Source organism: Amblyomma americanum, chromosome 11 (genome assembly GCF_052857255.1).
Source record: "Amblyomma americanum isolate KBUSLIRL-KWMA chromosome 11, ASM5285725v1, whole genome shotgun sequence".
NCBI classification, from domain to species: domain Eukaryota; kingdom Metazoa; phylum Arthropoda; class Arachnida; order Ixodida; family Ixodidae; genus Amblyomma; species Amblyomma americanum.
Genome location: NC_135507.1, coordinates 60026250 through 60098338, shown reverse-complemented (window position 1 = coordinate 60098338; position 72089 = coordinate 60026250). Strand labels below are relative to the sequence as shown.

At 44.1% G+C, this 72089-nt stretch overlaps 2 protein-coding genes across 4 annotated transcripts; both read right to left on the bottom strand.

The window, feature by feature from the left end:
- Positions 1-19953: 19953 nt before the first annotated feature.
- LOC144110632 (uncharacterized) lies at positions 19954-31492 on the bottom strand. The gene has a single exon (XM_077643668.1). The coding sequence runs from the start codon at positions 29659-29661 to the stop codon at positions 28852-28854; it is 810 nt and encodes a 269-aa protein (XP_077499794.1). The 5' UTR covers positions 29662-31492; the 3' UTR covers positions 19954-28851.
- On the bottom strand, positions 19954-44500 carry LOC144110634 (uncharacterized). 3 transcript variants are annotated; one of them, XM_077643673.1, is made up of 4 exons: positions 44009-44500; positions 39055-39189; positions 36328-36535; positions 19954-29708 (listed from the first exon to the last, which is right to left on the bottom strand). In XM_077643673.1, exons 1-4 carry the CDS (start codon positions 44130-44132, stop codon positions 29693-29695), a joined length of 483 nt encoding a protein of 160 aa, XP_077499799.1. In that variant the 5' UTR covers positions 44133-44500; the 3' UTR covers positions 19954-29692. The 3 variants fall into 3 exon arrangements, with proteins under 3 accessions (XP_077499799.1, XP_077499800.1, XP_077499798.1); XM_077643674.1 differs by having other exon boundaries at positions 36355-36535; XM_077643672.1 differs by lacking the exon at positions 19954-29708 and having other exon boundaries at positions 32172-36535.
- Positions 44501-72089: the final 27589 nt, after the last annotated feature.

The window sequence follows — 72089 nt, the reverse complement described above, 5'->3', positions numbered from 1 at the left end:
AGTTCTCCCAACTTAATACACTCAGTGAACTCATCGACCAACGGGTGGCAAACAGAGTTTGCAAACATTCTCTCCAACTTCATCGTTTAACGACATTCGCTCTGTTGTCATACTGCCAGCTCTTAAACAATCATCCCACTGTTTCCCCGTCGGTATATCCGCGTATCTGACTGAACAGTGCATATTGTACATGGATGCATCACATACTCCAGAGCGAGGGGAGTTACTGCTCTGTATATATAGTCCCTCGCATCCGCATCTCAACTCTCGCGTGACATATACCGTGGATATATGTGCACTCCCCGGGCATTGGAACTTCAACCCATTTACAATGCCACTGCTTCCCTTTGGCTCGTTCCCACATTCAATACAGTTCACATTTACACCGACTCCCTCGCGGCTCTTAATTAAACAGCTTAAGGCTTTAGAGGCTGTTCGATGGACATTCCAGATTGCACAATCAAGTCATATGTGCCCTGGGCACAGTAGACATGTCCTGTGTGCATACACTGGATTCGTGGCCATGCTCAGGATCCACATAACATTCAAGTGGATGCTACGACTCATGCACCTTGACACACCATACGACCCGCCAACTTCCCCTCTTCCACCAGATTCGTTCCTGTCTCATGTTTACAATTCCCAAGCTCTGCGCCAGCGAATACGCTACAGTTCCTCAGTGTTCGCACCCTCTACACGCACCCTCTACTCGGCAGGGGAAGGTAACCGTGCGCCAGATTCGGGCAGGGGAGGCTCTGACACCATATCTGTCCGTCATCGGTGGCGTGCAAAAGATCTGCCAGCAACTGACAGGTGCCCTCACTGTGGCGCTGCAGCGGACATTTGTGATTTGCCTCACTTGTTGTGGACATGCCCAGCGACGGCTGCTATTAGAAAACGGCTCCTCTCGGAGGTGGGCCTGCGGTGGAACTGTGAGCGTGACTACGTGAAGTGGACCATGAACAATCATTTCATCTGCAACCTCTGCGGCTACCTCAGCAAAATGGGTCTTTACTCTCTAACTTTTTATCTCCTCCATTCCTTCCCCTTTTCTCAACTTATGCCTCACGGTACACTTCTTGAATAAAAAAAATAATCTACGGCACGAAGTGCAAAGGATTGATATTGCAAAAAGCACAAATTTGCTGTGCGTGTAACGGAACAGGCTGCGGCGTTTTTAGTTCCTCGCGATCAACAATGTGTCGCTGTCACGTTGCGGCAGCTCTGTCTTACCTCCACTATAATGGAGCTGGCAGGCCGCAGTGCTGGCTCAGTGTTTAGGGCACTCGGGTATTGACCCGGAGTACCCGGGTTCGAACCCGACCGTGGCACCCGCGTTTCGATAGAGGCAAAATGCAAAAGGTGCCCGTGTGCTGTGCGATATCAGTGCACGTTAAATATATCCAGGTGGTTGAAATAATTCCAGAAACCTCGACTACCCCAACTCGCAACGCATTGTTCCTTTCTTCTTTCATTCCCACCTTCCTCCCTTCCCTTATGGGGGGGGGAGGGGGTTCGGGTGTCCAGTGAGATGATGTGAGATAGTTACTGCGTCATTTCCTTTCCTCGAAAATCAATTTTTATCCCTTCCCTTACGGCGCGGTTCAGGTGTCCAACGATATATGAGACAGATACTGCGCCATTTCCTTTCCCCCAAAACCAATTATTATTATTATTATTATTATTATTATTATTATTATTATTATTATTATTCGAACCCGACCGCGGCGGCTGCGTTTTTATGGAGGAAAAACGCCAAGGCACCCGTGTGCTGTGCGATGTCAGTGCAGGTTAAAGATCCCCAGGTGGTCGAAATTATTCCGGAGCCCTCCACTACGGCACCTCCTTCATCCTTTCTTCTTTCACTCCCTCCTTTATCCCTTCTCTTACGGCGCGGTTCAGGTGTCCAACGATATGAGACAGATACTGCGCCATTTCCTTTCCCAAAAAAAAACAATTATAATTTTCAGGGCCTGTTGTCAACTGTCCACTTATCTGTTCTCAGAAATAGTCTTTATTCCGCTAGGTGGCTGTTGCCGCTAGGTGGTATGTGGTGCTAGTTGGGTGTAGGTTTTGTCTTGGTGAAAGTAGCGACACTCTCCTCCCTTCGGCTGCTTTCCTCCTCAGTTCTCCTTGAATTACACTCTCCCACCGGAGGGCACATTGCGCACAGCAATCTGAACCTGCCTATGCGCGCACCCCGCCGCTGTGGCTCAGTGGTTAGGGCGCTCGACTACTGATCCGGAGTTCCCGGGCTCGAACCCGACCGCGGCGGCTGCGTTTTTATGGAGGAAAAACGCTAAGGCGCCCGTGTGCTGTGCGATGTCAGTGCACGTTAAAGATCTCCAGGTGGTCGAAATTATTCCGGAGACCTCCACTACGGCACCTCCTTCTTCCTTTCTTCTTTCACTCCCTTCCTTATCCCTTCCCTTACGGCGCGGTTCAGGTGTTCAACGATATATGAGACAGATACTGCGCCATTTCCTTTCCCCAAAAACCAATTATTATTATTATTATTATTATTATTATTATTATTATTATGCGCGAGAGAGAGACAAGACGCCTCGGAAGGGTCAATAGGGGGGCTTGTTGTTCCGGCTCCTGAAAATGTTCATTTAAAAACTGCTGTGCACAAGTATTATAATAACCTTTTAAATGTTACGTTAGGTTGTAGTGGCACATATCCCTCATGACAACAAAGAAGCAAACCAGAAGGTTTGCTCTAAATGGCAAGAAAATTTTCCACTTTAGGCATGTAATGAAGGCAAGATAACCGATGGTCGCTAAGGGTAACTGACTGGATCCCAAGGGAAGGCAAGCGTAGTAGGGTGCGGCAGAAAGTTATGTAGGCTGATGAGATTAAGAGGTTTGCAGGGATAGGGTGGCTGCAGCTGGCACAAGAATGGGTCAGTTGGAAATATAGGAGAGAGGTCTTTGTATATACTGCAGTGGGTGCAATCAGGCTGCTGCTGATGATGATCAGATTGCTGAAAATAGCTTTTAAGTGTAACTAAGGGTATTTTGGTGTGCAAAAGACATCTCATAGAGCTTAGTTTAGTAAAATGTAGACATTAACAACAATGTTATATGCCATTTATGAAGAAGATGAGAGGAAAGGCATGTTTTGTAAAGAGTTCAGGGGGAAAAGAAAAAAAGATGCCCAATGATTAAAATTAACTTCGATGCGCATTAGAGTCATGAATGATAGAAGTTTGTATATAGCTTTGCTTCCACTGATTGCGAGTTCACCTAGATTCAGTGTTCTCAACAGCAGAAAGGCCACTTCCATCAAGAAGAGCTCAGCAGCCAGAAAAGAGATGTGCCCAATGATTAAAATGAGTTTAGATGCACATTAAAGTCATATACGATAAAAGTTTGTAGCTTTAGTAAGGCTGATTGCGAGTTCACCTGGGTTCACTGTTCTCAACCTACCACCTAATCCAGCGCGGACATAAACTTTTCTGAAAATGGTCACACAAACAAAAGCAACTCTGAGAAGACAAAACTAACGTGGTTTCTTAAATTTTGCAAATGCTCTGCAAAGCATGCTGGAGCATCAAGAGATCCATAGTATTTCACACAAAAGAGTCCTTTTCGTCTGGACAAAGTCCGTCTTGCCTATGTTGTGCAGCCATTGTTTTATAAGCAGCTCGTCGCATTTCCCTTGAGGAATGCAAAATAAAGTTAATCCTTTTTCCAGCCTGCTTTAACATTGAAATACGCAGCAGCACCACATCACGCAGTGTGGACGCTTGCCAGCGGACACTGCATGATGCAGGCAAATCGCGACAGCATAAAACTAAAAAACAAGCAAAAAAAGTTTTTGCACCTCATGGTGATGCGGTGACCACGTCAAGGGGCATTATGGCACCCAGAAGCCAACGAGTGCGCAGAAAACCTGCGCATTCTCTTCGAGGAGGTCACCGTAAGAGAGCGAGGAGGAAGCCGCTGGGCGAGGGAAATTCAAGGGAGGGGGGCAAAGATCTCACATTTTTGCTACTTTCTTTAGATGCACTGCACCAACAACAGCTTGGAAACAACCAAGCCCTATACCATGACCAGTTGGAATATTGTGCTCTTCCTACGTTGAGCGGAAATTCACACAATGGATATGATGTCGCTTTAAAGAAAAATAAGCATTTATTGCTCTCAACTACTGTCCAGGGAGACACAGTATTAGGTTATATGTAGTGTTTGGGAATAAGCTTACAAATCTTCCGTACAAAAATTGTGTGTCCTGGTCGATGAAGTTGTGTGATACAAGTTTCCTAAATATTATCTTGAATCATTATGGCAATTGCATCCCTCGCCTATAAATCTCATATTTTGCTTTCCTGCTACATTTTTGAAGCCATGTGGTCTTCTACAGCAGTCACCATTTCATTGACATTTTACCTTTCTTTTTGGCATGTCGTCCATGAATTTTGCATGACTATTTTTGGAAATATAAAGGGAAGAATGGCGCAGCATCAAGTAATGAGGACAACAGGAGAGTACACACATGCACAAGTGCCAAATTTCAAGTTTATTGTTTGGCTGCCACTATGCTGAATTTATACAAGGCAACAGGCTTCCACACATGCACACACGCTCAAGCGGGTGTGTCCTCTCCAGCTGTCCTCGTTACTTCATGCTGCGCCATTCTTACCTTTAGCATGTCTGACCAACTTGCCCAATCCTATGCAGTTCTTTATTTATTTTCTACAATATTCTAACATCCCTGACTGGTTATTGAACAAGTATGCAAATTTGTGCTTAGTAGTGTAAAGCCTGCATTTACTGCTCGATAGTAAATGTGAATGTACAGCTGGAGTACCATTCTACCAAATAACATCCTTTCTGTGCAATTGTTTCTACTTTCTACAATATTACTATTTTTAAACCATCAAGAACATGTGGATGCCAAACTAAATTAGCAACACCACCTAAATTACGCTGCCACCACATGGAGGTGTATGATTCTAACCTTCTGCATGCAATATGTACGGGATATTTCACCGGAATTCTCCGGTAGTTTAGTGCTTGTTCCTTGCATGTCACATGAGGTTGTGGTAGAAAGACTCACTTTCCTCAAAAAAAGAAAGTAAACAGGATTTCGAATCAACACGGCTAATTTGTAAGCAGATGAAAGAAAAGAATAAAAACAAGGGTCCCATAGTTTTAAATATCTGTTGGAATAACAGTATTAATATATATATATATATATATATATATATATATATATATATATATATATATATATATATATATATATATATATATATATATATATATATATATATATATATATATAAGGGTAATTAAAACAGGTTTAGAAGTGCTGTTCACACAGTGTAGCCATCCCAAAAAGTGAAGAACCAACCTGCCGAATCTATATTTGTTTCAACAAATTGAAATATTCCTTGCCAAGTCGATGACGACGAACGTGCAGACGTGCGCACACGAATTATCCGAAGTGTTCTGGATCCATAAAGAGGAAATGGTTGCACTCATATCGCATCAATAAGCGTAGCAGTGGTTGATTTTTTTCTTTTAGTTCTTTGACCCGTCACTCTTTGCAACATGTGCGCTCCATCTAAGCATGGCTGAAATTTGTTTTTAGTTCATCTCTGTTCTCTAGTGCCATATCTTTCAACCCATAAATTTAAGAACATTATAGAGTGACCAGTTGTTAGTTGGCGTATGCCTGTGTCATGTCCAGAGTGTGCTTGTGCTGCCATCATGAGTAAAGGCAGTCGCTTCGCTGCAGTGCTCACAGTTCTATGAACGCTCACCCGTGTGGGTACAAAGGTGGCGCATCAGGGCGCTCTTCAGAGCAAAGCTGCCGACAGCTTCAGCTTTCTGTGGGCACTATAACCGTGTACTTTGCAGAGATGAAAAAAATTTTATTGACCCGATTACAAATCCTCGAAACTGTTACAGCACACAATTACAACTGATAAAACACTCCCAAGCAGGAAGTAACCCAATTTAGCACAGATTTGAGTCTGCAGTGGCATACCGTCTAGACAGGGTTTTCAACTGAAAACAAAGACGTCAACCTGTAGAATGCATCTTCGCTGCGAATAAAGACCCCGTGATGGGAGCGGAAACGTCAAGTAAGACCTTTTTCTGGTTGGCACCTCTGTTTTCAAAAGTATTAATGCTCACAACACAACTAAATCTAAGGATGAAGTAGAAGTTTCTCGAAGCTCACTGGTTTTTAACAAATGCAACTCCATGAGCTGTTTATCAATTGGAATAATTTTTTATGTCAATGGCACCTTTTGAGATATGCAGTCCCCAAAGCACGTCCACTTGAGTTTCCGTAAGCACAGCATAAATACAGTGGCTTGCTATAGAAATCCTTAAATACCCCGAAACCGCCGCTGTAAAATGGAATGAGAACAACTGCTGTCGAGATAGTGAGGTGAGTGTTTGCCTTTTGCCTCCAAATCTATAAAGCATGTTTGTCAAGACTGACAATGCAATTTGTAATAAAAGTATGCAACATGCAATGATAGCAGACTATTCGAAAACAGATAATGCACAAGAATGTAGTGAAGTAAAGCCTTCATTATAAAAATTTAAACCAAGAGAAAACTATAAAAGCCTGCAAACAAAAGCAAACAATGTTTATCATCAGGCAGCTAAGTTTTGTTTCTCTGCTCTTGAGTGCCAATAATACATCCACAACATAAGCATGGAAAGAATAATGAAACAGCATGCTTCTCTAGTGGCATTAAACTCGCAAAAGAACGCAGAACTCCTCTGACGTACGTAAGTCAATTTGCTAGCTAGTGGCAAACACTGCAACCACAATTCACATACATCATTTAATGCGCTGAAACTAATAAAATGACGACATGATCATATCTGTACATGCCACGATTTCAGTCTCATTCATGACAGTACCAGCTTAGTATGTTCAGGTTTTTAAGGAGGAGTGAAAGCAACCGAAGGGTTGCTCTGTGCAGATGTACATTGAAGATTCGTAAATTTTGCAATTTTTTTCTCAACAAGGCAAATTAAAAAGAGACAAGTTAGGTAGCAATGGTTTTAACACCTAATGTTGGGAAAGCGTACCAAAATTTTGAGGAACTGTGGTTTTTGAAGCGTATTTGTTGTTCTCATGGTGTTTTAAACTGTGTTTCTCTTTAAACTTCATTGTGCAGAACTGACACTCTGATTGCAGAGTGTCTCTGATTGCAGAGGGGGGACTGGTGCAGCTGCTGACTCATGTTCTCCCCACACAGAACTCCGAGCTTGGGATCAGCTGTGACCAGGCCTGCACCAAGAAAGGCAGGGTGTTTTCAGAGAAATATGAGGCCCTCTTCCCCTCTTCAGCATTTGTGGCAGAAGGCCAGAGCATCAAGCTTTACGACAGTGAACGACGACAGAGTCAGCGCACCTCAGCTGCCGTAATGTGAAAACTGTGAGGCCACATATATGCCCGTACAGATGCCTCGAGCAATGTGCTGGTGAGGGCTTTTAATAAAGGACATGTTTCAATCAATCAAGCATTTCTCAAAGCTTATCTGGCTTTCCACTGCGCAGTACACCGCGAATACTATACGCTGCCGTATCAATGCTAGAACTCGCTGAACACATTCAGCACATGCATATATGCCCATGTTTTAACAGCGGGAATCTGCTTGGCACACGAAATTAACAGCAGAAATATTTTGTGCACATCTATGCGATCGTAATATGAAGCGAAAACTTGTTCTTCCAAGGTGGTCAGATGTTTGAACTTTGATCACACATACGTATGCTAAACAAATAGATGAACAGCGAGAACTACCACAAAAGGTGCCACTGCTGGCGACACAGCTGGTATGCACCATGGTCTAGTTGAAGCAAGCGCCTGAGTTGCGTGAATCTTCTCATAAAGAATTGCGGTCCTTCTAGTCAATATAAAAATGGCCACAACCACTTCCCACTGCCATACCAATTGTCTGATGTCTGCTAGTTGCCCGAGCACTGCCAGCAAAGAATAATCCTGGCAAGTCCGGCTGCCCGGTGGCAGCCTGAAACCGCTCATCCAGCCAGTAGGTACACTTTAGAGTCACTAAAGACTCTAGGTACACTGCCACAATAAAAAAAAAGTAACATGTTCTGGGCAGCCACTCGAAGTGCGTGGGGCAGCCCGAGGAAATCGAGCACCTGGCTCCGCGTTCTTGCAACCCAAAGTCAGCCAGCAGGCAGCCACAGGCGAATAATCGAAGAGGCCCAATGTGGTAATGCCCACAGCAGGAGGCGGTGCTGATACTCTCTTACAGCTTGGTCGATGGAAAGGAGAATCCTCGAACACTGTCGGGTCGATGTCACCAATCCGGCCCAGTCGATGCCTCTGTGGGAGAGGAATGCCACGCAACAGGTGAAAACAGGTGAACAAACCCAACAGGTGAAAAAACGTCCTTGTACTCCCCCCTGTTGTCCAATACATGGGACCTCTGTCGAGGTCGCAACAGTCCTTCAATTACCATCCCAGCACGACCTTTCAACAGCATTGCTCTGTTCGGATACCCGAGGCCAGACTGGCCACTTGATGCTGCCTCTGTCGCCGCCGCTGCCGTGGTCACCCCGGTCGAGGGAGTTCGCGCCTTAATCCGCTTAAGCTGGAGTGCATCCGGATCATAACAGTGCCCTATAGGAATACATGCCAAAAAAAATTTTCTAACCAGTTTCATGATTTCACAGTGCACTGAACATGCCGTCCCTTCGTAAAGAAAAGCCAAGCTAGTGCACCTTAAAACAGATTGTGAAAGTCTGAAATGCCATTTCAAAGGCGATGTATATTTAAAGCACCATGATTCGGGGGAGCGCGTGTCACCTTCGGCTGGGAGCGCTGGGGGGAGTGCGACACACGCGTAACAAAACTTCAGAACAATTTCTTCCGTTTCGCAGTCTACTCGTGGTGGCAGCCATTCGTTTACAGTTGGCAAGTACTTTGAAGACAACTGACAAGTGTGCAATGTCATTCCAAAGGCAAATATAGCAAGCGCTATATTTTCTCACTGATGCAGTGGTTCAAACTGGACAACCTAGGTAGCTCTACATGAAAAGTTCTCAAACGGCATGATAAACAAAAGAAAGAAAACCGGGTACCGTAGCAGACGATGGTGTGGACGAAACCTTTGACCGCCTCCACTGCCCGCTACAGTGTTTGTAAAGGCAGCGGGGTTTTGGGGGTCAATGGACTTACAGGCTTCTTTCGATGTGGAAACTTGAATAAAGGCATTAATTTTTTTGATTTTCAGCAACGTTGCAAAATTGCCACCACATTCAAGAGAAGTCTATCGTTATTATGCAATTTTAAGTCGACCTATTTTTAAAAATTTCAAAATCCAAGGTTGGGGCATCGACTTAGAATCGAAAAGAAAGCATGACACCATAAAAAAAGGCGAAATAAACAATGTATCTCACATGCTACAGCATGGTTGCATTTTTGCTGCACGGCTTCGTTGCATTGCTCTTGGTGCTGGCCTTGAGCAGCTGCTATGTCAACGCGCAGAACCGGCATCCCCGCACCGCGCGCGGCAGCCTAAGACGGCTGTCGGTAAGCAGGAAACTGGCATCCCCCCCTTCCCCTCCACTTCCCACGTGTGGTTGCAGATCGCGGCTGCTGATGAGCGGCGGCGTCCCAATAACTCATTTGCGTTCTACTCTTAAAAGGCATCTTTTTACTTTTAACTGCGCACTCAGTGCTTAAGGGACCGTCGATAGTTGATGGAAGGGCCACTGTTCCAATCGCGGCGGCACCGCTACTCGGAATGGCAGCGGCGCTTGGGAGAGTCGGTAGCCTACGGAAAATCTGCCGCCGCTCATGCATAGTTTCTCTTTGATTCTTACACATTTGGTTACTAATTGTCGCGTTTTACAAGTTTTTAATGTAGTGCTTCTTCAGTCGTCATTTGTGCTCTGGGTCCGGTAAGCGACCGGTGCTTTGTTCTCGGATACATTCAAGATTGCTGTCATTCTTTATGCCGAAGAAACGAACAATTGCACCGGGGCACAAGCTCGACGTTTGCAACGGGCGATATAGGCGTGGCAGCTGCAGCGAGGCAAAATTTTCTGCTGTTCCATGTATTGTCATGATGTGGCTGTTTGCGAAGTGCAAGATTTCTCTAAACAATGATAACGACAGCAGCGCTAGTTAGACGATGGCCCAAGTGTGGAGGAGCAGTCTGGTGACTATGCTCCATTTCATACATCAGGTGCAATGCTGTCAAAGCTAGCGCACTTGTTTGCGCTCCCTGCATCCACAACCAAAAAGTAGTGTATTCCTTGTGGTGAGCGAAACATGGTGAATCCTTTGTATGCATGCTTACTACATGACACATTTGTCATGAACTTGATCAAATAGACTTACTGCTGACGTCACGCTGTACCTTTCGCGTGCCTTAGGCCACTCGGGCACAAAACAAGCGCAAAGTAACACGCCTCCCTTTATTTTCCTGTCCGGACTACTACCGTACCTTCCACAGCATTGCACCTGATGTATGAAACGGAGTATAATACATTTTAATTTAGGAATGTTGCCACGGGCATGCCTGCACATGGTAGCAGATAGCGGCTGGCGATAAGTGCTGGCCGCAGGACAATGTTATCACGTTCTATTATCAAAGGCCAAGCTTAATCAACCTCCAAGTTTTTATTTTTCTGAAATGTGATATGAGGGTGAACTTACAACCATGTAAATATGGTACTTGACAAGTGATAATGCACAAGACTGGTGTGGTGGAGTTTTCTTTCTTTTTTCTAATATTTAAACAAAAAGAACACACTCAAAACCTACGAGTAAAAGCAAGAAACATATATCATTTGGAGGTTGGGCTTTGTCTTCAGCAAGCATTATGTACTCATGGTAGTATAAAACACGAAAAAAAACACAACACACTGAAAAACACGTTTCTTTCCCCTGCTTATGTTTTTGCTGGTGGAAGGCCAAGAAATAATGTCAGTAACGCACAAAGTAAGAGCTCACTAATTAAACCCTCATTAATTTGTAACTCCGAATACTTTGAATTGCTGGCATGGTCCGAACCAATCCCAATGCAAGTCTGTGGCATCAGATGTTCACTGATTCGGACACTATGAATCTGGAATTGGTTAGTTCGAATGGGCCCCTGAAAGAAGGCTGCATCTACGAATGACCGGCATGGCAAACAGTTGACACAAAAGCCCTAATTAAACCTGGCTGCATCCGGTGGAGTTGCCCGCACACCTCTCTCAGGGAGGCCCGTCAGGGGGGCCCTCCCATTTTGAAGACATTGTGCTTTGATGCCCCCAACAAAGCATGCGCAAAAAGGGGTTGATGGAAGCGTTAAAAATAATCATTGTTACACTGTTTTCATCTCAAAAGCTGGCGACTATTGCCCAATCTTTTACCAAGTAAACTTGCCGTGATACAAGCGGTGCGCGTCAGTCTTTTTCGAGGCGGTTCAATAATTCAAACATTTATACTGGTCCCTTGAAGTATGAGTTAGCGAGCTGCAACTAAATTATACACCCAAATCTTTTTGCAATGTACCATGTTCCAATGAAAGATTTCACTTTCATATACCATGCCAGTCCCAGCCAATTACAGAAACAGCTCAATAACATCACACTTCTTAGGGATAAGAAAAAGGAAGTGAAAAATTGCCTAGTGCCTGTTTACTTTGAGGCCATGCAAATTTGCATACTTTTAGCCAATCAGGCTATTATATTGTTAGCTAGCAATGCCTCTCATATCCAATTTCAGTAAAAGGCAACAAACCTTTACAGAAGTGTGGTTTTTCCAGAGTGTGTATTGAGTTCATGGTGTTCTAAAAGGTGCTCTTCTTTGATCGCCTTTGTATAGAACTGGCATTGATATGGTTCTTCTTTCTTGCGGGCTCGCACATGCCTTGCAAGGGCTGCATTCCGTGCAAAAGCCATGGGGCAATGCTGGCACTTGTACGGACGCTCACCAGTGTGGCGGTGAAGGTGTGCCACCAGGATTTGCTTTTGAGGAAAGCTGCTCCTGCAATGGTTACACTTGTGTTGACGCTCACCAGTGTGGGTATGAATGTGCCTCATGAAGTCATATTTTCGTGCCAAGCTCTTTCCACAGTAGTCACACTGGAAGTGATGGTCACCCGTTTGGGTGAGAAGGTGCGGCTCTATGAGGCTTCCAACTGCAGTGGGGGACTGGTGCAGCTGCCTGCTCATGTTTTCCCCAGGAAGCACTGTGACCTTGGGATCAGCTGTAACCACGTGTGCATCAAGAAAGGCAGGGTACTTTCAGTGAAATGCATCACCACACATATTGCAGCTCATTTTTTGTTGTGCGCAGCAACCTGTAAATACACAAGGCAATCTCACACAGTAATTAGGCTAATAAATTTCACTGACCATGGTTTTCTGGTTTTCATCCAGCATAAGAATACATGAAGAGGGCGCACGCATGAATTTAAAAATTCCCGGTAAAAATTTATATATTAATAAGTCTTTGTTTGTGTTACACAACCCAATGTTAATTTGTCATGGTATTAACACCATCATAGGGAACAGGGAAAATGATCTTCCTTGTGAGCTAAAAATCAATGCGGTGAATTATGCCGGAGACTCATTTGCTAACATACTCAGCAAACACTTTTTGGCTGCCAGAGCATACCAATCCTCTATTAGCTGTCACTTAACCTGAACTGTAGAGCCGTGCTTGCCCTCCTGCAATACTGATTCGATATCTTCGTCCCCTATTTAAGCATATGCCGTTTCTATAGCTATCGCATTTTGAAATACGTGCTCACCTGGAGATGATGAAGTTGCTGTTTTTTCTATCAAATGTGCTGTTAATATTATCACTGCACTCACTCATAATTGTAATAGAATGCTATTCTTTGATGTATTCCCCAGAAAATTAAAAGTTTTGAGTGTTGGCGTGCAACATTTAAGTTTTTTAATGGAGGCAACAAAAATGACCCATACAATTATCGTCCCATTGCGGTATTGCCTCCGTTTTCAAAATTAGCTGAACCAGTACTTTTCAGGCCAAATAATAAATTATTACAAGCTGAACTTCTAATGCCTCCAACAGTATGCCATTCAGGCTGGTAAATCAACCCAATCAGCACTGGTTGATATTAAAAATGCTAAAATTAATAATTTTGAAGTCTTTTTTTCTTTTAGAATTTTTCTTTGATTTGTGTAAAGCCTTTGAATCTGTGAAGAATTCAACACTACTTCAGAAATTCGAAACTTATGGGATCTGCAGAGTTGCAAATTCCCTTTTGGAGAATTGGACACCTGATCCAGTATACTCATAATGACGGTGTAAAATCCAGTTTTGGTAAAGCAAATTTCAGTGTCCCTCAGGGTTCAATTTTGGGGCCCCTTTTATATCTTTTATACATCATTAACATTGTCAACCTTCCATTAACTCCTAATATTATGTCGTATGTCGGCAATACTAATGCCTTTTTTCTGGCTCCAGTCTTCAAGTATTTGAACAGCAATCTAATATCTGGCTTAACGAGTTAGCAGTTTGGCTCTCTGTCAACCGATTTCAATAAAACTTCAAGAAAACAAATTTATGCTCTTCCATACAGAAAAAAACCATTAGATCATCAAATCAAATTTGCTTTTAATGACTTGAACATCGAGCAAGTGCATACTTGCCAGTTTCTAGGTGTGTATTTATACAGTGATATGGGGTGGACATATCATGTAAACTGCTCAAGACTAAAAATGGCCAAGTCTGTTTGTGTTATCTATCATATAAGGTATCTGCTCCCACTACAGGTTAAAAAACAATTTGCACTTGTTCATTCCCTTGTGTACTGCAACCTGGTGTGGGAAACCTGCGACAAAACCAGTTCGTATAAATTGTTTACACTTCAGAAAAGGGCTCTACGTTCATTATTTTCAAGCTTTCAGGTAAAAGCAAATCTTTTCAAAACATTTCATGTTCACAGTTTCTTTTATTTCGGCAATTTGAGTTTGGCTGTCCACATTTTTTTAATGTTAAGCATCATTTGTTTTTTCCAGAATGCTTTTATTTCAAGAAACATTATGTATGGTTTACGAGCAGTTGCGCCGTCCACTGCAAGACGTAGAACAAACTATGGAAAACAAATTATAGATAAACAAATTGTAAACTTATGTACTATCGGTCTCTTGTAGAAATTGCTGCAGAAAATCGTAGTGTATCCATGTTTAAGAAAAAACTGGCTTCTTTTTCCTCCTGTATAAATTACAACTAACTCTGTATACTTAGTTTTTGTGCATTGTTTACTTTTCTACCCGAATGTGCATATCATGAAAGTGTTTTCGTTTACTGCTAATTGTTGTTCAGCATGTTTTGCATTGTTCACTGTTTCAATTCCGATAAATTTTGTTTATTGTTGTGAAAGTGTTTTTTGTTGTCATGAGGACACCGTTGTTCCAGCTGTATCATTCGGGATGTAGGCCTCGTCAGGAGGCATGCTTCGTCTTCCTCCTGTAGCCTATACTCGAGAGCATATTGTATTGGTAAATACAAGGGGGGTGGTACTGCGCACAAAGAGACAAGGACAAGAAGATAACACAACAGGCGTAGACTCGCGACTAACTTTATTGACAACACGACACTCTTTTAATAGTTTCAAACTGTCACATCACACACATGTGGAAACCAAAAACTTGTCTTCATTCTGATACAGTTTGATAGAAGGGTCACTTACCCAATCTTTATCCTTCTGTTTGATACAAAACGCCTCCGCTAACTCACGCGCCATCTGGTTATGGCTCCTCCTCAAAACTTTTGTATCTGTCAGCAAAGGCAGGCAAGGGTTATTGCACGTAGCATCCGGGCATGCGCCACAATGCAGGGGTAAATTCGACCCTGTCCCTGATTTCATGGAACGCTGGTGTTCCCTTAAGCGCTCATTCAGACATTATATGGCCAAATAAAATACTATTAATTACTACTACTACTACTACTAGTACACTGGACTATGCTGAACACATAGTCAAATCAAAGGATACACTGTTTTACAGGATACGAGCATCAACCAGGGAGTCGTTAAGATTAAGCTCACAATTTGCAGTCCTCGTCTTTTCTACATTACTTAGGATACTTGCAAAATGAAAGAGAGCAAGGAGTCCAAATCAAAATAAAATTCCAAGGCCCCAATCAGCCATGTTTATATGCCTCGTGCATTTGACAATATTACCATAGATGCTTCGAGGTCACGTAGAAGGGAAAATGGGAAAATAAATACTCCAAAGGAAAGCTATCAAGGATTTGTTCTGGCCTGTCTCCAGCTATTAAACACCTAATCGTTAATCATTGCATGAATCCATTAGAGCCTGCAGAGTGCAGTGGTCTCTTTGCCAAACAGCGATGTTAATATGCAATGCTCTTTCTTACAACTTTTCGGCGCGACCAGCTGGCTAATAGCACCGCCGGATACATCGCCTTCATCGGGCCTTGGAACAGACAGCAGTGCTTTCAATGACAGTTACAATTACTCGGCGAATGTGTACCACGCTTTTAATGGCCACCATGCAAAAGCAAACAGCGTGACAGTCTGAGCATTGCACTAGCTGTGCGATGAAAGGCAGAAGGGACCGCATAAACAAAGTAAATGGTGCATCAATAGTCACGACCACTAAACCTACGAAAAGCTCACTCACGACTGTGTCAGCAAGACTATCACAAAAAACACAAAGAGGCATTCAATTTTTAGCAGCTAGGCGTCAGTGCAATCAGTGCCTTAGCAACTGTTGTGTTTACTTGTCCCCTGGTGCACGCAATATGAATTATCCACTTTGAATGGAAGTACTTCCATCTGCAACGCGTTCAACTACATTAACTCTGGTTACCCAGATAGCTTTGACCGCGGCAAAATGATTGGCATCTGCGGCTAGACCCATAAAATGTTTCAGGGGGTGCACACATCCAAGGCAGGTTTTGAGATCATTCCTTTCAACTTTTACACCACCCGAATACAGCTCTGGGGTAGCCTCACCTGATTTGACAGTGTGGTTAGGCCCCACTAACCCTAGTTGGGCTGCTGACTCAGATACTTGGGGTAGTGATCACAACCATATTTTTATCTCGCTCACTCCTTCGCATCTACAGAAAATATGCCGCAGCGTACGCATAGCATCATGGGACTCTGTACGCGCAGACAATCTTATTTACACTCAAATTGCCTTCAGCACAAACCCGGACATACACCCTCAATCTGTGCGCTCTTCGTCGCCAGTCGAATCATTATGCTTCGTCGCCAGGCGAATCATTATGCTTCTCAACCCGAGAACGCTTCGGCTCTTCACCAGGCTACCGCACGTGCACGGCGCTATGCAAAGCGGCTAGGCAGCTGGCAACGCTGGGCTGCATGGTGTGCATGGTGTAAGTTTTTCTCCATACTATACGACTGCATCTATAGTCTTATCGGCCACAGAGCTCTCCGACCCTCTGATGGGATTACTTCCAACCTAGCCACGGCAGCTACTAGCTGCTGGCCTCCTCTGATTGAACGCCTAAAAACTAGCAACCACCACTCCTGGGCACGACGCCATACCTATCTCCTTATTCCATAACTTGGGATGGACTGCTTGGATAGCCCTACTTGATACTTTCAGCGAACTGTGGCAATCTGCCGTCATGCCGGTAGAGCATTCTATTGTGATTCCAATACCCACGTCAGGTCAGCTTCCAGTATCTCTCTTGGCCCTTCGTCCAATTTCCGTCACGCCTACCATCTGCAAGCTTATGAGCACATTCTCGCCGTACGCTTGTTGTGGTGGCTGGAATCCCTTGATTGTTACCTGGAATCCCAGATCAATTTCTTCCCACAAATTGGAACGGACAACGGTCTTGCCACTTTGGCTCCTGACGTGCTTCACCACTCTCCGCAGAGTCACCTTGTTCGAGCCCGCTACAGATGTACGTAACAAACGCATATAATAACATCTTTCACTCTGCCATTCTTGCCTCCCTTCAAACTCTTCGCCCCCCTCAACGGTTTATCCTCTCCATTTATGCCTTTTTAGCAAAACGAACCTTTAGTGTGCGTGTCCACGGAAAGAAAGCCTTTTGGTAATTTATTCACTTCCATTAGAGGAGTACTGCCTCAGGGCTGTGTTCTCTCCCCTGCATTACTTAACATCGATTTTGTTCCTCTTGTTCAAGCCCTAGAGACCATCGCTTCAATCCGTGTGCTTGCATATGCTGATGATACAACCTTGGAGTGCTGTCATCCAGATGAGTCTATCGATCCCAATGGGCACTGAAACTCAACTGCACGTTTGCAGGACATCTCTAACATCCCCAGGACGCCCAAGGGAGTTTCAGTGCCCGTTGGGATCAGTCGGTCCTCCCGCACGTGCTGGATGTATTGACATATTGGCTCCCACGTCTGGGTCTAACCCTTTCGCCAACTAAATCACGTTTCATTATCATTGGAAATAAAGCCAGCTTACGAAAAGCTCGCCCTTTAAATTTTATGGCAGATAGCTCTCCAATTCGTCAAGCAGAAACTGTTCATATGATAGGCATTCTCCATTTAAATCTTGTGCACTCTATCCTTCAGCCACGGATAATATATTAGGCACAATTTCAACGTTTCACCCGCATAAAGTAGGACTCCCTTGAAGCTATCAATCATGAGGCTATGCACACCATAACATATCTGCCCCGTTTAACACCCATACCCATGCTTCAAGAATTCACCCAACTTAATCCATTCAGTGAACTCATCGACCAACGGGTGGTAAACAGAGCTCGCAAACAGTCTCTCCAACTTCGTTTAAAGGCATTTGTTCCGTGGCCATACTGTGACCTCACATACAATCGCCGCACTGTTTCCCCATGGGTATCAGCCTGAATGGTGCATATCGTACATGGATGCATCACATACAGCAGAAAGGGGAGTCAGTGCTCTGTGTTATCCCTCCAATCCATATCTCAACTCTCGCGCGACATATATACTACCGATAGTGCACTCCCCAAACGGTCTAAAACTCACTTGCAACAATAAAGTTTTTCTGTCTGTCTGGCCCAGACATTGGAACTGCAGGCCATTTACAGTGCCATTGCTTCTCTTTCGCATGTTCTCACATTCAATACAGTTCATATTTACAGACTCCCTTGCCGCCCTTAAACAGCTTAATGTTTTTCAATGTACATTCCAGTTACACAATCAATTAATGCGCTCTGCACAAAGTACCTATGTCCTGTGCGCATACTCTTGATTCACGGCGATGCTCAGGATCCATATAACATTCTATAACTCACCTTGACACATTAAGACGACCGCACACCTTGCCCTCTTCCCCCAGATCCGTTCCTGTCCCATGTTGCCGATTCCCAAGTTCTCTGCCAACGAACACGCGCTCTCATTCCTTCATGTTCGCACCCTCTCCCCCTAGTCTTACTCGGCAGGCGGAGGTATCTGTGCACCAAATTCCGACAGGGGCGGCTTTGACATCGTCTGTCTGTCATTGGTGGCGTGCAAAAGATCTGCCAGCAACTGACAGGTGCCCCGACTGTGGTGCTGCACTGAACATTTGTGATGTGCGGCACTTGTGGACATGCCCAGTGACGGCTGCTATTAGAAAACGGCTCCTCTGGGAGGAGGGCCTGCAGCAGAACTGTGAACGTGACTATATGAAGTGGACCATGAAATTTCTTTTATCGTCATCATCAGCAACCTCTCTGGCTAACTCAGCAAAACGGGTCTTCACTCGTTTTATGTTTATATCTCCTGCATTCCTTCCCCTTTTCTCAACTCATGCATCATGGCGCGCTCCTCGAATAAAAACAAAAAACCACGGCAAAGTGCAAAGGATTCATACTGCTAAAAGCATAAATTGCTATGGGTACGTGCTGCGGCGTTCTTAGTTCCTCACGGTCAACCACATGTCGCTGTCATGTTGCAGTAGGTCTCTCTTACCTCTTCCTGCTGCACTAAACAGGAACTGGCAGGCCGCTGTGCTGGCTCAGTGGTTAGGGCACTCGGCTACTGACCCAGAGTACCAGGGTTCGAACCCGACCGCGGCAGCTGTGTTTCGATGGTGGAAAAACGCAAAAGGCACCTGTCTGCTGTGCCACGACAGTGCACGCTAAATATCCCCAGGTGTTCGAAATTATTCAGGCATTTTTTGCGGCACCTCTTTCTCCTTTCATTCCCACTTTCTTTCCTTTTCTTATGGTGGGGGTTCCAGGATGTCCACCAAGATAAGTTAGCAAGTTACTGCGTCATTTCCTTTCCTCAAAAACCATTACTGCCTCATTTCCTTTCCTCAAAAACCAATTTTCCAATTTTCAGGACCCATTGGTAACGCTGCACTTATCTGTTCTCAGAAATAGTCTTTATTTCACAAGGTGACATAGTTGGGTTTGTTCTTTCTATCTTTGTGAAAGTAGCAACACTCTCCTCCCTTCGGCTGCTTTCCTCCTCGAATTACACTCTCCCACCAGCGGGCACGCTGCGCACGCAATCTGAACCCGTCTACGCACACGAGACCAGACGCCACCGGAGGGTCACTGGAAGGGCTTGCTGTTCCGGCTTTTGAAAGCATTCATTTAAAAACTGCTGTGCACAAGTATTATAATCGCCTTGTAAATGTTACGTTAGGTTGTAGTGGCACGTATCCCTCATGACAATAAAGAAGTGAACCAGAAGGCATGCTCTAAATGGCAAGAAAAATTTTGCACTTCAGCGTCATTCTCAGGTACACTGAGGCGTCGGGAACGGAGAGTAAAACTGAGCAGGAAATTAAGCTGCCATTGTCTTGGGCAACAGACAGATGACATTCAATGGGGCCAACAGCCACTTAAGAAATCTGAATCTATGTCCAACAAAAAAAAAATGAATCTATGTGCATGAACGATACAAAGGCTGATTTTCGCATCCCATTTGGCTAATGTACGAAGCAAAAGTGTCGGGTGTCGCATGGTTTCGTTTCCAGCTTGCAATCTGTAAGCTCCTACGACTGCTAATCAAAGGCAGTGCATACACAAATAAGTCATTTTTATTTCTTCTCAAAAATCTATTGGTCAGCAAAGTGACTCGGGCGAACCAGCATCTTAATTTATTGGCACAATACTGGTCGCCCTGAAGGACCGTAAGACATGGCGCGTACAAAATAATTACATCACACACAGTTTCAGATACAAAACAAATGTGCCGATAAACAATGTTACAGATTTGCAAAACAATCTCGAGCAGCAAGTTAAATTTTATTGTCACAATACTGGCCGCCTTGTGAACGGCCGTAAGATGTGGTGTATACAGATTACTTTCAGAACACACAGTTCAAAATACAAAACCAATGCACAGAAAAACAGTTACATATTTGGAAGACAATGCGAAAAACTCTTAAGGGAAGGAAAAGATGTTAGAGTTATGTGGGCGGATGAGATTAAGAAGTTTGCAGGGATAGGGCAGCTGCATCTGGCACAGGACAGGGTTAGTTGCAGAGCTACGAGAGAGGCCTTTGTACTGCAGTGGGCATAATCAGGCTGCTGCTGCTGTTGATGATGGTACATGTTGCTGAAAATAGCTCTTAAAAGCATCTGTAAAGGTTTTTTAAAGGCCAAAAGACATCTCATAGAGTTTGTGCCATGTAGATATTATCAACAATGTTGAATGTCATTTACGAAGATGCTGAAAGGAAAAGCCACTTCCGTAAAGAAGGGCCTTGATGCCAAAATTAAGATGCGCCCAATGATTAAATTTATTTTAGACATGCATTAGATCCACGAATAATAGAAGTTTGCAGCTTTGCTACCGTGGATTGCGAGTTCACCTGAGTTCACTGTTCTCAACAGCAGAAAGCCGGCTTCCATAAAGAAGAGCTCAGCAGCCAGAAAAGAGATGCACCTAATGGTTCTGCCAATGAAGTCTTCCGAGGCCTCGGCAGGCCTGTTATGTGTATTGTGTTTTGATTATGCAGAATATTGTATTAAAATCAATATAGATGCACATTAGAACCATAAACAGTAAAAATTTGTATCTTCGCTAAAGCTGATTGCGAGTTCACCTGGGTTCACTGTTCTCAAACCACCGTGGACAATCCCGCGCAGACAACTACTTTTCTGAAAATGGTCACACAAACAAAACCAACTGTGGGAAGAGAAAAATAATGTGGTTTCTTAAATTTCACAAATGCTCCGCAAAGCATGCTGGAACATCAAGAGAAGCACAGTACTTCACACAAAACAGTTTTTTTCGTCTGGACAAACTCTTGTCTTTGCTATGTTGATCAGCCATTGTTTTATTAGCAGCTCGTCGCATTTCCCTCGAGGAGTGCAAATAAAGTTAATCCTTTTTCCAGCCTGTTTAACACTGAACGTACAAATGAGTACCATTCCACCAAATAACATCCTCTGTGCAGGTGTCTGTAATCACTATATTACTGTTTTTCAACCATCAAGAACATGTGGATGCCAAACTAAATTAGCAACACCACATTAATAATGCTGCCACCCCATGGAAGTGTATCATTTTAACCTTCTGCATGAAAAATGTTCTGGATATTTCGTGGGAATTCTCCGGTAGTTTAGTGCTTTTTCGTTGCATTAACTGGAGGTTGTGGTAAAAACAATTACTTTCCACAAGAAAAGGGAGTGAAGAGCATTGTCAATCAACACGTCGCATTTTTGAGATGAAAGAAAATGAAAACAAGGGCCCGTTAATTTTAAAGATCTGTTGGGATAATAGTATGAATATATATATAAGGGTAATTAAAACAGGTTTAAAAGTGCTGTTCACACAGTGTTGTCATCCCAAATAGTGATGAACCAATCTGCCGAATCTATATTTCTGTTTCAGCAAACTGAAATATTCCTTGTTAAGACAAAGGCGACGAAGTTGCATAAGTGCGCACACAAATTTTCTGAAGTGTTCTGGATCCATAAAGAAGAAAATGCTTGCACTCATATCACATCAATAAGAGTAGCAGTGCTTGGTTTTGTTTTCTTTTAGTTCTTTGACCCATTTATCTCTGCAACATGAGCACTCCATCTTAGAATGGCTGAAATAATGATTTGTATTTGTCTTTAAATCATCTCTGTATTCTAGTGCCATATCTTTCAGCCCATAAATTTAAAAACACTATATACAGAGCGACCAGTTGTTATTCGGTGTATGTCTGTGTCATGTCCACAATGTGCTTGTGCTGCCATCATGTGTAAAGGCAGTCGCTTCGCTGCAGTGCTCACACTTGTATGGACGCTCAGCCATGTGGGTACGAAGGTGGTGCGTCAGGGTGCTCTTGAGAACAAAGCTGCCGACAGCTTCAGCTTTCTGTGGGCACTACATCCTTATACTTTGCATGGATGAAAAAATTTTTATTGATTTGATTAAAAATCCTGGAAACCTGTTACAGAACACAATTACAACTGATAATACACTCCCAAGCAGCAAGTTAACTACAGTCGCCGACCAATATTTCGGACGCCCAATTTTTCGGACCTGCCTGAAAATCCGGACCTTGCCATGGCACCGTCACGCGCTCCATAGAGTCAATGTATAACACCGACCAAAATTTCGGACGTTTGAAATCCTTCTCGTTCGATTTTCCGGACTTTTTCTCTCAATTCGCGACTCAACAGCTACCGTAGACGCAAACAACGCCGGTGCCATTTTGATTTTCTGGCCGCTGACATTTTGGTTTTCTGCAACCTCGAACCCACGCGTCATATCGTCCGCTGATCACGCCATCGGAACCGGAACCTCGCATACCCAGTATAGCCTCGATAGCAGGTACCGCTTGCTGCACCCTCCCGCCAGTGCCTGCTCTGCCGTGCTGCCGTCTTGCACTGTCGTCAGTCGCCGCAGTCACCATTCACGTGTGGTGTGTTGTGCTGTTTCCATCGCCGCGTCCGCGTCAACTACAGGCAGTTACCGACGGCGCCGACACCGCCGTCCTCGTCCGCTTCATCGACAAAACCATCGAAGCGAGGAAATTACAGCCATTTTACGCTGGAAAAGAAGGCCGCCATTATCAGAAAAGTGGAAAGTGGCCGGTCGCAAGCGGATGTTGCAAAGCAATTTGCAATCTCGAAGCAAACTATTACCTAAAAAACAAGGTTAAAATTCTAGAAGCCGCCGAGAAGTCATCTGGATCCCGCCACAAGAATGTCAGCCAAGGTGCCCACCCGAAGCTTGAGGAAGCCATTCTGGTGTGGCTGAAAGCCATGATTGCCAAACAGGTGCCGGTGTCCGGTGATGTTTTAAAGAAAAAGGCAGAAACCCTGGCGCTGCAGATGAATATTGAAGGCTGCAAGTTTAGCGATGGTTGGGTCCGAAATTTTAAGAGGAGACATGACCTCAGCTTCAAAAAAATGTGGCGAGAGTGCCGCGGTTGACGAGCCGGCTGTTGAAAGCTTTCGGCGTGGCAGGCTGCAGTCATTGCTGCAGCAGTTCGCGCCCGAAGATACATTTAACTGCGACGAAACCGGCCTCTTCTACAAGCTGTTACCGGAAAACACCCTTGCTTTTGCCGGCGACCCTTGCCATGGTGGCAAGCACAGCAAGGAACGGCTGACAGTCCTCGTCGGCTGCAACATGCTCGGCACCGAAAAGCTCCCGATGCTGGTGATAGGAAAGTCAAAGAATCCAAGATGTTTTAAAGGAGCGCGTGTTCCAGTGCTGTACGAAGCCAACAAGAAGGCTTGGATAACGCAGCACATTTTCGAACATTACATCCGGAAGCTGGATAAAAAGTTCGAGCGCCAAGCACGCAAAGTTCTCATGCTGGTAGAACTCTGCACTGCACATGGGCATATTCAGGATCTGAAAGCCATGCAGCTGGAATTCTTGCCGCCGAACACGACGTCCCTACTACAGCCCATGGACCAAGGCGTTATCCGGACACTCAAGCACCTCTATCGGTCACGCATGCTTAGTCGCATGGTGCTATGCGTGGACAACGGCAAAACTTAGTGTCGACTTGTTGTCTGCACTCGGCATGCTTTCCAATGCATGGAAGGCGGAGACTGAGGACACACTGCGGAATTGCTTCCGCCAAGCGGGTTTCGCGATAAGAGACGAAGTGCCGTCGTCATCCGATGATAGCGCCAGTGAAGCTCATCAGCCATCTTCATCTGCTGACCTCATCGAGCACTTGCGCGCTGCGGGAGCCGTTCCCATGGGAGTGACGCTGGAGCAGTTCGCCAACGCTGACAGAGAGATCGAGCTCTGCGCTGAACTGACTGACGACGAAATTGTTCGCCAGGTGCTGGACACTGATGACTCCAGTTCCGACAGTGAGGAGCCGGAGACCGTGCTGCCAACTAGCAGTGAACTAACCCGAGCTTTAATGGTGCTTTCGGCTGTGTACAGCGAGAACGTCACCCTTGCCGACGTGCAAGCCGACTTACTTGTACGGCAACGTAGCGCCCCGCAGAGACAAATTGACCAGTTTTTCAAGCCGCTCACTGAATAAAGTGACTTTTTTTTTTGCGTGAATTCGTTTTTTCGGACTGCCTGATTTTCCGGACGCTATCTTGGTCCCTTGAGGGTCCGAAAAATCGGTCGGCGACTGTATTTGTGACCTAATCAACTTCATGAAAAAAAAGAATATAATACTGAAGTGCAAATTTGAGAGTGCAATGGCATACCGTCTAGCCAGAGGGTTCACCTGAAAACAAAGAGACGTCAACCAGTAGAATGCAACTTCGCTGTGAACAAGGACCTCGTGCTGGGAACAGAAATGTCAATTAAGACCTTTTTTCTGGTTGACGCCTCTGTTTTGAAAACTAATAATGCTCACAACACATACCTAAATCTAAGGATGGAGTAGAAGTTTCTTGAAGCTGACTGCTTTTTAACAAATGCAACTCTAAAAGCTGTTTATAAAATGAAATAATTTTTTATGTCACTGGCGCTTTGAGAAATGCAGTAACCAAAGCACGTTCACTTGAGTTTCCGTAAGCAAAGCATATTATACAGTGGCTTGCTATATAAATCCTTAAATACCCTGAAACTGGCACTGTAAAATGGAATGAGAACTACACTGAAGAAGGATGGAAAGTTGGGCGAGTTGGTAACAGTTCATGGTGGGTGGAACAATGCAAACAGACGAGAGACGTGAAGAGGAAGACACAGACAAGCGCTGACTCGCAACTAATGTTTTTATTGAGCAGAACATACAATTTATACCCAAAAAACACGTGACATATCAGTACCATAGCAATTGCGCTGGCAATTTCAAAAGTTACATCGCTACACACTTATCAGCCGCAAGGTACACTCTCATCAACAACGAGCCTCCCCTCACCCCCCTTATTTTCAGTTCATGAATTATCTAAAAATGAAACCTCATAATCAACCAGAAGCAAGGAAGGCTGGCTAACACACTCTGCTTGTCTTTTTCGAAAGAGATATGCCTCCATTATTTCCCTGGTTGTCTTATCTCTGTGGCAAAACAAAATCTTTGTTTTGGTGACCAAGGGGCAGCTTTTTTTCTTTTTCTTTTCCTGTTTTCTGCACTCGCGGCAATGATCTCTCAGATGGGAATAACTTAAATTCGAGAGTGAATTCAAGTGTTCCCGCAAATGAATATTAACGCAACGGGCGGTTTGGCCTATGTAAACTTTCTTCCAAAAGAATGGAAACTCAGAAACAACTGAGGAGGCGCAATCGACCAACCATGACACGCGTGCTACTTGGCATTGGAACAGGCTAACACTTTTACTTGTTCATGGCGATTGCTAATGGCTCGGCATAGCCACTCAACATTTACGGCGCCGGAAAAAAGGACGTCGACTTCGAAACGTCCAGCCACATTTTCAAATTGTGTGCTATCTTGTGTACATACGGAATAACAGCCAGTTTCTGATGTAACTTTTTACTTTCACAAATTCCGCCCTTACCAATTGCAAAAGCTTTTCACAAGTTGATGAAATAACACTGTCTGGAAAACCTGCGCTTTTTAGCCGAATGACTTGTGACAGCACACTATCTGCAATGCAATGATGACACGTGTTCTGAAGGCCAGACCGAATGCAAGACATAGCAATTTCGTTTTTTACAATTTTTGAGTGCCCGGATGAATAGTTTAAAACAGGTTTCTGGGACCTTGGTGAATACTCCCAACACACGTGGTCATTTTTGAAAAACAATTTGAAGCTTAAAAGCTGGACAGCATCATTTGATGGAGCCTCAAACGTGAGCGCGCTCACTGAAAGACCTAAGTGGTGCGCATCTTCCTCAGCACTGCGCTAGTGTTTTGAGTGCCCTGAAGCGGCAGAAATCGGAGACGGTTCTGTTGATAATGGTGTGTGTGAACTGGTATCTGCACATGATCTGGTTTTCCTTATATTTGCTGCGCTGCCAGTGAATAAAGTTAGATGAAGTTTTGCGCTAGTCCTGTGTACCTCCTTCTTGTGTTTGTCTGGGTTGCGCTACAGCTCTTTTGTTTCAAAATGCACCATCTAGCCCAACAAAAAGTTCTTCTAAACAATGTTTCACTGCTAAACGAGTGTAATTTTGGGTCCTTGGCGACGGCGACACCAAAAGTGGAAGGTGATAAGTTAGATTTGTTTTTCTCTGCAAAAACTCATAAAAGCAACATTCCTTTCAGAGCCATCGTTTCGGAAGCAGGCACTTGGCAATACTCGGTATTCAGTTAGCTGCAAAAGCATCTTTCAAAGTCAGTTGTGGACGATCCATTTGTGGTTGACAAAACAGATAGGTTGGCCCAGTTCCTAAAGCTTAGTAATCTGGGGTTGTGTTCAGGCTTCGGTGTCGACATTGAAGACCTATATTATTCTCTGCCTCACAAAGGCATGTTGGAAGCAGTCAAAAAGTGCATCGCTGAAGAAAATGACGAAGCGTTTTATGGGTCACTGCAGGATCTGTCAAGACCTTTCTTGAAATCTTGTCGTTTTATTTAAAGTCCACATATGTTGGGTGGCGAGGTGAAGTGTATGTGCAAAAAAAGGGCATATGTATTGGATCAAAGATGGCGCCCACATTTAGCAATATTTTTCTAGGTCAACTGGACAGAACTATTAACACATCAATGCACTGGCAATACGAATTTTCAGATTTGTAGACGATTTTCTGGTGCTGGTTGAGAAAGAAAACTTGAGCAGGAGGATAGCGGAAATCTTGAAGCTCTTTCGCGAGAGTGCAAAGGGACTGTCATTCATGTATGAGGTTCCATCAAACGATGCTCTCCAGCTTTTAAGCCTCAAATTGTTTTTCAAAAATGTCCAAGTGCGTTGGGAGCATTCAGCAAGGTCCCAGAAACCAGTTTTAAGCCATTTATACGGGAACTCGAAAATTGTAAAAAACGAAATTGCTATGTCTTGCATTCGGTCTGGCCTTCAGAGCTCGTGTCATCATTGCATTCCAGATAGTGTGCTGTCACAAGTCCGCAGGCTAAAAAGCGCAGGTTTTCCACACAATGTTATTTCATCAACTTGCGAAAAGCTTTTGCGACTGGTAAGGGCGGAATGTGTGAAACCAAACAGCGAAAAGTTGCATAACAAACTGGCTGTTATTCCGTATGTACACAAGATAGCACACAATTTGAAAAATGTGGCTGGACGTTTCGAAGTCGACGTCGTTTTTTTCGGCAACGAAAAAGTTGAGTGGGCTATGCCGAGCCATTAGCAATTAACATGAACAAATAAAAAGTGTTAGCCCATCCAATGCCAAGTGGCACACAGGTCACGGTTGGTCGATTGCGCCAGCTCAGTTGTTTCTGACCTTCCACTTTCTTGTAAGAAAGTTTACATAGGCCAAACCGGCCGTTGCATTTAGTATTCGTTTGTGGGAACACTTGAACTCACTCTCGGATTCAAGTCATTCCCATCTGAAAGAAAACTGCCGTGAGTGCAGAAAACAGGGAAAAGAAAAAATGCCGCCCCTTGGTCACCAAAACAAGGATTTTGTTTCGCCACACAAATAAAACAATCAGGGAAATAATGGAGGCGTATTTCATTCGAAAAAGACAAGCATTGTGTGTTAGCGAGCCTTCCTTGTTTCAGGTTGATAAGGAGGTTTCGGTTTTAGATATTTCACAAAGTGAAAGTAAGATGGGGGAGGCTCGTTGATGAGAGCGTACCTTGTGGCTGATAAGCGTGTAGCGATGTAACCTTTGAAAGTGCCAGCTCAAGTGCTATGTTACTGACATGCCACGTGTTTTTGTGGTATAAAATGTATGTTCTCAATAAAACATTAATTGCAAGTCAGCGCTTGTCTGTGTCTTCCTCTTCTCGTCTCTCATCTGTTCGCGCTGTTCCACCCACCATGATGAGAACAACTTTTGTTGAGACAGTGAGATGATTGTTTGCCTCCAAGTCTATAAAGCATGTTTGTCAAGACTGACAATGCAATTTGTAATGAAAATACGCCACATGCAACGATCACAGATTATTCGACAACAGATAATCCACAGGAATGTAGTGCAATAAAGCCTTCATTTTTAAATACCTAAACCAAGAGAAAACTCTAAGAACAAAAGCGAGCAATGTTTATCATCAGGCGGCTAGGCTTGTTTCTCTGCTCTTGAGTACAATACAGCCCCAACAAAAGCATAAAAAGAATAATGAAACAGCATGCTTCTCTGGTGGCATTAAACTCGCTATAGGATGCAGAACTGCTTTGACGTAAGTAAGTCAATTTGCTAGCTAGTGCCAAACACTGCAGCCACAATTCATGCAAATCATTCAATGCGCTGAAACTAATAAAATGACGACATGATCATATCCGCACATGGCACGATTTCAGTCTTATGACAGTACCAGCTTGGTATGTTGAGGTTTCTTATGGAGGAGTGAACGCAACCTAAGGTTTGCCCTGTGTGGATGTACTTTGAAGGCATGTAAACTTGCCATTTTTTCTCAAGAAGGCAAATTAAAAAGTGAGACAAGTTCGCTAGAAATGGTTTTAACATCTAATGCTGGGAAAAGCTATCAAAACTTTGAGGAACTGTGCTTTTTGAAGTGTGTTTGTTATTTTCATGGCGTTTCAAATGCCCTTTTTCTTTAAACGTCATTGTGCAGAACTGACACTGATAAGGTCTTTCACTCTTATGGGCTCGCACATGCTGAGCAAGGACTGTACGCTGTGTAAAGACCATGGGGCAGAGCTGGCACTGGAATGGTCTCTCACCCGTGTGGGTGCGAAGGTGACTCACCAGCGTGCCTTTCTCAGCAAAGCTGTTCCCACAGTGGTCACAGTTGTATGGACGCTCACCCGTGTGGGTACGACGGTGTTGCACCAGGCAGGAGCTGTGAGCAAAGCTGCTGTCACAGTGGTCACAATTGTATGGACGCTCACCCGTATGGGTGCGAAGGTGTGCCACCAGTGTGTCCTTTTTAGCAAAGCTATTTCCACAGTGGTCACACTTGTACGGACGCTCACCCGTATGGGTGCGAAGGTGATGCGCCAGGTTCCAACTTTGAGTAAAGCTGCTGTCACAGTGGTTACACTTGTATGGACGCTCACCCGTGTGGGTGCGAAGGTGTCGGTCCAGGTGGCCTTTTCGAGAAAAGCTGCTGTCACAGTGGTTACACTTGTATGGACGCTCACCCGTGTGGATACGGATGTGGCAGATCAGGCTGATCTTTTCAGCAAAGCTCCTCCCACAATGATTACACTTGTAGGGACGGTCATCCGTTAGGGTGAGAAGGTGCTGGTCTTGGCAGTTTTTCTTCGTGAAGCTCTGACTGCAGTGGGGGGACTGGTGCAGCTGCTGACTCATGTTCTCCCCAGACAGCACTCCGAGCTTGGGATCAGCTGTGACCAGGCCTGCACCAAGAAAGGCGGGGTGTTTTTAGGGAAATACGAGACCATGCGTGTTTGGTGGTGGCAATATTACACAATATTTAACTTAAGTCTACTTCAGTGTAAATGGGTTCACCCTCAAAACAGAAAGACGAGTTTTTAAAACAAAATTTCCTAGTAATTATAAATTTCCATAGAGCTGGAGGGTGAATATTTTAACTTTCAAACAATTACTCAGAGCAACAAGCTTACTCTGTAGGCAGCTTATGAGTCTCGGCAACTTAGACAAAGTGCTCATATAATGCCTGGGTTCATGGAATCTTAAAAGCCTGCCCAAGAGTTTTGCACAAATAACATGTCTATGAGCTTTCATTAGTGACACAGTACACCGGCAATGAGTGTATTCCTTCTGTCTACAAAAGCAGAGCAAAAAATATTAGGCGAAACTCCTCTAATAAATCTAGCATAATGAGGTCTGCTGGTCTGACAAAATAAATGGAGAACAGAAACGGTCACATGGAAAACCACAAGGACAAAACCATTTCTGTCAGCAGCGTCACCAAAATAAAAGACAGCACTAAAGATAAACATGAATCATTAATAGCAAATCACAATAGACCAAACTAGATAAGTATTCCCCACAGCAAATAGGATCAGAAGGACAAGCATCAGAAGTTCCTATAGACATCAGATGAAACAGTAGTGATTAAAATCGCCGCACATCATCTGAAGGCACACCAAAAGGTATTACTACTGCTGTGCACACCTCACATTATAAAGAAGTTGTGCGCAGAAGCATACAGAAAACAATAAGCCATTAAATAATGAGACACGGAAGCTCAAAAGGGTGACAGAACTACAACGGAAACTGAAGAGCTAAACTGGTTAGACTACAGCACAAAAGGCAAGAGTATTATGCAGAAAAGGCACATCCACAAAAACACATGCACTTTTTTTACTGCATTTTTTTTTCTCTGTACACTCTAGCTTGCATCTGCAACTTGTGCTGCTGTCTACTGGATCCCAAAGTTTCTTCAGCAATCATGCACAATTTCACCTGTAGAATGTTTCATGATATCCATAGTTCAAGTTGCGATGATCGTTGGTTTATACGGTCTAACAACCCAAAGCAACTCAGGCTATGAGGGATGCCATAGTGGAGAGCTCCAGGTAATTTCGACCACCTGGGGTTCTTCAACATGTACTGACATCACACATTACATGGCCTCCTAGTAATTTGGCTCCATCAACATGCGACCACAGCGGCTGGGGTTGAACCCGTGTCTTTCGAGTCAGCAGCCGAGCACCCTAACTACTGAGACACCATGGCTGGTTGCTGCAACGATGAGGTAGTGTTCTAGGCGTTACCAAGGCAGGGTCTGATACGTCTTATTTTGTGCAACGATACCACAGTCTGAGATCACTGGCTATGCTATTTTACATCATGAACATCAAGCAGTTCAGCCTGCATATGCTGAAGGAATTGGTTTTGGAAGATGGTCCTTCGGGCAGCTTGTGTAATCATTGGTCGCCAATATTCATTTTGATGCCTGCAACATGAAACACAGCAATAAAGATGATTAGAATAAGAACTGCAAGGCGAATAACAAAGTGAGACAAGTTAGACAGCAAAAAAGTACAAACACCTAATATTGATGGCAGGTTTTCTTCTCTACAATGATGCAGAAGACACTAATATGCTTGAATCACCACGTGATATTTGGCTATGACTGGCAAATAATTTATAGTCGAATTGTTCAATCCTGCTTCTTCAGTTCCAACAGCCGAACGATGACTTGAGGAAGGCTGGGTTTAGTATTGTAGTGAATTAAAACGAGGAAGCAGCGATTTTATCGCAGTCCTTTCGTGCCTCACATGACTCTCAAGCGAGAAAAAAGCAATAGCAATTTTTGAACGAAGTAACCACTCCAAACAATACACAAATTTAGCTATCCAAACTTATACTGTGTTGAACAATTAAGAGGCGGAAAAGCTTTTGAACTGTTAATAAAGTTGTGTGATCAGCTTTCTTAAGTAAACACTTTAACAACAGACTGTTTCATCACACAGAAATTTAGTCCAGCAATCATTAATCTGACCAGTTGCACTGCTGACTTAGTGTTTTCCAAACATACCAGTCATAAATCATCTCTTCCAAGCATCCCGTCCATTGTTACACAGGGTGCCGCACTGTTTTTTTACTCTGTGATTAAGTTTTTCAAGTAAATAATGCTTTGACAGATTGCTTTTTCTTAAAAGAAAAAATTCTGTGCAGTGGTTATGAATGTGGGAAGAGATTCGCTTCAGACTTTGTCGTATACGACCATACTAATCATAATTCACCTCTTTCGAGCATCCAGCCAGTTACACTGGGTGCCGTGCTCTCATCTTTAGGGCGTGATTAGCTTTCGTAAGAAGAAACACTTAAACGACACTACTTCCTTGTGATTGAGAAATTCTGTGCAGCAGTCATGAACGTAGGCAGAGTTGCATTGTGGACTTATTCGTATTTATTTATTTATACATACTGCAGCCCCTAAGGGGATATTGCAGAAGTAGAGACATAAGATACATGGTAGGCAGTTGCATATATATGTTGATTCATGCACGCGTACATACATAGGAGTACGTACAAGATACAATATAAAATGAACAAAGCATAGGTGTTAATGACATTCAATGGCAGTAAAAAAATATTGAAGTTCAAGTGAATGAATTTCGCACGGCAGGCATTTCCCGCTTTTGATGGTATGTGGGAAGAAGCTCTATTTACATGTATCAGTGCATGTGTAAAGTGGAAAAGTATTTAAACTATGATGGCACCTAGTTGATAATGGAGTAGAAGAATTAACATGGGTGCTCATTGCCATGAGGTGCAGACAGCTAATGAATATGTATATATGACTGGGGCACTCGGAGTACCTACTACGCCTTGACAGTGATGTTAGAGATAGTGAGTGATAGTGAGATTAGACAGGGGTGAAAATTCACTGTCGAAGCAACATTAGATAAAACGAATTGCGTTGAAATGATTCAATTTTCTCGCAGTACAATTGTTGATACGGATTCCAAACAACAGAGCTGTATTTGATAAGCGGTCGGATTACAGTTTTGCAGGCTGAAAGCTTTGTATGACGATGTGCAGCACGTAATGTGCACCGTAGATACCCAAGTCTCTGAAGTGCTGTACTGCAAGTTAGATTGATGTGCTTGGACCAAGACATGTTAGATGTGAAAAGCAGTCTGAGGTATCCAGCCATATCAATCCTAATTAACCTCTTTCCACAATCCCATCCGTTGCTACACAGGGTGCCGTTTGTCGTCTTTAATGCTTCTACAGCAGATCAACGACCTGCCATTCACTTATAGACACCCTGTGCCTCGTAGTGCCCACGCAAGAAACTATGCCACATTGGCCCATTAGTTACTCCCCTGTACTTCCGGTCGTAAGCGGACACTGTCACAATATGCAGCTAAACCTATGTACAAGTGCATACTGCAAAGTGAGGCTCCAGCGCAGCAGTTCTTGGGAGATAGTCTGTTCGTTATCCGCACCCTGCACGGTCACAGACTATCTTCAGCAGCCGCGACAAGACGAATAACGAAGGTCTTAAGTGCGCGTTTACACCTGCGAGCTCAAGACGCCATGCAACAATGATTTGTACTGCACCCCGGCCGCACGTTCCCAACACCTGGGCAGCATGAAAGAAATGCCTGTATGTATTCCTCTCTCGATACCAGAATTTTGACTGGCACGCATTCTGCTGCGTTCATTCGTGCAGGAGCAGGGCGTGCTACTCTGTGGCTCGCTGCAAGTTTCACACGCCATGCAAGAACTTCAGCAGTGTCGCCACAATGGGGCTGGTGGTTTTAGTTTTTTCTGAACCCGTGTAGTCAGTTTGGCCTTAGTGTAGTGCCTATCGCATGTGGAGAGCCGCTTTGACACTTTAAGACGATTACAACGTTGACCAGCCCTCAGTCTTACAATGTTTTGAGCCCGTACTTTGTCCTTTCTCTAGAGACTACTGCATGACTTGGCTCTCCTTGTGCAAGCCCGTCTTCCGGACACTGCCCAGGTTGTTCTGTTCTGCGTGCCTCCATTTATCGCACTGCCCTTCACATCTGCTTTTTGCTAACGATTGGCTCACACTTTTGATGAGTCACTGCATGTCGTACTAACAAATTGCCTCGACCGCACTTTACTTTCTGCTGAGCCTAACAACTTGTTCTCCAGAGGCTTCCTATCCGACATCATGATCCTAACTCCCTGTCCCGCAAATTGATTTCAACCACGCTGTTTCACCAACGTTGCGTTCTGGCCCAAGGTTTCAGCAGTGCATTCAAGTAACTCGCTGTCACTCTTTCTACAGCAAAGCGCTGTCTCTTATACTTAGCTACTATTCACCAGTCGCATTGAAGGAGGTTCTCCTTTGTATCCTTTACAGCACTGGCCTGCAAACTCACTACACTCCTCTTGAAAGCTTCAGCTTCACTTGTCAAAGCAGCCTCTGCTTAAGGGCTAGAGACAGGCGCCTTGCCTTTGTTCGCGTTATCAGTGCTCGCTAACGGAGCAGGTCGCTCGGCTTTGTTTTTGATGGGGTAGCTGCAACTCTTTTTCTCTGCCTCTAAATCGGCAAATGCTGCCCCTGCAGCTGCCAAAGGTCCTTTCTGGGCTTAAACCTGCGCTGTCATTACTCTCCTGCCCAACGGCTGTGTCACTAGCTAACCAAGCAGGGTTCCTAGACTGGTCGCATGACACTCAGGTGGGAGCGCTGCCCGCTTCCATCACTTCGTACTTTAGACTGTGCCTCTACACGAATGGCAAAATACCCGTAAAGAGCTCTTATCGCCGTCTCATAGTTGCTGACCTCCTCGTCGGTCAGGTGCACTAATACACCGCTGATATCATCTGGCAGTGTGGTCAGCAACGTCTTTAACCAGCAGCCTTGGTCTAGCTCCTCCTCAGCGCAAATTTGCTTGAAAATTTGTGAGGAAAGTTGTAAAACTTTCTCGTCTTCGAAAACTTCTCAAAAAAGCTCTCGCTTTTTCCCATTTGCAGCAACTGAACTTCAGGTGTGAGCTCCTGCAGCTCTTTTTCGTGCAGGTTCACTAGCTCAGCCCATCTCTCACGGCATTAGCCTTGCTATTCTCTTTCTTGTTCCTCGCGAAGTTTTTGCCTTTCCTGTTCTTTCTCCTCATGGAGCCTTCACTCCAGAATCATTTCCCAAGCCTCGTCTCACTCCTCGACTGTCACCTATTCTGCCCGCGTAACGCCCCAAAATGGATTCTCTTGTTTTAGTGGGCTCTACTGAAATGCCCACTCCTTCCAAAATTTCAAGGAGGTCCTCTGCCTTGAACTTATCCATCGTGGATCACACCTTGTGCCGCTGATCTCTGCAAAAACACAAGCCTCAGCTTAAAGTGAACAAAACATAAAATTGTCGAAATCTTATTTCCCAGGCTGTAAAACAGAAAGAATCGGGGTAAGTTCTATTCAAATGTAGTCTATCAGCCGAAATCTTTTGCTGCCGGCAAGGAAAGCACAAATAATCTCAACAAAAGCGCATAGCAGATGGTTGAACGCTCATCTAGAGCAAGCCGGTGTAATGGACAAATTTAGCTGCGTATCGTATCTGTATATAATACAGCCTTACCGCAGATGCTAGCACTTGAATGAAAGGCGCTACAATTCGGCCTTGCTTGTCGGCGGTGCTTCTGCTTGCATGATGATCCGCGATGAAAAATTCTCATCTCTTTTCTCTTTATACTCTTTACTCTTTTAGAAATACGCGAGGAGATGCATGCGTACAGTACTTATCAGATATTTTAAGCATTTCTGGCAGAAGGCCCGAGCCTCAAGCTATACGACAGTCGACAATGACAGAATCAGCACGCCTCGTAAGCCGCAATGTGAAAACTGCGTGGCCCCATATATGCCCGCATAGATGCCTCGAGCAATGTGCTCGTGAGAGCTTGTAATAAAGGACATGTTTCCATCAATCAAGTATGTCTTAGAGCATATCTGCCTTTCCACTGTGCAGAACGCAGCGTATACCACACGCTGCCGTATCAATGCTACAACTCAGTGAATACGTTCAGCACATGCATATATGCGTGCATACTGGGCACAGGAATCTGCAGCCTCTCTAGTGAAAGGCATCGAGCACTATCGCAATATCATCTGGGTGCATGAAATTAACAGCAGAAATATTTTGTGCATATCTATGCGATCGCAATATGAAGCCAAAATTTGTGCTTCCGAGGTGGTCAGACGATTGAACTTGGATCACACACACGTACGCAAAGCAAATATATGAACAGCGAGAACTACCTCAAAAGGAGCCACTGCTGGCGACACAGACGATAAGCACCGTGGTCTTGTCGACACTAGTGCCCGCATCGTGCGAAACATTGCACGAAGAACAGCGGTCCTTCTAGTCCAGATAAAAATGGCCACAATCACTTTGTGCTAGCATACAACCTCTCCGTGTCTGCTAGTTGCTCGAGCACTGCCAGCACAAAATTGTCCTCACGAGTCTGGCTGCCTGATGGCAGCCCGAAACTATTCAGCCAGGTAGTAGGTGCACTGCCACAAAAACAAAAAAAGAAAAATGAACGCGTTCTGGGCAGCCACTGGAAGTACCTGAGGTAGCCCGAGAAAATTGAGCACCTGGCTCCGTGATCTTGCAACCCACAGTCAGCCAGTCGGCAGCCCAAGGTAGATAATTGAAGACGCCCAATGTGGTAACACCCCCGGCAAGGAGCAGCACTGACTCTCACAGCTCGGTCTATGGAAAGGGCAGTCCTCAAACACTGTCGTGTCGACGTGATGAATGCAATCCGGTCAGTGCCTGCGTGGGAAAGGAATGGCACCCTGATTCCCAGCAGGTGAATGAATGTCCTTGTACTCCCCAGCGTGTTGTCTGAAACACGGGACCTCTGTCGAGGTCGCAGCCGTCTTTCAATTAACATCCTAAGCACAACCTTTCACCAGCATCACTTTGTTCGGTGACCTGAGGGCGGACAGGCCACTTGACGCTGCCTCTGTCGCTGCCGCCGCTGTGGTCACCCTGGTCGAGGGAGTCCGCGCCTTAATTCACTTAGGCAGGAGTGCATTCGGACCGTGACAGCACCCTATAGGAATACATGCCAAAAAAAGTTTTCAAAGCAGTTTTATGATTTCACAGTACACTTAAGATATCGTCTCTTCGTAAAGAAAAGCCGAGTACACCTTATATATATATATATGCATATGCATATTTAAATATTTAAAGCATCGCAATATGGGGGCGTGTGTCACCTTCGGCTGGGAGCGCTGGGAAAGAATGCGCTGGGTAACTTCCAAACAATTTTTTGTTTCGCAGTCTACTCACGGTGGCCGCCATTCGTTAACAGTTGGCGAGTGCTTTGAAAACGACTGACAAAGTGTGCAATGCTAATCCGAAGGCAACATATTTTTAAAACACCGCAATCTTGTTGTGAAGCAGGACAAACCCCGATCTTCTAGTGGTATCCCGCATGCTGCCACGAGTGCTATAGTTGCTCACTGATGTAGTGGTTGAAACTGGACAGCCTAGACAGCTCTACATGAAAGGTTCTCAAACGGCATGATAAGCGAACGAAAGCAAACCGGGTACCGTAGCAGATGAAGGAGCAGACGAAACCACTGGCCGCCTCCACCGCCCACTCGAGTGTTTGTAAAGGCAGCGGGGTTTTGGGGGTCAATGGACTCACAGGCTTCTATCGATGTGGAAACTTGAATAAAAGCGTTAAGCTTTTTGAATCTAGCAGTGTTCATGATGTGAGGGAACTTGTAACTGAAAATGGGAGCGAATGAGCGTCGACTCCTGCCACAAGCTGCCTAGAGAGAAGCCACTGCAAAATCAACATTTTTAAACCACTCCTTCATTGCAAATAAAGAAATAATATGCACTCCTCAATACTAAATACATCGGCATCTAATTTACCTTCAATGCCACATGACACAAGTTTATATGTCTATAACGTGTTTCCACTGTCATCGTGTACAGGCAGTTGCCTGACAAAGCTATCAATAGCTTCAGCTCCTTAGGGCTAATCCATTCTTGTACTCTGCAAGGATGAACAGAATATTTTATTGATTTATACACAAATCTCATAAATTACAACATACAGTTACAACTAATAAAAAATTCCCAACTACAATGCAGTTAAACACTGGTTAAACCGCAACATGAAAAAAGCAGCTGAAGTATTAGAGCCCACAGCACATTGCTGAATATCTAAATGCACAGGAGAAAATGTTTTGTTCAAATTCTATTTCTGAAACATTTACTTTCACAAGCTGCTCTAAATTACGATAATTTTTATGTCAATAGTCACCCGCCAAATCTAATCACCAAAGCAAGTTCACCGAGTTTCGATAAGCCCAACATGTTAGGGCTGACAGCAAAAATGCTGAAATGTTAAAGCCACTAAGGTCAAATGGAATAAGACAAGAAGTGCTCTTGTGACAGCAACGCAAAACCCTTTCGCCTAATTTAAATAACATTTGACAAGACTGACTTTGCTGGGGATACAATGTCTAACAAGAATTGCCACCACATTCAAGAGAGGACTACCGTATTTACACGATTGTAAGTTGATTTACAATCGAAACCAAAGCATGACATTATAAATAAAGGCGAGATAAACGATATATCAGGCATGCTACAGCATGGTGACTATTGCCCAATCTTTTACCAAGTAAACTTGCTATTATACAAGCGGTGTGCGTCAGTCTTTTTCGAAGTGGTTGAATAATTCAAACATTTTTACTGGTCCATTGAAGTTTTAATTAACGAGCTGTTACTAAGTTATACAGCAAAACTTTAATCTTGTAGGAAAATACCATGTTCCAATGAAAGATTTCACATGCACATACCATGCCAGTTTCAATTACAGTAGCAGCTCAGTATAATCACACTTCTTATGAATAAGAGAAAGGACATGAAAAATTGCCCAGTGCCAGTTTACTTTGAAGCCATGCAAATTAGCATACTTTTAGCCAATAAGGCTAATATATTGTTAGCTAGCAATGGCTCTCATATCCAATTTCAGTAAAAGGCAACAAACCTTTACAGTGCTAACGTTTTTCCAGAGTGTGTATTGAGTTCACGGCGTTCTAAAAGGTGATTTTCTTTTAATGCCTTGGTAGAGAACTGGCGTTGATATGGCTTTTCTTTCTTGCGGGCTCACATAAGCCTTGCAAGGGTTGCATTCGGTGCCAATGCCATGGGGCAAACCTGGCACTTGTACGGACGCTTGCCAGTGTGGGTACGCATGTTTCTCATGAAGTCATATTTTCGTGCAAAGCTCTTTCCACAGTGGTCACACTGGATGTGATAGTCACCCGTTTGGGTGAGAAGGTGCGGCTCTATGGGGTCTTTCTTAATGAAGCTCCGACTGCAGTGGGCGGACTGGTGCAGCTGCTTTTTCGTATTTTCCCCAGGAAGTACTGTGACGATGGGATCAGCTGTAACCATGCCTGCACCAAGAAAGGCAGGGTACTTTCAGTGAAGGGCGGAGGCACACATGTTAAAGCTTATTTTATAGTGCGGGCAGTAACCTGTAATTAAACAAGGCAATCTCACACAGTAATTAGGCTAAAAAATTTCGTTGACAAATATTTATATATTAATAAGTCTTTGTGTTACACAACCCAATATCATTTCAGTTTGGCTTTTATAAAGTTAAGCACGATTTCAGTTCTTTCCAAAATGCTTACAATTCAAGAGACGTTACGCATGGTTTACGTGCGGTGGCCCCATCAATGCAAGACCTGGAACAAACTATGGAAAACAAACTATAGATAACCAAACTGTAACCTTATGTACAATCATGCTCTAGTAGAATTTCCTGTAGAAAATCGTAGTGTATCTTTGTTTACGAAAAAACTGGATTCTTTTTCCTCGTGTATAAATTTTAACTCTGCATACTTTATGCGCTGTTTACTTTTCTACCCGAATGTCATATCGTGAAAGTGTTTTCATTTACTGCTAATTGTTGTTCAGCATGTTTTCCATTGTTTATCATTGTTTGATATTTCTATTGTGATAAATTTTGTTTATTATTGTGAAAGTGTTTTTCTGTTGTCCATGAGGCCACCGTTGTTTTAGATGTATCATTTGGTGTGTAAGCCTCGTCAGGAGGCATGCTTCATCTTTCTCCTTTAGCCTCACCTCGAGGGCGCATTATATATTGTATAGTATGCCCATATAAATTATTATTACTACTACTACTGCACTGGACTATGCTCAACACATATTCAGATCAAAGGATAGACTGTTTTACAGGATACGAGCATCAACCAGTGAGTCCTTTAAGATTATGCTGGCAAAATCGCAGTCCTCGTGTTTTCAACATCAGTTAGGATACCTGCAAAATGAGAGAGAGCAAAGCAGTCCAAATGAAAATTCCAAGGCCCCAATCAGCAATGTTTATATGCCTCGTGCATTTAACAATATTACCATAGATGCTTCGAGGGCACGTAGAAGGGAAAATAAATACTCCAATGGAAAGGTATCAAGGATTTGTTCTGGCCTGGCTCCGGCTATTAAACAATCGTAATTCATTGCATGAATCCATTACAGCAGAGTGCCTGGTTTCTTTGCTGAAACATCAATGTTGATATGTTAGGCTCTTTCCTTCAACAAACTATAGATAACGAAATTGTAACTTTACGTAAATCAGTCTCTTGTCGAAATTGATCAGCTGGCTACTAGTACCGCCGGATGCATCGCCTCCATTGGGCCCCAGAACAGACAGCAGAGCTTCCAATGACAGTTACGACAGTTGCTCGGCGCATGTGTACCAGGACATTTATGGCCACCTCGCAAAAGCAAACAGCGCGGCAATCGCAACATTGCACTAGCTGTGCGATCAAAGGCAGAAGGGAACAATGTAAATGGTGCATCGATAGTCACGACCGCCAGAGCTACGAAACACTCACTCACGACTGTGTCAGCAAGACTGTCAGAGAAAAACACCGAGATTCACTCAATTTTTAGCAGCTAGGCACCAGTGTAGTCAGTGCCTTAGCAGTTCTTGCGTTTACTTGTCCGCTGGTGCACGCGATACTCATTATCCAGTTTGAATGGAAGTACTTAATTCAACCTGCATCAAAGTCAACTGTCTCAACTCTGGTTACCCGAATAGCTTTGGCGGTGGCAAATTTATTTGCATCTGTGGCTAGACATTTCCAGAGCTTTGCCCCAATTGGTAAAAGTGCGAACAGGTCAGGAACCCGCAGAGCACACACAAAGGCAAAACACAATTTCTTCAGCGACATGCTGCGGCTTGAGATGTATTGAGCCGTATGAAGCCACACCTGCAGTATAAGCACACAATAAAATTGCCGAGCATAAACTCGCAAATGTGAGAGTTTTTGTATTCTATGATCACGCACCTCGCGACTCGAATTTGTTGGAAGTGTTGATGCTCATAGCGATGCAGCTTTCTTTCCTGTGTCAACCTTGCAAGTGGTTTGCCAGGGGCTATGGTTATGGTTTTGTTTTCTTCTGTTTCGCACATTTGGCCATCGTACTGAGGCAACAACAACATTTGGCTCGTGAAAGCTATAAGCTGGCTGCCAGTTTGCAAATTCTTGATTGGGTGACAACTAAAGCATTGTTGGATCATAGAGTGTGTAAGCTGGGCAATATTTTTCTCATGGCACTTACGCCGGCCGACTACGGAGCGTGGGGTTGCTCATAGAATTCTTCAAGGGGTGCACTCATCTAAGGCAGGTTTTCAGATCATTCCTGTCAACTTTTAAACCGCCCGAATACCGCTCTGAGGTGGCCTCACCTGTGTCACGGATCTCTCCGGAGAACACTCAGACCGAAAGGATGGACTAGGCGATGGGTGTACCCACACAAACGCACATTTAATACACCCTACGTGGCACACACCGTAGAACACAAAACTAACACAAAACACAAAGACTATAAATACACACGACCCGGACACACTGCTACTAGCGTCTACTATTATGTTCTACTATTAGCGGTCGGCGTTCGTGCTCACGGTTGGTTCGGTGTGGCTGCAGCGTTGTATGGATCCAGCAGGCGGCATCGAGGCGGCGTTCGCCGTGCTTGGGCTGGCGTCGCTGGCTGCATCGTACAAGCTCCCGGTCCAAGCGCCCGTGGAGGTGATGCCGGTGTTGTTGGTGTTAGGGCACCACCCGGATGGATGTCAACAGCGCTGGAGACACCCCTGGCCGTAGCAGGTGGTAGCGTCCTCTGTTGACTCCCCGGAACGGGCTCAGGCACGGCAGGAAGTCCACGATGCGATATCATAGAACGCGAGCTCACCGGAGCAGTAGCCGGCGTCGCTCTCTTCCAGCCAAAGTGTCCCTGACCTGCCGGAGCCTCCGCTTCTCTGCTGTTCCCCCCATGCCTCACTCTCACTCGCCCTTTTATAGCCTCGTTAGTCCACGTAAGCCTTGTCGTCGTCTTCTTCTCTTCTCCACCTCGCCGAATGCTTCTCCACCAATCATCTCTCTCCACCTCACCGAATGCTTCTCCTTCCTCCTCTTTATTCTTCTGTTAATTTGCGTTGTCTTCTTCACACCCTTTTCCTTTAAAATTTAATTTAGGCTCCTTAATATATGTGACAACCTGATATGACTTGGTGGTTAGTCCCCGCTAATCCTCGTTTGGCTGCTGATTCAAATACTTGGGGTTCTGATCACAACCTCATTTTTATCTCCCTCACTACTTCGAGTCCACGGAAAATATGTCGCAGCGTACGCATAACATCATGGGACTCTGTACGTGCAGACAATAGTTTATTTGCACTCAACCCGTCTTAGCACTGTACTCTGCTGTTTTTGCGACCCACTATATATTACCACTACTGCAAATGGACTACCTAAACCCGGAAATACACCCCCTGAATCTGTGCACTCTCCGTCGCCAGGCGGATCATCATGCTTCTCGTCAACGCGGCGACCCATCGGCACTTCCTGCTCTTCACCGGGCTACCGCACGTGCACGGCGCTCTGCAAAGCGGCTAGGCAACTGGAGACGCTGGGGTGCATGGTGTGCCCGCTTGTCCTGTACGCAGGGCAATAGACATGGAGCGACCAATTCTCAGGTTCCAGATTACACAGAGAGCAATCGCCTCGCGCTGAATGTGGATGAGGATACATTTGCACAACAAGCAGCCTGTCAGTTTTTTTCCACACTACGACTGCACGTCTACATCTCCTGCTGACTTATCCGTTACAGAGCCCTCCGATGGGATTACTTCTGACCTAACCATGGCAGAGCTTCTGGCCTCCACCGAATGCCTAAAAACTACCCCACGAAGCACAAGAAGGGCTACGCAACGTGTAACAAACGTCTGCAAAAGTATACGATTATGTCTGGAAGAAATCTGTTTTCAGATGTTCTGCAAACAATGAGGCAAAAAGAAGTGTTATATGTATTTATTTATTTATTCCTGCTGCCGGCACAGGCCAAGGCAGGAGTTGCAGTTTTACCAGTACACATTCTGTTAGAACTGTTGCATGCAAAATACAACAAAAACTGAAAAAATTAGTAACTCTGAACACTAGGAATTTTTGCACGTCACTGACAGCACGTGATATGACAAAATGTTGACAAACAAGAAAAACAAATGTACACACAGAAACGAATATTTGAACAGTGCACACGTCAGCCGCAGTGGTATGATGTGACAAGAAGGTGCATGGCCGTAATAGCAAAGTACAAACAATTGTAATTAAGGGCAGGTCCGACTGTCAGAAGTTAACAAAAAGAAAACAGACAGCAATGACAGGTAACAGGGCTAGCACACAAAAACATTTATACGCACTCATAGAATATTCCCGTTGTGCAGCTTCAAAGTCCGTAGTCTTAGAATTTATAACCTCATTCGGCAGTTTTTCCCAGTCATTTATTGTCCTCACGAGAAAAAAAAAATGAAAAGAGTCTGCCCTGCAAGTCAGTGGTTTGATAACTTTAGTGTGTTTTGTCCTTGAATGGGTGGAACTGTCTGCTATAATGTACCTTTCGAGGTTTACTTTGTAATAGCCACGCAGAATATGACTGAAGAAAACAATCCTGTTGTGTTCCATTTTCTTCTTAACAGTGGCTAGTTAGTCCAGCCGTTTTTCTATGTTCTGAAACTGACTGCATTCTAGAATAAGCATTATGAGTGAACCTGAGCTATGTTCTGCAGACGTTCACATTTCAAAATACCGTATTTACTCGAATGTAACGCGAGGGGTGACTTTACATGCTGCCCAGCGGGAAAAAAATAAATAGGGACGCAAAACAGTGGCGAACATGCTTACTCACCTTCCTCGCTTTCGCAGGCCGAGTTCTCAGAAACTAAGTCCTCCTTTTCGCTATCGAAGTCTCCCGGGTAACTTCTGCCGCATCGATGCTGTTCGCCGCAGAGAGAATCCATTTCTCTCTCCATGAACGTCTGCACCCGACCACGAGATGCTCTGAACTTCCCATCTCCCGAGCAACGTCTCTAACTTTCCAACGGATCAGCTCGACATTGAGCCCCATGAGACAATTGCGCTGCTCGATAACAAAGTCCGCCACTTTTTCTCCAGCTGGGCGTAATGGCCGTGGCGAGGCTCACGAAATCCTTTGCAGTCGGGCTCACATTTAAAGAGCCCCTCCCGCTGCAGGCGCCATCCTCGGATGGTTGACCCGTTGAGGTCAAGTCTTCCAGCTGCCGCAGAATTCCCGACCTCTTCAGCTAACAGGATCCCTCTTCTCTTAAAACGAGCGTCACACTGAGCACGACGCATTGCCATCGTGTGCACTGTATCAATACACTGCGAGCACTGCGAGCGAGGTTGGCGAGGTCACAAGAACACGACGCAACGATGCGTTGAGCCCGATGTGCCGGAGGCAGTGCTGCCAACCTCGAAAGCCACTTCTCCCCCAAATTTTCACTCAAAGTTCCTTAGATTTCCCTAGATCCGAAAAATAATATTCAGGCATAGAAAAAAGGTGCGTAGTTCAATTCTGAACTCTTTTATTTCGCAGATACCCTCTTACCACACTTTGGCAGCAACTTTGAATACAATAACACATAGATTTCCCATGCAAACTCGCGTACCACGTGATCACGGGTAAGGAAAACATTAGTTAATATCAAAACCTAATAAATCCTGGCCTAAGCCCTGAAATGAATGAAAATCTCGCAGTGAACACTTACGCTCACCGGCTGCAGTAAAAGAGCGAGGGAAATCCACTTTGTGCCCAAATGTGGGCGTGAACAAACAAACGCTAAAACGTAGGACACGTCATTCGGGTGGCATCCCGTCTGAACCCGCTTGGCGTGAAGCGTAGCTGCCAGGGTTTGCGTCACCAAGCTGTTTCTGGTCTTTGTTTTCATTAGGTTGATCTGAGAGAAAACTCTCTCCACTGTTGCACTGGAGTGAGGGCGCAAACAGAGAAGCTTGTAGACGAAGTCGCTCAAGAGAGGGAACATTGGGCTCCCGTCTCCTTGCCTGGAGTCTCTCACTCATTTCAAAAAGCGTTGAACGCTCGCATCTGCCGGCAGGTCCATTTCTGTATTGCGGAGCAGTCTCCATTCTGCGTCAATTTTGTTCATTTCTCTTTCTGGCACACCCCGCTGCGGTGGCTCAGTGGCTAGGGCGCTTGGCTATTGATCCGCCGCAGTTCCCGGGTTCGAACCCGACCGCGGCGGCTGCGTTTTTATGGAGGCAAAACGCTAAGGCGCCCGTGTGCTGTGCGATGTCAGTGCACGTTAAAGATCCCCAGGTGGTCGAAATTATTCCGGAGCCCTCCACTACGGGCACCACTTTCTTCCTCTATTCTTTCACTCCCTCCTTTATCCCTTCCCTTACGGCGCGGTTCAGTTGTCCAAAGATATATGAGACAGATACTGCCCCATTTACTTTCCCCGAAAACCAATTATTATTATTATTATTATTATTATTATTATTATTATTATTATTATTATTATTATTATTATTATTATTATTATTATTATTAGTCTGGCACCAGAGAAGGGAATGAGGTGGCAAGTGGGGCTATTGAAGAAATCCGAATTTCGATGACAACTTGCGGGTCGATTGCCTACAGTCTCTTCATTTGGACGTTGTCCAATGGGAATCTGGTTAATATCTGGCTTGCCGTACCTCGTACCTCCTCCCGGCCCGACCACGCCACCTCGATCCCAACAACGCTTTCCCCTCGTGCACATGGCGCATAGCCAGATTCTCAAAATCAAGGTGGTGAAGAAACAGTGAATAAGGAACAGATTCACATCGAAAAATAAAAAAGGCCCATGCCGAAAGTAAAATTTCCCTAGATTACAACAAAAATTTCTTTTTCCCTAAACAACGTTCAAAATCTCTAGATCTAGGGGAAAATCCCTAGGGTTGGCAGCACTGGCCGGAGGTCGCAATGAACACAAAAGAGAGAGGAAAACACTTAGACTTTGGATGGATGAGGATTTGGCTTCGGAGGTACCCATGTTGCCAGCAAAAAATCGCAAAACTGTGAAAACCGAAACCAAAACCTACTGAAAGCGGAGGCGAGCGGGCATCCAGACTCGTCACAGGTCTCTAGTTCAGTAGGTCTATGATGCTAGCAACTTCACATCTGGCGTGGCGTCAGTAAGCTTCTTCCGTAGCACCCAAAGCTTTCTGATCGCCTTATCACAAACTTGATCTACTTGCGATGACCAATTTAGATCATGTCTGAGACACAAGCCCAAGTACCTTAACGCAGGGACATCTTTTAGAATGACATCACGAATTTTATAAGAAAATACAAGGGGGTGTTTTTACGCATCATATGCATACAAACGGTCTTCTCTGTGTTCATGTCCATTTGCCACTGTTGGCACCAGGTATTGATTATATCCAGATGGTCATTCAGTCTCTTGTGATCATCACAAGATTTTATATTACAATAAATGATAGTATCATCTGCGTAATGTTTAGTCGCTATCTTTGGCGAAAAGCCGGTGCTCATATCGTTAACATACAAAGAAAAAAGCAAAGGACCTATCACAGAGCCTTGTGGAACATCGTACCTTTTTATTTGAACTGGCAACGTTGTCAAGAGAAAAAAAACTGGTCTATGGGTTAGGTATACCTCAATCCATTTTATTACAATAATATTCTTCAATAAGTTGTGAAATTTCGAGCGTATTATAGAATATCCCACCAAAGGAGATATCCTAAAATCGATAAAGATGATATCTATTTGCCATCTTTCGTCAATACAATTAATTGGCAATGTCATGTACAACTTCACTTAATATGATAATAGTGGAATATCCGCGTCGGAAACCATGCTGGTGGCTTCCCAGAACCCCATTTGCTTGAGCAAATTCCATTAGGTGTTCAGTTAAAATGTGTTCAAATGTTTTGCAACACATACTCGTCAAAGATATTGGTCGGTACTATAGTTTGTTACATCATGTATTGCTCTTTGCTTATTTATTGGTATTACTTTGGCATACTTCCAGTCGCCAGGGACTTCATCAGATAGAAGAGACAACTATTTCTACAAGATAGTAAGAACCCCATTCTGAGTACCATTTTAGGAAGGTATATAGAATTTCAACCGGTCCTACGGATTTTATCGTGTAGAGATTATGAAGAAGATTAAGAACTCTGTCCTGACTTATTTTTATATCCGATAAAGACGGTATATCGGGTGATTCTAGATGCGGTGTTGTACCATCATCCCAGGTAAATACTGACTCGAAATTATCGTTAAAAACGCATGCCATTTCACTACTATCACTAACTGCACAAGTAGCGGTTTTCAAGAACGGAATGGGGGATTTCTGTTTTGACAGGTACTGCCAGAATTTTCCCGGAGATGTTTTAATAAATGTAGTCAAGGATTCATTCCTAATCGCTATTTTGCTCTTGCAATCTCTGCTTTAAATGCCTGGGAAAGGTTTTTAATCCTTTCTTTTGTTACATGTGAGGTTGGATTTGTGCGTTTTGTTCTCATACGTTTCAACTGGTGCTTCATGTGAATAATACTCAGAGATATCCACGGGTTTCTCTTGCAAACTTTCTTGATGCACGTAGGAATGAAGGATATTATGTTCTTGTGAATTATACTTATTTAAACTGTTCCCAAGCTTGATTTACAGATGTTGATTCAAGAGTTACAAAATTACTGAAACCGTCGAAGCCTTGTTCTAGACAGTCGTATTCCTACATCGTCTGCTATAGAAAAAGCAGAGACTAGCGCAGTATTTGCGGGGTGCGGTTTCTGCCACTTGATGGACAGCCGGACGATTACCGTCATATGGTCGGAAAGACCACTCATGACATCACAGCGTGAATGATATTGTGTTGCCGACTGACTCAGAAAGACTAGATCAAGTAGGGATTTTCCGGACTCAGCATTTCTTGTATGCATGCTGACAAGCTAAACCATATTTAGGGAAAATATGTGATCTAAAAAGGCATGGGATAGTGCCACATCAACCGTATTCTCCTTGAAATTTTCCCAGTCTATATGGGGCAGATTGAGATCCCCAGCCGTTATAATTTTCTTTGTTGTGTTAGCAAACAGGGGTATTAAAAAATTCTTTAGTGACTGTGTATAATCTTCAGTACTACCTGGAGTTCTATACGCCGCAGTGACTGTGAAAGAAATATTATCGATTTTCATATTGCACAAGACGCACTCTAGGTCTGGTGGTGACAGTATTTCAATGCAAATAATACTAGATTTGCAAAAAATGGCAACACCTCCACCTCTGGTTCCGCCAGTCTTGACGGCAAGCTGTGTAATTAGGCAGGAGAAGTTCTGTATTATCCACAAACTCGTTTAGCCACGTTTCAGTTACAATGACTATGTCTGGTTCATGCTCAAAAAGGATGCTTTCGAAATGTAAGGTCTTATTCTCTAAACTTTGCACATTCAAATTTATAACAGTTAACAAGTCAGGAAGACGACTCTGTGTGCTCCGGAGTATTATCATTTGAGCTGTGACGAGAGGCCTGATAAGCCACACGCGTCGCAGAATCATTGTCCCAGTAGTACGCCTTATCATTGACATATAACTTGTGCACTGGACACACACGTGTTCCATTCAGCTTGTCATTTTTGGTACTTTACCAGATATTTTCTGCGATAAATCATACCATTTGCAAAATCTTAACTGACAGAAATGCCCATATATTTAAGTTTTTTGCAGTTTTGCAGAATTGCAATCTTTTCTTTGAAGTCGTATAATCGGAAAATCACTGGCCGGCATTATGCCCCTCTTTTTCCTATGCGATGCATTCGTTTTAGACTGGTAGGGTTGACGCCAACCACAGTGAATAGCTTTTCATTTACAGCTTTTGACAGATCATCAGGGGTTTCATCTTCTTGTTTGGGCAGTCCAAATACGATCAAGTTATTACGCCACTGGCGATTTTTCAAATCGTCAACCCTTTTGGAAAGCTGAGTGATGTCTTTTCTTAAGTCGTTGACTACTTCTTGTGTCTCGGTTACAGTGGAAAGTGCAGATTCAAGTTTATTTAGACGGTCTTCCGAGATTTTTTATAGCAGTACCATTTTCCTCAGCGTCCTTTTGTACTGCTCGCTGGTCTGCTTGCTTTTGCACTGCTCGCGCTTAATATCACCAAACGTTCTCATATGTTCCTTTTGTGTTAGGAGAATTTGTTCCAGCTTCTCATCAACGTTAGGGGAACCCGGGTTCAACTCAACATCTCCACTTGTTAAAAGCTTAAGAAATACGAACCAGCAATCACATAAAATCAAGAACAGTGTGCATGGGCACGGCACAACAATAAGAGACAAATGGTTGATTCGAAACGAAGGTGCACTCTGTCTTACCTGCAGACAGGCAAAGATGAGCACATTTGAGGCCACGTTCGGATGTGTGCCGTGCCCACAACTGAGTAGGATCCAGATGCTTGCTTATGTAGACAGTCGGCGGAACCGTGGTCGACGGTGATTGGTGAAAGCTTCTGGATTAAATTTTAGACAGCGCACTTTGCCGTCACTGATGGCGGCTGAAGTTAAGGCTCGGCAATCGGCTTGTACTCCATGGATCCAGCTCAGTAAACATAGTAGATGACATTGTAAATGAACCGTTCAGTAGCGGAACCTGCAGACAGGCAAAGATGAGCACATTTAAGGCTATGTTTGGATGTGTGCCGTGCCCGGCCGCAATGCCCCGCCAAAAAAAATCTAGAAAACTTCTTCGTAAAAACTTCTTAAGAACACATTTAAACATTTTTATTTTTTGGAAATGGCTCCTTATATGAAGCCTAGACTAAAGATCACTGTGTATATATTTAGAACTCTCTAAAATCAACCATTGGGATCCCAGCCAAAATAAACAATGGGTCCAGTTGGAAAAGTTCCACTTGAAACCAATGTGTCGAAAACCAAATGTGTTTTCAGCACCCATTGGGCTCGACCAGTTGAGCCCAACTGGTGCTTCCAATTAGAAATAATTGGCCACCCAACCAGACGAAATGGCCCACCAACTAAGTTGGCATACCTATTCGACTCAAATGGTTTGAACTGGTCAGCAAAAAAATATATAATTGCATTGTAACCAAATGGCCTTTCTTCTATGACTGCTGTGAGACTGCTGCCAACATTTCTACAAGAGAACTATTATAAATACACATCGTTATGAAAATCAAGAGACACCAACAAACATGCATTACACACAAGGAGTCAAACACTGTATACAAACACAAGTTCTTAATGTATACCCACAAAGCACACTTTTGCAGTCATTTATATATACCGTCTAGCTGGAGGCAGTGGTGGCTGAACATTAAGTAAAGCTATCTTATTTAAGAACGCCGGCAGTGACGATGGAAGTAATGAAAAGTATTCAAGAGATTAAGCGGCTACTATATCTCTTTTACAAGAACGTAATTAGCCTAGTGTTGTGTTTTATAGCCAGCTAAATATATATACAGAATGAAGGACATCATTGACTTAGACTTTCCAATTGGATCACCCAGTTAAAACCAACTGGAGCTTCCAGTTGGGAGATCAGCTTCAATTGGTTCTCTTGGGTACAACAAGGAACCCCAATTGGTTTCAAATGGTTCCAGTTGGGTGATACAACTGGGAGTGCCGAAATAAATTGGAACCTCACAAACCAGTTGGGTAATCCAGTTGGAAACGCGGAACCAATTGGAATGCCCAACTGGAACTAGGGAAACCAAATAGGCTACCCAGTTGGGTTCATGAACCCAACTGGCTGACCATTTGGGTCCAACTGATTCCAACTGGAATCGAATGGTATGCCCTACTGGACCCATTGTTCTTTTTTTTTCTGGGCTATTTCATTAGGTTTAGTGCGCATGCTTTTTTTAGAGCTGCAGATTTTGTTTGCTCAGATATGTGCAGCAGAGGTCAAACTGCAAAGGGCGGGAAGCTGCCCTTTGCAGCATAAATACACTATGCAAATGAGGCAAGAAAACCCATTTCATCAGTCTCTGAACATAGTTTATTATATAAGTGTGCAATAAAAAAAACTAAAATGCTTGCCAATTAAAACTGGAAGCAGCAGGATGCTTGTTTTGCAGGGGCCGCCTTCCAGACTTCTCTTATACAGAAAAGTTTCATACCTGCAGTTTCATATCTGCATACGTTTTCAGGTAAACAACTCGTCAGAGAAATTTTAAAACATTGAGTGGAAAATGTGTATTTAGAGAAGTTTTCAAAACGTTTATGAGTAAACCTCTTTTGTCATGTTTTTAAAACATTTGTGAATAAACCTCTTTTGTCAGTGCATTTTTAAAATGTTTGTGGATAAACCTCTATTCCTGAGATGCCTATTAAATGTTTCAATCTAGAGTTAGATGTTACTAGATGTTTGGAGTTGTTTGAAGATGTTTTATAGAAGTTATAAGTTGCATGGGTACCACTACTCCCGGGCACGGCAGCATATACTTAACTTCTGATTCCGTAAAGGAAGGACTGGTTGGCAAGCCCTACTTGATATATACTTTCAGCAAAGTGTGCCATTCTGGCGTCATGCCAGGAGAATGGAAACATTCCATAGTGGTTCCAGTACCCAAGTCAGGCCAGCCTCCAGTATCTTTCTCGGCCCTTCATCCAATTTCCCTCATGCCTAACATCTGCAAGCTCATTCTCGCCGTACGATTGTCATGGTGGCTATAATCCCATGATTGATACCCGAATTTCCAAATCAGTTTCCGCCCACAAAATGGAATGGAGGACTGTCTTGCTACTTTAGCTGCTGACGTGCTTCACCACTCTCCGCAGAGTCTTGTTCGAATCGTATGTGATCGTCAGATATAACAAAGGCATATAACATCCTTCACTCTGCCATTCCTGCCTCCTTTCGAACTCAGTCTCCCTCACCAGTTTGTCCTCTCCATTCACGCCTTTTAGCAAATCAAACGTTCAGTGTGCGTGTCTATGGAAAGACTTTTGGTAAATTAATTCACTTTCAATAGAGGAGTGCCCCAGGGCTCGTTTCTTGCCCCTGCATTATTTAATGTAGCTTTTATTCGTCTTGTTCGAGCCCTAGACACTGTCCCTTCCAATCAGTGCGCTTGCGTATGCCGTTGATATAACCTTGTGGTGCTGTCATCCAGATGCGACTATCCATAAGTTCATCCTCCAGCCCGCGCTGGATGTATTGAAATCTTGCCTCCCACCTCTAGGTCTGACCCTCTCACATACTAAAAAGTGTTTCATTTGCATTGGAAATAAAGCCGGCTCACGGAAAGCTTCTTCCTTAAATTTTAAGATAGTTCTCCGATTCCTCAGGTAGAAACTGTTCGAATTCTTGGCCTTCTTCATAATTCTGGGACTGGCCCCCATGGCTAACAGCCACCCATAAATCGGCTCACACTACTGTAGGTCTGATTCGTTGCATAGCTATGTGCTCTGGTGGCGCGCATGCTCACACGGCCCACTAGGCTGTGCGCTCATCCTTCAGGCACTGATAATATATCAGGCACAATTTCAACATCTCACCTACAGACAGTGGGAATCCCTTGAATTAAGCAATCAGTCATGACGCTATGCGTGCCATAAAATATTTGGCCCGTTTAACACTCATACCAGTGCCACAGGAGTTCGCCCAACTTAACACACCAAGTGAACTCATCGACCAACACGTGGCAAACAGAGCTCGCAAACATTCTCTAGCTTCAACTTCGTTTAAAGACATTCGCTCTGTTGTCATACTGCCAGCTCACAGACAATCACCCCACTGTTCCCCGTCATTATCAGCCACGTATCTGACTGCAGTGTGCATATTGTCCAAGGATGCATCACATACTGCAGAGAGGGGAGTTACTGCTCTGTATAGTCCCTCCCATTCGCCTCTGAACTCTCGCGTGACATATACCGCTTTCCTGCTGCTTCGCTCTTAAGTTCTCGAAGTACACTCTCTCACCGGCGACTGCACTGCGCACGGCAATAAACCTGCCTACATGCACCAGACGCCGCCGAAGGGTCAATGGCAGGGCGTGTTGTTCTGGCGCTTAAAACTGTTCATTTAATAACTGCTATGCGCAAGTACTATAATCGCCTTAAAATGTTACTCTAGATTGCAGTGGCACGTCTCCCTCATGACTACAAAGAAGCAAACCAGAAGGCACGCTCTAAATGGCAAGAAAAGTTTGCAATTCAGTATCATTCTAAGGTACACTGGGGCATCGGGAAAAGAAAGTAAAACTGAGTAGGAACTTAAGCTGCCCTCAGTCTTGGGCAACAGACAGAAGACATTGAATGGAGCCAACAGCCTCTTCAGAATTCTTCTGAATCTATGTGCTTGAACGATACACAGGCTGATTTTGACATCCCACTTGGCTAATGTATGAAGCAAGATCGTCAAGTGTCACATGGTTTCGTTTCCAACTTGCAATCTGTAAGCTTCTACGACAACTAATCAGAGGCAGTGCATATACAAAAAAGTCATTTTTATTTCTTCTCAAAAATCTATTGGTCAGCAAAGTGACTAGTGCGAAACAGCATCTTTTTTTATTGGCACTATACTGGTCGCCCTTAAAGACCGTAAGAAATGGCGCGTACAAAATAATTACAACACATGCAGTTCCAGACACAAAACAAATGTGTTGACAAACACTGTTACAGATTAGAAAATAATCCTGAGTAGCATCTTTAATTTTATTGTCACAATACTGGTCACCTTGTAAACGGCCGTAAGATGTCACGCATACATACAGCTTACTTCCAATACAACAGTTCTAAATACAAAAGTAAGGCATAGAAAAACAGTTAATATTTGGAACACAGTGCTAGAACTCTTAACGGAAAGAAAACATGTTACAGATGCATTAGCTTACTATCCGTTTCTTATGAGGTATTTACTAAGTTAATTGCTGATAGAGTCAGGACAACCTTAAACTTCAATCAACGAAATGGTCAAGCTGGCTTTCTTAAAACGTAGTCGACAACAGACCATATTAACTCTATCAATCAGGTGACAGAGGAATGTGCAGAGTATAATCACCCCCTTTATAGATTAATGGCCTTTGACACAGTTGAAACTAATTCAGCAGTCAATCAGGCATTGCGGAAACAGGGTGTAGAAGAGCATTATATAAAAATTCTGGAAGACATCCATAACTGGTGCATAGCTATCACAGTCCTCTATAACGTCAGCAATAAAACTCCTATAAGAAAGGATTTCAGGCAGGGAGACACGATCTCACCAATACTATTCACTGCCTCTTTACAGGAGGTATTCAGAGGCCTGGATTGGGAACAGTTGGGGATAAGAGTCAATGGAAAATACCTTAGTAATCTGCGAAATGCTGATGATGTTGCGTTGATAAGTAAATCGGGAGATAAACTGAAAACATGATCAATGAGTTACACAGGTAGAGCAGAATGGTTCGTCTTAAATTTAACATGCAGAAAACCAAAGTCATATTCAACTGTCTCGAAAGGGAATAGAAGTTTGCAATTGGTAGCAAGGTGCTGGAAGTAGTAAGGGAATATGTCTACTTAGGGCATGTAGTGACTGCAGATCTGGATCACGAGATTGAAGTAACTATAACATTAAGAATGGGGTGGGCACATTTATCAGGTTCTCTCAGAGTGAATGACAGTTTACCAATATCCATAAAGAGAAACATATATAACAGCTGTATCTTCTTAACAATACTTACGTATGGTACAGAAACGGGGTAACGAAAAGGCTACAGCTTAAACTGAGGATAACGCAGCGAGCTATGCGAAGAAGATCGATAGGTGTAGCATTAAAAGACAGAAAGAAGGCGCAGTGGGTCAGAAAACAAATGAAGGCTAACGACATCATAGCCTTATTCACGTGGAAGAAACTGGCCTGGGCAGGCATGTAACTGAAGGCAAGATAACCAATGGTCGCTAAGGGTAACAGACTGGATCCCAAGAGAAGGCAAGCGTAGTGGGGTGCGGCAGAAAGTTACGTGCGCGGATGAGATTATGACATTTGCAGGGATAGGGTGGCAGCAGCTGGCACAGGACAGGGTTGGTTAGAGAGACATGAGAGAGGCCTTTGTACTGCAGTGGGCGTAATCAGGCTGCTGCTACTGCTGCTGGTGATAATGATACATGTCGCTGAAAAAAGCTTTTGTAAATATAACTGTGAGGATATTTTGGTGTCCAAAAGACATCTCATAGATTTTAGTTTAGTACAATGTAGACATTACCAGCAATGTTGAATGCCATTTACAAAGAATTTGAGAGGAAACGCCATTTGTGTAAGGAAGAGCTCAGAGGCCAAAATAAAGATGCACCCAATGATTAAAATGAATTAAAACATGCATTAGATTCACAAATAATATTAGTCTTTAGCTTTGCTACCACTAATTGCGAGTTCACCTGGATTCCCTGTTCTCAACCGCAGAAAGCCCACTTCCATAAATAAGAGCTCAGCAGCCAGAAAAGAGATGTGCCCAATGATTACAATGAATTAATATGCACATTAGAGTCATAAACGGTGAAAGTTTGCAGCTTTGCTACCGCTGATTTGCAAGTTCACCTGGGTTTACTATTCTCACTATACTGCCTAACCCAGAGTGGACATCAACTTTTCTGAAAATGGTCACACAAACAAAAATAACCCTGAGAAGACAAATATAATGCGGTTTCTAAATTTTGCAAATGCTCCGCAAAGCATTCTGGAACATAAAGAGATACACAGTAATTCACACAAAACAGTCCTTTTCGTCGGGACAAAGTCCATCTTTCCTATGTTGTGTGGCCATTGTTTTATAAGCAGCTCGTCGCGTTTCCCTCAAGGAATGCAAAATAAAGTTAATCTTTTTCCAGCCCGCTTTAACATTGAAATACGTAGCAGCACCACAACACGCAGTGTGGGCACGTGCCTGCGGACACTGCATGATGCAGGCTAATCACGACAGTGTAAAAATAAAAAGAAGCAAAACAAGTTTTTGCACCTCCTGGTGACACGGTGAACATGTGAAGGGGCATTCTGGTGCCTGCAGCCACTGAGTGGGCAGAAAAACCTGCTCCCCACTCTCTTTAACGAGGCCAGCATAAGAGAGCGAGGAGGAAGATGCTGGGAAGGGGAAATCCAGAAGACATGGGGGGGAGGGGCGGAGGCAAAGATCTCACATTTTTGCTTTTTACATCCGCTGTACCAACAACAGTTCGGAAATATGCCAGCCCGATACCATGATTGTTTGGAATATTGTTTTTTCTATGTTGAGCAGAAATTAACACAAAGGACATGAAGTCGCTTGAGAGCAAAAGGAGCATTTCCTCCTCTCAACTACTGTCCAAGGACACACAGAATTAGGTTATATGTAGTAATTAAGAGTAAGCTTACTCACAAACCTTCAGTGCAAAAAGTGCATGCCCATATCTACGCAGTTGTGTGACACAAGTTTCTTAAATATCTTCAATCATTATGGCAATTACATCCCACACCTATAGCTTTCACAATTTAGCTATCCTGCTATATTTGCGAAGCCATGTGGTCTACAACAGTGGCCGACATTTCATTGACATTTCACTTTTCTTAATGGCATGCTCTCCATGAATTTTGCATGACTATTTTTGGAAAGCTAAAGGGAAGAATGATGCAGCAAGTAATGAGGACAATGGGAAAGTACACACACACAAAAACGCCAACTTTATAAACATTGTTTGGCTGCCACTACACCCAATTTATACAAGGCAACACGCCCCACACACGTGTCCACTCCTGCTGTCCTCGTTACTTGATGCTGCGCCATTCTTCCCTTTAGCATGTCTGACCAACTTGCCCAATCCTATGCACTTCTTAATTTATTTTCTACAATATTCTACCACCCCTAACTGGTTATTGAATAGGCATGCAAATTTGTGCTTAGTAGTGTAAAACCGGAATTTAATGCTCGATTGATTTGAATGTACAGCTGAGTACCATTCCACCAAATAAACCCTTTATGTGCAGGTGTCTCTAATTACTTCAATACTCTTTTTCAACCATCAAGAACATGAGGATGCCAAACTAAATAGCAACACCACCTAAATGATGCTGCCACCCCAGGGTTGTTTATGATTTTAACCTTCTGCATGCAACGTGTAAGGCATATTTCACTAGTTTCTCCGTTAGTTTATTGCTTGTTCCTTGCATGTCACATCAGGTTGTGGTAGAAAGACTCACTTTCCTCAGGAAAAGAAAGTGAAGAGCATTGTCAATCAACACGTCTCATTTGTGAGCAGATGAAAGAAGAGAACGAAAACAAATGCCGATAATTTTATAGAACTGCTGGGATAACGGTATTCATAAATATATATATATATATATATATATATATATGGCCAATGCGGTGGCTCTTCTGCTGACCCAAAAGACGCGGGTTCGATTCCGGCCGAAATGGTCGAATTTCGATGGAGGCGAAATTCAAAAGGCTTGTGTACTGTGCGATGTTGGTACACAGAACCTCAGGTGGTCGAAATTTCCGGAGTCCTCCACTACCGCATCTCTCATAGCCTGAGTAGCGTTGGAATGTTAAACCCCATAAATGTATACATATATATATAATTAAAACAGGTTTAGAAGCTCTGCTGTTCACACAGTGCAGCCACCCCATATAGTGATGAACCAACCTGCCCAATCAACATTTCTGTTTCAGCAAACTTAAATATTCCTTGCCGAGACGAAGACGACGAACGTGCAGATGTGCGCACACAAATTATCTAAAGTGTTATGGATCCATAAAGAAGGAAATGCTTGCAATCATATCCCATCAATAAGAGTAGCAGTGCTTGGTTTTGTTTTGTTTCAGTTCTTTGACCCGTCGCTCTTTGCAACATCTGCACTCTAAGCACGGCTGAATTCATAATTTTTATTTGTTTTTAGTTCATCTCTGTCTTCTAGTGCCATATCTTTCAGCCCATAAATTTAAAAACACTATAAATAGAGCGACCAGTTGATATTCGGAGTATGTCTGTGTCATGTCCACAATGTGCTTGCACTCCCACCATGTTTAAAGGCAGTCACCTCGTTGCAGTGCTCACACTTGCATGGACGCTCAGCCATGTGGTTACGAAGGTGGTGCATCAGGGTGATCTTGAGACCAAAGCTGCAGACATCTTTAGCTTTCTGTGGGCACCACATCCTTATACTTTGTATGGATGAGAAAAATTTTATTGATTTGATTACAAATCCTGGAAACTGTTACAGCACACAATTACAACTGATAAAACACTCCCAAGCAGCAAATAAACCATTTGTGACCTAACCAACTTTATGAAAAAAAGCAGATATAATACTGAAGTGCAAATCTGAGAGTGCAATGGAATACTGGCTACACGGGGGGTTCATCTGAAAACAAAGAGACGCACCAACAAGTAGCCTACATCTTCACTGTGAAGGACCCCATGCTGGGGGCAGAAGCATCAAGTAAGACCTTTTTTCTGGTTGGCGCCTCTGTTTTCAAAAGTATTAATGCTCACAACATTAGCTAAATCTAAGGATGGGGTAGATGTTTCTTCAAGATTACTGGTTTTTAACAAATGCAACTACGCTAGCTGTTTATAAATTGACATAGTTTATCTCAATGGCATCTTGAGAAATGCAGCCACCAAAGCAAGTTGTCTTGAATTTCCGTAAGCAGAGCATAATATACAAGGGCATGCTACAGAAATGCTGAAATATCCCAAAACTGACACTGTAAAATGGAATGAGAACAACAGCTGCTGTTGAGACAGTGAGGTGATTGCCTTCAAATCTATACAGCATGTTTGTCAAGACTGGCAATGCAATTTGTAATAAAGATATGCCACATGCAAGAACAGCGGATTATTCAACAGATAATGCACATCAATGTGCAAATCACAACACATGCATATCACTGCAAAAAAGAATATTTTTATTTTTCAGCATGATATTCAAGAATACAATCTAGTTAATGTTTCTTGTTTCGAATATCTTGGCGTTTCTATGTCGCACGATTTAAAATGGCACAATCACGTAGAATGAGTATGCTCAGCAGCACAAAAGAAACTGGGTTTTCTAAGAGCAAAACTGCGAAAGACAACAAAAGATGTTAAGCTGCAGGCTTACAGATCTCTTATTCGACCCTCCCTAAAATATTCATTAGCAGCATGGGCGCCCCATCAAAAGGTATTGGGGGCCAAGATAGAGAAGGTGCAACGCCAGGCGGCACGCTTTATTTGTTCGAAATATAGAAGGACAGAAATTCTTGCGGTCTTGATTTATTGGAAGATAGGTGCAAGAAGCAGAGTTAAAACGTTATTTCGAATAATTCACGGCAAACTAAAAAATAATAAAAATTTGTACTTAAAACCTCCAGGCAGACAGAGCTCCCACTTAAATCATAGTGAAGCGATTCAACCGTAACTGTCCTGAAACCAATGCCTGTGGTTGTTCGTATTTCCCAGAGGCAATAGAGCTGTGGAACAAGCTGCTTGCAGAAATTGTTCGCAGTTCTGATAACGCATTGTTTGCAAATGCAATCAAGGTCCATTACTAACATCTGTACCCTGTGGATATCGCAGTGCATTTCTTTTGTTTTTTTTTTCTGTTTAGTGCGTGCGGCAGATGGCTGATCATTTGAATACGTGTCTTATAGCCTGTATATCGTATCCTGTGTTGTATCCATAGGACACTGCAGTGCATGTGCATATTTCTTTTTGTATCTGGCTCTTTATGTTTGTATGAATGTTATGTGTAACATCACTATTTGTAATGACCCTCAACTGAAGGTTGACAGTATTTCTAATAATGGTAATAATAATCTAGTGCAGTAAAGCCTTCATTTTTAAAAACTTAAACCAAGAGCAAACTCTGAAAACCAGAAAACAAAAGCGAGCAATGTTTATCATCAGGCAGCTAAGGTTTGTTTCTCTGCTCTTAATTCCCTACAGCCACAACATGAGCATGGAAAGAATAATGAAACAGCATGCTTCTCTGGTGGCATCAAACTCACAAAAAAAAGCTAAATTGCTCTGACGTAAGTAGGTCAGTTTGCTAGCTAGTGCCAAACACTGCAACCAAAATTCACGCACATTATTCAATGCGCTGAAACTAATAAAATTATGACACGATCACACCTGCAGATGCCAGGATTTCAGTCTCATTCATGATAGTACCAGCTTGGTATGCTCAGGTTTCTTAAGGAGGAGTGAAAGCAACAGAAGGATTGCCCTATGCAGATGTACTTTGAAGGCATGCAAATTTGCAACTTTTTTCTCAAGAAGGCAAATTAAAAAGACAAGATAGCTAGAAATGATTTTAACATCTAATGTTGCGAAAAGGTATCAAAACTTTGAGGAACTGTGATTTTTGAAGCGTGTTTGTTGTTCTCATGGCGTTTTCAACTCTGTTTTTCTTTAAACATCATTGTGCAGAACTGACACTGATAAGGTCTTTCACTCTTATGGGCTCGCACATGCTTAGCAAGGGTTGTACTCTGTGTAAAGGCCATGGGGCAGAGCTGGCACTGGAATGGTCTCTCACCCGTGTGGGTGCGAAGGTGTTTCACCAGTGTGCCTTTTTCAGCAAAGCTGTTCCCACAGTGGTCACAGTTGTATGGACGCTCACCCGTGTGGGTACGAAGATGTTGCTGCAGGTTGCCCTTTAGAGCAAAGCTGCTGTTACAGTGGTCACACTTGTATGGACGTTCACCCGTGTGGGTGCGAAGGTGAGGCACCAGGTGGTACTTTTGAGAAAAGCTGCTGTCACAGTTGTCACATTTGTATGGACGCTCACCCGTGTGGGTACGAAGGTGTCGGCCCAGGTGGCGCTTCTGACCAAATTTGCTCCCGCAGTGGTCACACTTGTATCGACGCTCATCCGTGTGGGTAGGAAGGTGGATCCTCAGGGTGCTCTTGAGAGCAAAGCTGCTGTCACAGTGGCCACACTTGTATGGATGCCCACCAGTCTTCGTACGTGGGTGGTTTTTCAGGGTGACCTTTTGAGCAAAGCTACTTCCGTATTGGTTACACTTGGAGGGACGGTCATCCAAATGGTTGGGAAGATGCTGCTCTTGGCGGTTTTTCTTCGTGACGCTCCGATTGCAGTGGGGGGACTGGTGCAGCTGCTGACTCATGTTCTCCCCAGACAGCACTCCGAGCTTGGGATCAGCTGTGACCAGGACTGCACCTAGAAAGGCAGGGTGTTTTCAGAGAAATACGAGACCATGCGTGTTATAACAAATTTGGCAATATTACACATTTACTTTAGTTTTTTTTTCAAGGTGGATGGGTTGACCATCAAAACAAAAAGAAGAGTTTTTAAATAAAATTTGCTAGTATTTATAAATTTCCATGAAGCTGGAGGGAGAATATTTTAACTTTCAAACAACTACTCAGAGCAACAAGCATACTCTGTAGCCAACTTAAGTCGTAGCAACTTAGACAAAGTGCTCGTGTAATACCTGCCTTAATGGAGATCTGCCAAGCCTGCCCAAGAGTTTTTGACAAATAATATCCATGAGCTTTCACTAGAAACACAGTACACTGGCAATGAGCGTATTCCTTCTCTCTATTAAAGTAAAGTAAAAAAATTATGCAATAAATCTAATAAATCTAGCATAGTGATGGCTGGTAGTTCGATGAAATAAATGCAGAACGGAAGCACTCACATTGAAAACCTCAAGGACAAAACCAATTCTGTCAGCAGTGTCACCAAAATAAAACTTAGCACTAAAGATAAACATGAATCATTAATAGCAAATCACAATAGACCAAACTAGATAAGAATTCCCCAAAGCAAATAGGATCAGAAGCACAAGCATCAGAAGTTTCTATAGACATCAGATGAAACAGTAGAGATAAAAATTGCCGCACATCATCTGAAGGCATACCAAAAGGTATTACTACTGCTGTGCACACCTCACATTATAAAGAAGTTGTACGCAGAAGCATACAGAAAACAATAAGTCATTAAATAATGAGACACAGAAGCTCAAAAGGGTGACAGAACTACAATGGAAACTGAAGAGCTAAACTGGTGAGGCTACAGCACAAAAAGCAAGACAGAGTATGATGCAGAAAAGGCACAGCCACACAAACACATGCACGTTTAATACTGCAGTTTTTTTTTGCTCTGTACCCTCTAGCTTGCATCTGCAACTTGTGCTGCAGTCTACTGGATCACAAGGTTTCCTCAGCAATCATGCACAATTCCATCTGAAAAATGTTTCACAATATCCATTGTTCACTTTGGAAAGACAGTTGGTTTGCTTATAGTGTTTAACATCGCACAGCAACTCAGGCTATAAGGGATGCCATAGGGAAGAGATCCAGGTAATTTCAACCACCTAGGGTTGAAACTGCACATTACATTACATATTACATGGCATCCTAGCATTTTGCATCCATCAAAATGTGACCACAGCGGCTGGGATCGAACCCGTGTCTTTCGAGTCAGCAGCCGAGCACCCTAACTGCTGAGACACCTTGGCTGGTTGCTGTAAGGATGAGGTAGTGTTCCAGGCATTAACAAGGCAGGGTCTGATACGTCCGATTTTGTGCAATGACACCACAGTCCGAGATCACTGGCTATGCTATTTTACATTATGAACATCAAGCAGGTCAGCCTGCAAATGCTGGAAGCAGTGGTTTTAGAAAATGGTCCTTTGGGCAGCTTGTGTACTCATTGGTCGCCAATATTCGTTTCGATGCCTGCAATACGAAACAGAACAAAAAGTTTGTTTAGAATAAGAACTGCAAGGCTCCACACCACAGTATTTTGTTAAAGAAGTATAAACACAATTTTGATGGCAGGTTTTCTTCGCTACAGTGATGCAGAAGACACTACTATGCATGAATCACCATGTGACAGTTGCCTATGAACAGTGAATAATTTATAGTCAAATTGTTCGGTCATGCTTCTTCTGTTTCAACAGCTGCATGCTGACTGTGACGTCAACGTGTGTATATAGATCACGTGAGGCATGACAAAACTGCAATATGATTGCTCCTTCTGCATTCGTTGTCATTATATCAGTTGAGGCAGGCTAGGTTTAGCATTATAGTGAATTTAAACGAGGAACCAGCAAATTTTATCGCAGTTCTTTCGTGCCTCACACGACTCATAAGCAAGAAAAAAAGCAAGAACAATAGCAATATTTGAATAAAGTAACCTGCCAAGCTCTTTTAACAATCATCCAATATCTCCGACAAGCATCCACGCAAAGCTGCTTAAATTAGCATGAAGCCTTATGGCACACTTTGAGGCAATTAATTTTTATCCTTAATAGCACAGTTTTAGACAGCTACTCAATAGCATGGGCTACAAAACATAGAAGACATGATCAAATGAAAGCAACTGCACAATCACTTATTGCAGTTTTGCTGCCTTATAGCAATACAAAAATTGTTAATAGTGATCAAACACTTTTTGGAGAGGCCTGTGCAATTTATGTGCACTGGGTACAACATAAAAATGTGCCACATTACTCCACTGACCAATATTAACATTTAACAAAATTAGCTTTCTAATGATCTACTATGTTGAACAATTAAGACACATCAAAACTTTTGAGCTGATAATAAAGTCGTGTGATCAGCTTTCTTAAGTAAACACTTTAACAACAGACTGTATCTTCATCACACAGAAATTTTGTCCAGCAATCATTAATCTGACCAGTTGCACTGCTGACTTAGTGTTTTCCAAACATACCAGTCATAAATCATCTCTTCCAAGCGTCCCGTCCATTGTTACACAGAGTGCCCCACTGTTTTTTTAGTGTGTGATTAGCTTTCTCAAGTAACAAGAAATGCTTTGACAGATTGCTTTTCCTTAAGCAAAAAATTCTGTGCAGTGGTTATGAATGTAGGCAGAGATTCACTTCAGACTTACTCGGATACGACCATACTAATCATAATTCGCCTCTTTCGAGCTTACAGGCTGTTACACTGGGCCACCAGTGGCCAGTTTTCCAGTTTTGCATCCCGAGGGGAACAGTGCTGTTGAGATTCAGATAGCGTGGTCGGGGCTGGAGAAGGGACGAGGAAGATCAGAGACGGCATTATGAGAAAGGCAAGGGAAACTCTACACATCTATTTACATAATATACAAGTAAGAGCGAATGAGAATGCCTACGATGCCCAATCAAGTGAGCAGATGTAGACAGTGCAGAAGCAACAACATACTGCAAATCTCTAGGAGCTGTCGCGAGCTCCCTTAGATACAATGTCAAAGGGAGGCCTCGGTTGTGCTTCCGTGTCAGTAGACACTAGCAACTAGCAAATACTGCAGGTAAAGCGTTACTTGCAAATCCTTATAACAAAGGTGACAACTAAACATCGAAGCAATCTCGTAGTGCCCACGCAAGAAACTACGCCACTTTGGCCCATTAGTTATTTCCCTGTATTTCCGCTCGTCAGCGGACACTCTCACAATGCGCAGGTAAACCTATGTACAAGTGCACGCTGCAAAGCGAGGCTCCAGCGCAGGAGTCCTTAGAAGAGGTCGTCTTTTCGCGAGTCGCACCCTGTGGGGTCGCAGACAGGCTTCAGCAGCTGTGACATGAGAAATACTGAAGGTCTTAAGTGCGCGTTGGCACTCGCGGGCTCCACATGCCATAGAACAGTAATTTGTTCTGCACTCCGGCCGCATGTCCCCGATACCTGGGCAGCATGAAAGAAATGCTTGTATGTATTCCTCTCGATTCCGGAATTTTGACTGGCGAGAAGTGCATGCTACTCTGTGGCTTGCTGCAAGTTTGACTTGCCGTGCAAAAACTGCAGTGTCGCCACAACACGGCAGGTGGCTTTCGCTTTCTCTGAACCTCTCTGGTCAGTTCGGCCTTAGTGCAGTGCCTATCCCATCTGGAGAGCCGCGGTGAGTCTTAGACGATTACACTCTTGACCGGCCTTTGGCCTTACAATGTTTCGGGCCCATACTTTGTCCTCTTTCTGGAGACTACCGCATGGCTTGGCTCTCCTTGCACACAGCCGCCTTCTGGACGCTGCCTTCGCTGTTCTGTGCTGCGCACCTCCCTTTCTCGCAGTGCGCTCATCCTTCACATCTGCTCTTTGACGCAGCACCGAGCCGCATTTCCCACTTGTCTCCCCCAAATTGTCTAGACTGCACTTTACTTTCTGTTGAGCCGAACAACTTGCTCTCCTGAGGCTTGCTATCCGACCTTATGATCCTAACTTCCTGTCCTGCAATTTGATCTAATCCACGCTCTTACACCAAAGCTGCGTTCTGGCCCGAGGTTTCAGCGGTGCATTCAAGTGACTCGCTGTCACTCTTTTACAGCAAAGTGTTGTCCCCAATACTTTGCTACTATTGTTCGCCAGCCGCATCGAAGGAGGGTCTCCTTTGTATCCTTTACTGAACTGGCCTGCAAACTGACTACCCTCTTCTTGAAAGAAAGCATCAACCTCACTTGTAAAAACAGCCTCAGCTTCGGGGCTAGAGAAAGGCACTTTTTGGCTTTGTTGGCGTCATCAGTGCTCGCTAACGAAGCAGGTCGCTCAGCTTTGTTTTTGATGGGGTAGCTGAAAAATTTTTTCTCCGCCTCTAAATTGACAAATGTTACCCCTGCAGCTGCCGAACTGGCGTACCTTTTTGGGCTGAAACCTGCCCTGTCATTACTCTCCTGAGCAACGGCTGTGTCACTAGCTGACCAAGCGGGGTTCCTAGGCTGGTCGCATGACACTCGGATGGGCGTGCTGCCCGCTTCCATCAATTCTTACTTTAGAGTGTGCATCTACAGGAATGGCAAAATACCCGTAAAGAAGTCTTATCGCTGTCTCATAGTTGTTGACCTCCACGTCGGTCAGGTGCACTAATACACCGCTGACATCACCCAGGAGTATGGTCAGCAACGTCCTTAACCAGCAGCCGTGGTCTAGCTCCTCCTCGGCGTAAATTTTCACGAAATTTGCGAGGGGTGTTGTAAAACTTTCTCCTCTTCGAAAACTTCTCAAGCGAGCTCTCGCTTTTTCCCATTTCATCAACTGAACTCTAGGTGCGAGCTCCTTCAGCTCTTGTTCATGCAGTTTCTCTAGCTCAGCCTATCTCTCACAAAACTTGGCTTGCCATCCTCTTTCTCATTCCTCGTGAAGCTTTTGCCTTTCCTGTTCTTTCTCCTTGCGGAGCCTTCACTCCAGAATCGTTTTGAAAGTCTTGTCTGCCTCCTCGACTGTCAAATCCTCCGCCCGCATAATGCCCAAAGTCGCTTCTCTTTTTTAGTGGGGTCTACTCAAATGCCCAGTCCTTCCGAAATTTCAAGGAAGTCCTCTACCTTGAACTTATCCATCGCGGATGACACCTTGTGCCGCTGATGCCTGCTGAACACAAGCTTCAGCTTGAAGCGACCAAAACACGAATTGCCGAAATTTCATTTCTCAGGCTGTAATCAGAAATAATCAAGATACGTTTCATTCAGATGTAGTCTGTCAAGTGCTATCTTTTGCTGCCAGCCAAGAATGCACACATTGTCTCGACAAAAGTGCATATCAGCTGGTTGAACACACCTAGATGATGATGAGCATGGTATTTTATGGTGCAACGGCATCTGCGGCCAAAGAGCACTAAAGCACAAGGTATTTTTCATTTCTCAAGGTCGGGCCAAAGACCCATTTCCCAAGCATTTCACTCTAAAGCCGAGCACCAGACCAGGGGAAGGTTTGTACCCATTGTATCAGCAGTGGGTACCCAGCAGAAATGGGGATCGAACCCCGCACCTCCCGCATGCGAAGAGGATGCTCAAATGCTTGGCCACCGCTGCGGTGAACGCATCTGGAGCAAGCGGCTGTACTGTACAAATTTAGTGCGTGCCGTATCTGTATGTAATGCAGCTTTACTGGAGAGGATAGCACTCGAATGAAAGGTGCTACAGTCCTGCCTTGCGTGTCGGCGGCGCGTTTGCTTGCATGATGATCCGCGCTGGAAAATTCTCTTTATTTCTTTATTAGCCAGGCACGAGGAGATGCATGCGTACGGTACTTCTCACATGTTTTAAGCATTTGTGGCAGAAGGCTCGAGCATCAAGCTCCACGACAGTAGCCGATGACAGAATGAGCGCACCTCGTCTGCCGCAATGTGAAAACTGCGTGCCCACATATATGCCCGCATAGATGCCTTGAGCAATGCGCTTGTGAGGGCTTTTAATAAAGGACATGTTTCAATCAATTAAGCATTTCTTACAGCATATCTGCCTTGCCATTCCAAAGGCATATATAGCAAGCGCTATATTTGCTCACTGATGCAGTTGTTCTAACTGGACAGCCAAGACAGCTCTACTTGAAAAGTTCTCAAACGGCACGATAAGCGATCGAAAGCAAACCCAGGTACCGTAGCAGACGATGGCGTGGTCGAAGCCACTGGCCGCCTCCGCTGCCCACTAGAGTGTTTGTAAAGGCAGGGGGTTTCAGCCGGTCAATGGACTTACAAGCTTCTTTCGATATGGAAAATCGAATAAAGGCGTTAAGCTTTTTGAATCCAGCAAAATTCATGATGTGAGAGAACTTATGACTCAAAATGTGAGCGAAGTAGCGTCGCCTGCTGCCACAGGCTGACAAGAAAGAAGCCACTGCAAAATAAGTATTTTTAAACCACTCCCTCTTTGCAAATAAAGAAATAATATGCACTCCTCAACACTAAATCCATCGGTATCTAATTGACCTTCTATGCCACACGACAAAAGTTTATATGCCTATAACGTACTTCTACTGTAACCGTGTACAGGCAGTTGCCTGACAAAGGTATCAATAGCTTCAGCTCTTTAGGGTTACTCCATTCTTGTACTGTGAGAGGATGAACAGAAACTTTTATTGATTTATACACAAATCTCATAAATTACAACACACAGTTACAACTGATAAAAAATTCTCAACTACAATGCAGCTAAACACTGGTTAACCCGCAACATGAAAAAAGCAGCTGAAGTATTGGAGCCCATAGCACACTGCTGTAATTCTAAATGCACAGGAGAAAATGTTTTGTTGAAATTCCGTTTCTGAAACCTTTACTTTCACAAAATGCTTTGAATTATGATAATTTTTATGTCAATGGTCACCCGCCAAATCTAATCACCAAAGAAAGTTCACTGAGTTTCGATAAGCCCAGCATTTGTAATTGCTTACAGCAAAAATGCTGAAATGTCAAAGCCACTAAGGTCCAAAGGAATAACACAAGAAGTGCTGCTGTGACAGCAACACAATACTTTCGTCACCTAACTGAAATAATATTTGACAAGACTGACTTTGCTGAAAATACAATGTCTAACAAATTGCCACCACATTCAACGTATTTACACGATTCTAAGTCAAGCTATTTTTCAAAATTTCAAATCCAATGTGGGGGGTTGATCTAAAATCGAAACCAAAGCATGACACCATAAATAAAGGCGAGATAAACGATATATCACGCATGCTAGAGCGTGGTTACATTTTTGCTCCGTAGCTCCGTCGCATCGCTCTTGCTGCTGGCCTTGAGCAGCTGCTATCTCAACATGCAGAACCGGGATCCCTGCCCCGTGCGCTGCAGCCTATAGCAGCTATTCGTAAGCAAGAAACCAGCACCCCCTCCCCTCCACTTCCCACGTGTGGTTGCAGATCGCGGCTGATGATGAGTGAGCGGCGGCCCAATAACTCATTCGCGTTCTACTCTTAATAGGCATGCTCTAAGTTTTTTTTACCTTTTCACTGCGCACTTGGCGCTCAAGGGAGCATCGATAGTTGGTGGCAAGGACTGCGGTTCCAATCGCGCCGCCACCGCCACTCGAAATGGCAGCGGCACCTGAGAGTGCCGGTAGCCTACGGAAGAGCCGACGCCACTCACGTGTAGTTTCTTTTTGGTTCTGATGCATTTGACTACTGCCGGCCGCGTTTCACAAGTCTTTAATGTAGTGCTTTGTCAGTCGTCATTTGTGCTCCGGGTCCGGTAAGCGACCGGCGCTCGTTCACAGCTACATTCAAGATAGCAGTCATTCTTTATGCCGAAGAAATGAAGAACTGTGTGCCGGGGTGGAAGCTCGACATTTGCAATGGGTGATACAGGTGGGCCAGCTGCAGCGAGGCAAAATTTTCAGCTGTTCCACGCAATATGGTGATGTCGCTGTTTGCAAAGCGCGGGATTCCTCTAAACAACGATCACGGCGGCAGCGCTAGTTGGACGATGTTGCAGGTGTGGAGGAGTAGTCCAGTGACTAATAAATCTTCATTTTTGAATGTGCGCAAAGGCAGGCCCGCACGCGGCAGCGGCTGGTGATAAGTGGCAGCCGCAGGATAATGCTATTGCATTCTATTATCAAAGACCAAGCTTAACCAACCTCCAAGTTTTTATTTTTTCTGAAATGTGATATGGCGGGTCGACTTACATACGAGTCGACTAACAATCGTGTAGATACGGTATTTGACAAATGATAACACACAAGACTGGTGTGGCGGAGTTTTCTTTTTCCTGAAATTTAAAAACTAAGAACACACTCAAAACCTACCAGTAAAAGCAAGAAACGTATATCATTTGGAGGTTGAGCTTTGTTTCCTTGTCCTTGTCTCTCAATAAGACAGCCAGCATTATGTACTCATGGTAGTATAAAACAAAAAAAGAAAACAACACACTGTAAAACACTATTCTTTCAAATGCTTATGCTTTTGAAGGTGGAAGGACAAGAAATAACATCAGTAACGCACAGAGTAAGAGCTCGTTAATTAACCTCTCATTAATTTAGAACTCTGAATAATTTGAATTGCTCGAATGGTCCGAACCAATCCCTATGCAAGTCTGTGGCACCAGATGCACACTAATTCGGACGCTATAAATCTCGCATTGGTTAGTTCGAATGGGCTCCCGAACCGAAAGGAGGCTGCATATAGAAATGATCGGCACAGCAAGCAGTTGACAAAAAAGCCCCATTTAAACTTGAACTGCATACTGTGGAGTTGCCCGCACACCTCTCTCGGGGAGGCCAGTCAGGGGGGGCCTTTCCATTTTGAAGACATTGTGCTTTGATGCTCCAGGCAAAGCATGCGCAAAAAGGAGTTGATGGAAATGTTAAAAATAATCATTGTTGCACTGTTTTCATCTCAAAAGCTGACGACTATTGCCCAATCTATTATCAAGTAAACTTGCTGTGATACAAGCAGTGCGCGTCAGTTTTTTCCGAAGCGATTCAACAATTCAAACCTTTCTACTGGTCCCCTGAAGTTTGAATTAACGAGCTGTCACTAAATCTTACACCCAAACTTTAATCTTGCTGCAAAATACCATGTTCCCATGAAAGATTTCACTTGCACATACCATGCCAGTCCCAGTCAATTGCAGAAACAGCTCTGTATGATCACATTTCTTAGGAATAAGAGAAAGGACCTGAAAAATTGCTTGGTGCCAGTTTACCTTGAGCTCAAGCAAATTTGCATACTTTTAGCCAAACAGGCTATAATATTGCTAGCTAGCAATGCCTGCCATATCCAATTCCATTAAAAGACAACAAACCTTTAGAGAAGTGCAGTTTCTCCACAGTGTGTATTGAGTTCATGGCAGTCTAAAAGGCTATTTTCTTCGAATGCCTTTGTACAGAACTGCCACTGATATGGTTTTACTTTCTTGTGGGCTCGCACATGCCTTGAAAGGGTTGCATTCGGTGCCAAAGCCATGGGGCAAAGCTGGCACTTGTACGGACGCTCACCAGTGTGGGTACGCATGTGTCTCATGAAGTCGTATTTTCGTGCAAAGCTCTTTCCACAGTGGTCACACTGAAATTGATGGTCATCAGTTTGGGTAAGGAGGTGCAGCTCTATGGGGTCTTTCTTAATGAAGCTCCGACTGCAGTGGGCGGACTGGTGCAGCTGCTTTTTCGTATTTTCCCCAGGAAGCACTGTGACGATGGGAACACCACGCCTGCACCAAGAAAGGCAGGTGTTGCAAAAGGGTTGCAAGCCCCAAGGGTAGCGTTGGCCTGGCGGCCTGGGGCAAAGCTGGAAACATCCGAAGGTCCCGGCAAAGGATGAGTCGACTGGCAACAGAACAACTTGTTTATTCTGGCATCGCAAAAGAGCAGCCGGTCAGGGCGACCACGCTACTCGAAGGAAGGAATCGAAGTCTCCCCCGGCGTCCGGGGCAGCGGCGTTTTATACCCTCGGAGTCGAGGGCAAGAGGGAACGGCTTGGGAAGAGGCGTCCGATACGGCGACGCTTGAACATGTCCAGACGTGACGGGCGCGTCCGCCGGGCCGGCGCCGGTCAGACCTCCTCGCCTCCCAGTTGGGGAGCTCCTCTCCCCGGCTGCCGCGCTTTGACAAGCGTGGGCACCAACATGCACACACACACACACGCACGCACGACGACACGTGGCACTGAAACCTGCCTGGACGCGCTTGGCGGGAGGCGTTGCGGCAGCGATGAACGGGCCCAAAATGACCGCCACTTTGAACGAAGCCGCGGCGTCCGTTGCATCCGCGCCGGCTATACCGCGCGTCGTAGGCGAGACGTAACAGACCGCCCCGCCGGGAGAAGGAGATCCCGATGGTCAGGGGACTGCATCCGCTGTCCAGAGGGATGTCGCTCAATGATGCTCGTAATCGAAACCGGTCGTCCCTCGACGTTGCTTGAGCGCAGCGCACAGAGAAGGCCTCGTTCTCGGGTTCAGGATCACATAGTACACTGCAAAGTCACTTCGGGAGAGTTGCCATTTTTGTGCTCGTTCCCAGCAAGCGTTAGAACTACGCCGAAACGCAACCGCTCAGTCAGCAAGCACGAGACAACCCTCACTAAGCTCTGCCAGGCTCTTTCCCCTTTTATACTACTGCCTAGTTCCTTACAGTAGTCAAGCAGCACTCAGAACGCGTCCACAAATTGGAAAATTGCACTAGAAAGCACATAATCACTTTGAAACACTAAACAAAAGCAATATGTTAAAAATCCTGCCTCAGGAAGAAAACATCAGTAACCAACAACTTTGAGGCGGATTCCTACGTTAGGGGCTTCGACTTAAGCCATCGGCGTT

Bases quoted from the DNA above. Each gene is read 5' to 3' on its own strand.
- LOC144110632 (XM_077643668.1), bottom strand. From the start codon at position 29,661: ATGAGTCAGCAGCTGCACCAGTCCCCCCACTGCAGTCAGAGCTTCACG.
- LOC144110634 (XM_077643672.1), bottom strand. From the start codon at position 44,132: ATGGAGAGAGAAATGGATTCTCTCTGCGGCGAACAGCATCGATGCGGC. The intron at 39,190-44,008 runs GTGAGTAAGCAT...TTCTTGGTGCAG, and splicing joins GGCCTGCGAAAGCGAGGAAG to GCATGGTTACAGCTGATCCC. The intron at 36,536-39,054 runs GTGACTATCACA...TTTCCCACGCAG, and splicing joins GCACCTTCTCACCCAAACGG to GCACTGACCGGATTGCATTC.